At 43.1% G+C, this 72,089-nt stretch overlaps 1 protein-coding gene and 1 non-coding gene across 13 annotated transcripts; both read left to right on the forward strand.

Moving 5' to 3' along the window:
- Positions 1 to 8,112: 8,112 nt before the first annotated feature.
- On the forward strand, positions 8,113 to 53,012 carry LOC121286838 (death-associated protein kinase 3-like). 12 transcript variants are annotated; one of them, XM_041203919.1, is made up of 10 exons: positions 8,113 to 8,197; positions 14,351 to 14,531; positions 18,381 to 18,535; positions 27,947 to 28,307; positions 31,760 to 31,889; positions 37,652 to 37,700; positions 39,240 to 39,266; positions 43,025 to 43,177; positions 43,988 to 44,033; positions 48,558 to 53,012. In XM_041203919.1, exons 3-10 carry the CDS (start codon positions 18,450 to 18,452, stop codon positions 49,098 to 49,100), a joined length of 1,395 nt encoding a protein of 464 aa, XP_041059853.1. In that variant the 5' UTR covers positions 8,113 to 8,197; positions 14,351 to 14,531; positions 18,381 to 18,449; the 3' UTR covers positions 49,101 to 53,012. The 12 variants fall into 12 exon arrangements, with proteins under 12 accessions (XP_041059853.1, XP_041059861.1, XP_041059856.1 ...); XM_041203922.1 differs by having other exon boundaries at positions 8,128 to 8,169; XM_041203921.1 differs by having other exon boundaries at positions 8,180 to 8,271.
- Positions 53,013 to 60,492: 7,480 nt separating this feature from the next.
- Positions 60,493 to 60,564, forward strand: trnag-ucc. Its single transcript has one exon. It is a non-coding gene; the product is annotated as a tRNA-Gly (tRNA).
- Positions 60,565 to 72,089: the final 11,525 nt, after the last annotated feature.

The raw sequence follows: 72,089 nt of genomic DNA on the forward strand, positions 1-72,089 counted from the left end.
CAAGCACCCCAAATGTAGTATGAGGCAGGAACCTCATTACAGAGTACCCAAATGACCGATGAGCTTAGTGCGCCACTTGAGTTTTTACTTCTGTATCCCTTTTCCTCTCACTACTGTATTGGGAAACATTGAGCAACTCCGGTATATTGTAGGTTCTAGGCCTCTGCACCCTGAGGGGTTGGGCTTCATGCACTGGGGACCCAATGTCATATTAACTCCGTGAGGTTTAATGTTCCCATTAAGTTGCATTTGCAGTGAAGCTGCAGAAATGGATGGATCTTGGCATTTTGATTTTGGATTTATTCGCCAATGAGCTTTAAGAACAGACTTCATCAAACATGACAAACCTGCAAGTAAGAAATGAAAACAGAAGTAGAGCTGGGCTGCTTAGGCTTGTGTGGGTTAGATTCTCAGGGTTGATGCATCATATTTGGCCCATAGCCCATAATTCTACGGCTGCCACAACTGATTGTTCCCCTCCAAAACACTGGAGCGTATCATAGAGACCCTGCTGAGATCAGCTACTTTAATACAGGCCAGGACCCCAACTTGTGACCTTTCCTGCTCTACATGGCTCAGCTACACAGAGGTTAAAACATTCAAAATATCCTATGATAGTAAAGTAAGGCTAGATGCTGGAATAAGACAAGAACTGTTTTTGCCAACCGCACAAGGAACTTGCATTCCTATAGCACCTTTCATGACCCCAGGACCTATCAGTGTTCTGCAGCCAATTGAGTACTTTGAAGTGTAGTCAGGGGAGCAAAGCACTGCAATTTGCACACAGCAAGCTCCTACAAACAGCATACAATCTATTTTAGGTGTTTTTTGAGGGATAACTAGTGATCAGGACATGAGGAGAACTTGGGATGTTTCACATCAACATGGGAATGAAGGTGGGGCCTTGGTATAATGTCACCTGATAAATGGCAGTTCCAACAATGCAGCACTCCCTCAGTACAGCACTGGAGTGTCAGTGTAGATTATATACTCAAATCTTTTGAATGAAGCTGGAACTCACAGCCTTATAACCCACAGGGAAAATGAGCCAAAGCTTACAATAGTGAAGATAAATTAACAGCAAATGTAAAATCATGTTTGGCCTGCTCTTATTTAATCAGACTAGATATGAACTGTTACTTTTTTAAAAAATATATCACTATAGTTTACTGGCTGGCTCAGCAGACAGTATATTCACTATTGAGTGAGAAGGCTGTTCATCTGATATCCTGCCTGTTTGCTGTGGTGGATGACAAAATTTGCTTGGCAGTATTCGGAGAACAACGTAAGTTATCCTGATCTGTAAACATTCCCCAACCAACACCACCAACAACAGATAATCTGGTCATTCACTCTGTTGCTGTTTGTGGAACCTTACTGTGCAACAAACTGGCTACTGTGCTTGTCTGCATAGTAACAGTTCTTCATTGGTTTGTAATTTTAAAACATACTATGGATGACATTCCTTCACATTCTTGCCACCGGCAGGGACATTGTAGTGCTGCAGTTTTTCACAGGAACAACAAGTGCTTGCACTTATATAGCATCTCTAATACAGTAAAATGTCCCAAGGTGATTGGCATGAGCCTGCCCTGTAAATGTTCTTCACCCTGCATACACCAGGGATCTCAGGTTTCAGTATTTCATTAGGTTTAGGGAGGGAATTCCAGAGCCTAAGGCCTCAACAACTGAAGGCACGTCCACCAATGGCAGGGCCATTATCATCAGGATCGGGCAAGAGGCCGGAATTATTGGAGCACAAAGACCATGGAGGTTTGTAGGGCTGGAGGAGGTTACAGAAATAGAGCTAGGGTTTTCACTGCCAGAGGCTTAGAATACTGGACACCAGACCCAGCAGCGCTGCGACACTGGGTGAAAGACACCATCACGCACAGAACTGACATAATCACAGGCCTCTCATCCACAAGCCCACAACTAAAAATACACCAGAACTACCTGTGAGTATAATAGAGTAATTTCAAGTGAAAAACATTGATGAGAACAGCAAATTAAATGGCAATGTATTCCTGGCTAGTCACTCCTGCATTTTCGGAAATTACTTCAGATGCCTGCCCCTTTAAGTTATTCTTCTGTCCTAACCCTAGTATACTGGACATAAAGGTATCTTTTGTTTTAGTTGTTCACAGGATGTGGGTGCCGCTGGCTAGGCCAGCATTTATTACTCAACTCTAATTTCCCTTGAGAAGGTGGTGGTGAGCCACTTTCTTGAATTGCTGAAGTCCATGAGGTGTGGGTACACCCATAGTGTTGTTAAGGAGGGAGTTCCAGGATTTTGACCCAATCACATATAGTTCCAAGTCAGGATTCGTGTGACTTTGGGGGGGACTTGCAGGTGGTGGTGTTCCCAGGCATCTGCTGCCCTTGTCCTTCCAGGTGGTAGAGGTTGTAGGTTTGGAAGGTGCTGTTGAAGGAGCCATGGTGGGTTGCTGCAGTGGATCTTGCAGATGACACACTCTGCTGCTGTTGTCCATCGGTGGTGGAGTGAGTGAATGTTGAAGGTGGTGGATGTGGTGCCAAGCAACCTGGCTGCTTTGTCCTAGATGGTGTCGAGCTTTTTGAGTGCTTTTGGAGCTGCACTCATCCAGTCAAGTGGAGACCATTCCAACACACTCCTGGCTTGTGCCTTGTGGATGGTGGACAGGCTTTGAGGGGGTCAGGAGATGAGTTTCGTGGTGCAGAATTTCCAGTCTTTGACCTGCTCTTGTGGCCACAGTATTTCCATGGCTGGTCCCATTCAGTTTCCAGTCAATGGTAACGCCCAGGATGTTGATAGTGGGGGATTTAGTAATGCTAATGCCATTGTATGTCATGGGGAGATAGTTAGATTCTCTCTTGTTGGAGATGGTCACCTGGTACCAGACTATCCAGCATAAAACTGGACAAATGGCCACCCTAGTCGAGGCCATGGGGGGATTTGAAAATGAGGCTGAGAATTTTTAAATTGAGGCATTGCTTAACTGGGAGCCAATAGAGGTCAGTGAACACAATGCTGAAAGGTGAACAGGACTAGGTGCAAGTTGGGCAGCAACGTTTTGGATAGCGGGTAACGGAGAATCATATAGCACAGAGGGTCATTTGGCCTCCAGTTCTTTGAAAGAGCTGTTTTATTACTCCCAGTCCTTTGCTCTTTCCTCAAAGTCCTGCAATTTTTTTCCTTTTCAAGTAATCATCCAATTCACTTTTAGAAGTTACTACTGAATGTACTTCCATCTCTCTATCAGGTTGTACATCCCAGATCTTTTGCTAATTATCTTAAGTTATACTTTTTTCCTTCAGGAGTAATATCAGAATCATAGAATGGCCACAGCACAGAAGGAGGCCATTCATCCCATTAGGCCCATGTTAGCTCCCTGCAAGAGTATCTCAGCTGGTCCCACTGCCTTGCCTTTTCCCCACAACCCCTGTAAATCTTTTCTGTTCAGATAATTATACAATTCCCTTCTGAATATCGCACTGTCAGACAGTGCATCCCAAATCTTATTTACTAACTGAGTAAAAAGGATTTCCTTATGTCGCCTCTAGTTCTTTTGCCAGTTACCTGAAATTGGTGTGCTCTGGTTCTTGATCTTTCCACCATATTACATTATTGTGAATTATCCATTGCATATCTTTTACTCTGTACAATTATTAATCCTGTAAATAAATATTATCATCACTCAACTTAATAATACAGTTTAACAACATACTGTTTTCTACCTGTTAGAGATTATAGGTAGTCTGTGTAATTTCTGATACAAAATATGTTGATAAAAGAGAATTGATAATCAATGAACATTTTTAAGGAGAGCTGGAAAGAAGTCCAAATTATAAGTCACATATTAAGTTGTCACACTTCCAGTATCACTTCCAGTAGGACAAAACAATTGTCACTCTGTAACCCAATCCAGCCATACATTATCACAGTAATTACATTTCAAAAGTACTTCTTTGGCTGTAAAGCACTTTGGGGTGTCAGTTCATCAAAGGCAGCATATAAATGCAAATCTTTTTGCAATCCTCTCCTGAACTCTCTTTTCCTTTGGCTTGCCACTTGTGCATTTCCCCCCTTTGCTGCACATGCTCTACATTTCCTCCCTAAACCTTATCCCCATGTCTCTCCCTCTTAAGATCTTCCTTAGAACCCACCTTATTGACAATGCTTTTGGTCATCCCTTCTTCTTTGGCTCAGTGTTCATTTTCATTCTTTATTTACTTAAGACATAAGTATTTTATTATTTATTTATTCTTCGCCCTTCCTAAAACATTAATTTTTCTACAATTTGCACAATTATAAAAGTTATCTTTTGTTCTGCTTACTTACCTTGGAGTATCTGAGTGAGCTGTTTTCTATTTTTTTTCCTCTGTGAAGACCTTATAACTTTATTTCTACTTTAAGCTCTTGCCATATAATTTAAGCTAGTAAGTGAAAATTTTGTGCTAACTGCATTAGGAATTTTTTTTGTAATGGGCAGCCGGGTGAGGACACACATGTTTGGGTCAGGGCAAAGAGGTGTTTATCTTTTGCTTGGACATTGTAGTCAGTCAACCATGTGTTATGACTGAGCAGTTGGTAAAGCTGAGTTAATTAAAAATCCCAGAGAGAAACTTTAAACAACTGTCATAGCCTATAATTTTAAGTGTTATGTTTGAGATGTGACTCTAAATTCAGGAATCAGACCACCAGTTCTCAGGGTTTTACATTAAACTAACTGAAACTTTATTAATTTACACAGGTTAAAATATATGGGCAGAATTTTGCTGTTGGGGAGCAGGGGGTGGGGCCCGCTCACCGACACATAAAATGATGTGGGATGACATCAGGTGGAACCCCCGACGTTATCCTGGTCCATTTAAATTTTCAGGAAGGCGGGGGTGCAGCAAAATCAGCTGCGGGCCCTCCGACCTGTCAGTGGCCAATTGAGGCCATTGACAGGATCATTTAAACAATTAAAGGACCTGCCCGTCCAACATTAAGGTTGGCGGGCAGGCCAGGAGCCCTGGCGGCAAGTAGAGAAAACATGAAACCTCATCCACCGGGATGAGGTTTCATGCCGAGTTGTAAAAATTATAATAAAATTTTTCTGTAAGTTATGAACATGTCCCATCTCATGTGACATTGTCACATGAGGGGGACATGTTAGGGAATTTTTTTCTTTCTATTTGTAATATTTTTCAAAGCACTTATCCTCAGGGAGATGCGTGCTCTTTCGTGCGCATGCGTGAAAGAGTGCATTCTCGCTTATAGGGAGTTCCCCCACCCGCACAGGAAGCGCATAGCATTTCCCGTCAGATGTCATGCTGGGTGAGCCTTAATTGGCCCTCCCACGTAAAATGGCGGTGCTGCCTGGTTTGCTGGTGGGGATCGGCTCCCTGCCTGCTGGAGATTGGGTCGGGTCCGCCCTCCAGGCAGAAAATTTTGCCCTGTATAATCATATGGCTACAAATTACTACTATCATAACTTTTAACAAATTCTCAAACTAATCCCCCTTAAGGCAACAGCAACCCATAGACTTAACCAGACCCCAGGCAAAGCATTTTCATCTTACAAATTCAAAATGAGGTTCTTTTCACTTTGGTTCCTGTGGAGACAGTTGAAGGCTTACAGCTGCTGTTGATCTTGCATTGCCTCTGCTCTGCACACATTACACTGCTGAAGTTATACCTAGCACCACTCATTGAATGTAAATTCTCATTGTATCACCAGCCTCTTTGAACTCCACCTTTTAACAATAAAACCCCTTTCATAGTACCAATTTTATTAGTAATATAAACATATTGCTTGGTATCTGCTAGCTAGGTGTCAATTTGCACCCCTCTTCTTGAATGCTCTATTCAAAAAATGCAAGTACACTCTATCTCTCTTACATCTCAAAACTAGTACACATCAAAGCACCCAGACTAGCTGGCTTTAATCCAATTAAGACACACCCACAATCTAAACCTCTATTTTAAAAGAAAAATATTTTCCATTAATATTATATACATTAATAGCTTCATGACACATGACAACTCTATCCAAACCCTGAGCAAAAGAGCAGCATGGTGTTGGTCATTGGAGACTCAATGGTAGTAAAATGCTGAAATAAAAACAGAAAATGCTGGAAATACTCAGCAGGTTTGGCAGCATCTGTGGAGAGAAACAGAGTTAATGTCTCTGGTCAATGACTTTTCATCAGAAAAATACTCCCTAGGAACCTCCAAATTAGGTAAGCAGAATAAAAGATATATTTTATAATTCTGAAAAAAGTAGCGTGAGGAAAGAATAAAGTACTTATGTCTTAAGTAAATACTACAAATCCATTGTACCGGGTCAAGTTTTAGAATGTAAATAACTGAGCATATAAAGTTTTGGGGAGGAACAAATCAGTAGTTATGGGTATTGTGTACAAATGTTTTTTTAATTCATTCACAGGATACGAGCTTTGTTGGCTGGCCAACATTTATTGCCCATCCCTAAATGCCCTTGAGAAGATTGTGGTAAGCTACCTTCTTGAACAGCTGCAGTCCATGTGGTGTAGATACAGGCTCAGTGCTGTTAGAGATGGAGTGCCAGGATTTTGACCCAGTGACAGTGAAGGAACGGCGATATATTTCCAAGTCAGGATGGTGAGTGGCTTGGGGGGAACTTCCAGATGGTGGTGTTCCCATTTATCTGCTGCCCTTGTCCTTCTAGATGATAGTGGTCGTGGGTTTGGAAGGTGCTGTTGAAGGAGCTTTGGTGAATTCCTGCAGTGCATCTTATAGATAGTACACACTGCTGCTACTGTGTGTCAGTGGTGGAGGGAGTGAATGTTTGTGGATGTGGTGCCAATCAAGTGGGCTGCTTTGTCCTAGATGGTGTCAAGCTTCTTGAGTGTTGTGGGAGCTGCACTCAAACAGGCAAGTGGGGAATATTCCACCACACTCCTGGCTTGTGCCATATAGATGGAGGACAGGCTTTGGGGAGTCAGGAAGTGAGTTACTCATCGTAGGATTCCTAGCCTCTGACCTGCTGTTGTAGCTACAGTATTTATATGGCTCGTCAGTTCAGTTTCTGATCAATGGTAACCCCCAGGATGTTGATAATGGGGGATTCAGTGATGGTAATGCCATTGAACATCAAGGGGCGATGGTTAGATTCTTTCTTGTTGGAGATGGTCATTGCCTGGCACTTTGTGTGGTGCGAACAAGCACAATTCTGCTGCTGACGGCCCCCAGTGCCTCATGATGCTCAGTCTTGAGTCGCTAGATCTGTTCGAAATCTATCCCATTTGGCACGGTGGTGGTGCCACACAACATGATGGAGGATATCCTCAGTGTGAAGGCAGGACTTCATCTCCACAATTGTACTCAACCTCATGTCTCAGCATGTCCCCTACTCTACCATTACCATCAAGCCAGGGGATCAACACTGGTTCAATGAAGAGTGCAGGAGGGCATGATGTAATGTGACATAGACATAGACTGCGTGGCAGTCGCTCCTACCAATACTGTCATGGACAGAGGCCTCTGCAGCTGGCAGGCTGGTGAGGATGAGATCAAGTATGTTTTTCCCTCTTGTTGGTTCCCTCACCACCTGCCCCAGATCAGGTAAAGACAGCAGATTTCCAGATTTTTTTTTACGACAATCGACAATGATTTTATGGTTATCATTAGACTTTTATCCAGGTTTTTATTGAATTCAAATTCCACCATTCGTACACGGGTCCCCAGAGCATTACTTTGGCTCTCTGGATTACTAGTCCAGTGACAATACCGCCACCGCCTCCCCATCGTTGTTGTTATACCAACGGAGTCCCGATGGTTTATGCCCTTATTCACACTAACCAGATTCAGATCCTGTTTGGAAGCTGAAGGCGCTTTAATTGTGCCGTGCGGCCGCTGTGTGACATCATAACCGACCAATCACAGAACACTACTGTCCCCACTGGCGACCAATTAGAAGAGAGAGAAGGTCGGTCTCCTTTGACGCTATTGTAGTGCGCGCCGGGTAATTGACTTGGCATCTGTCCAATCAATAATGGGAGAGCAGGTAAGGTGGGACCTAGCTGCGTTACGTCACTCCGCCGGAAGGCCGATCGGGTGATTGACGTGCGGCGCAGCCAATCAGGCGGAGAGGAGGTGTGCGGTTGTGCCGTCACTTCCTTCCTGGTTGCTGGGGTGGTTTAGGGCTGGGGCTCCTGAGCATGGTGAGTGGGAGCTCGGTCTGAAACTGGGGTAAGGCCGTTTATCACTTGCCCTCGGTTTTGATACGCCCCCCACATGGGACAGGAACATGGAGCCGGGAAACTGTGAGTGACTCGGGTCGCTCCTGGGCCATTTATGGGCTCCGTCTTCCTTCAGCTGAACAATGAATGTGGAGCCAGAGAGGATGGGGCTGAGGAGGAGCCCAGGGACCCCAGCTCCTGAGTCAGTACCTGACTGTGTTTTGTCAGAAACTGGAGATGTATCAGAGCAAGTGTGGCAAATTTTTAAACTATAATTTCGTATTTAATTATTAATTTATATTGAATGATACCAGCTTCTGGACTATGTGCAGAATTGGAATGTGGAGAATTTTGGCTGGGCTTGGTTTACATGAAGGGAAAAGGGAGAGAAAGGGCTGTGCGTTTGGAAAGTACATTTTAAACAACCACAGGAATCTGTGGGTTTTGTGTGGGGATCTGAAATGCTTACAGAGCCTTTGATGTAATTGATGTACACATAGGCTATACATTATTCATGAAATATATGTATTCAAATTATGTATATTTCATCACCCTCAAATATCATTGTTATCACGTCTTAAATGCATCAAAGTAACCTAAGCTTTGCCCAGATTAATTTATTTTAAAACAAGAACAAAATGTAGCCATATTTATCAAATCAGAGTTTCTTTTGTTGTAACTGGTTAAGTTTTATTTAGAGATTTATTTTAAGTTCAGGATTTGTCAATCTTACATCTGGCTCTTGTTAATGGATATCAGGATGTTCTCCATGAACTGTGTGTGTGTTGTATTATACTGTGTAACACATTCTTGCAGCTATGGATATTATGTTTAATGATGCCAAAGTCAGTCGTTTAAAACATCAAAGCTCTTTTTGTGATGTTTGCTACTATTGGTCCACGTTGTCCCTAGAGCAGGGAGGGGAAAATCAGTCTGGATTTGTGCTGTCTAGTGACTCTTCCTGGGAAGAGCGCACAAGTGGACATTGTGCAAGGATAGAACAACTGTCATCATTGAATAGTGTTAACTCTTAGCTCACACCTGAAGACTGGCCATGGTATTGGAGAGTTGCTTACATCCCTGAAACTAGAACTGCACCATAGATTAGGGTTTACAGGAGCAGTTAGTTGATCTCATTTGGGAAAGCAGTGGAGAAATACTGTTGGCCTTATTGCATGTATGATGTGGGGAAAACAGTCAGGTATGTCAATCACAATAGTTACTGAGTGACCTGTGAAGTGGATATGGGTGGTAATTGGTTTGGACACAGCTGTGCTATCCTCATGGGCAAAATGCTCACATTCAGTGAAGATTGGATGAGGCACTAAGGTTTCGTACCACCTGCAGAACCATATAAAAACAACTTGTATTGATAGAAATTCCAAAGAATTTCTCAAGAATATTGCTGAAAAGAGAGACGGTTGCTGAAGCTTTAGCAACATGTCTCTTTTTTAGCAATACTCAAGTTCTGTACTACCAAGCGACCGATTTCACAGGAGCACTATCAAGCAAAATTTGACACCAAACCACTTAAGGTGATGTTAGGACAGGAGGTGTGGCAGGTGGTCAACTCTGTGTTAAGCATCGCCTAGTTCAGAAGCCCCACTCTGGAATGCCATTTTCTGCAGAGAAAGACAGTATGTTAAGAAGACTCTCTGGCCTATGTTTTCGCTGGGCCCTCTTCTCATCCAGCAAGGCTTTTTGTTTCTGCTTGCCTTTCGAACACCCTTCAAACCAGTCAGCCAAGACTTCTGGAGGCTATCAGCAGCTGTCTCCCAGTTGTCAGTGTCAATGTCCACCATCATCATATCATTCTTTAGAGGAGGTATGGACACCCAGGAGGTCATGATCCAGTGGTGAATTCACTGTCCGGAAGGTCTAGATATACTACCATCATCCATCCGATGAATGTGGCCGAGCCAGCGCAGACATTGTTGGCTTAGCAATGAGTGCATGCTGATTGAATAAGCACACTCCAGGACTTCTGAGTTGGTGACCTTGTCTTGCCAAGAAATTCAGAGGATACACCTGAGACAGTGAAGGTGCAAACTATTCAGCTTTTTCTTTTACCTAGCATATGTTGTCAAGGTCTCACCACTGTGGAGGTGTACGCTGAGGATGCAGGCTTGGTAGACTTGTGGTTTGGTGTTCTCAGGTTGCTGTTGTTTCTCACACTCTTACTCAGCTTGTCCATAACAGTTACAGCTTTTGCATGTGCGTGTTGATTTCAGCATCAAGTGACAGATCGCTGTTGATGGTTGAGCCCAGACATATGAACCTATCAACAACCTCCAGTGTCACATTGACAGTGCTGATAGATGGTGGTATGGCAACAACCTGGACCATGACATTTGTCTTCCTGATGCAGATGGTCAAATCAAACTCTTTACAGGCGTGAGAGAGTCTACTCATTTGTCAATGCAGGTGTTACTCGTTATGAAATGCTTGTGGATCATTGTCAGTGTAGAGCAATTCTCTGATGAGGACCTGACGCACCTTTGCCTTGGATGTCATACGAGCAAGGCTGAGCAGCTTTCCGTCAGTTCTGGTGTGTAAGTAGATACCCTTTAAAAATAACTTGAAGGCACATGACAACAGCAAAGAGAAGAATATGCCAAAGAGAGTTGATGCCAGAACAGAACCCTGTTTGACCCCACTGCAGATCTCAGGGTTCCAACGTTGCCCCGTCATAGTTGACATTACCCATCATGTTGTTATGGAAAGAGGTAGCTTTTTAAGGTTTGTCTTAAAGGAGGCGAGATAGATAGAAAGGTTTTGGGAAGGAATTCCAGAGTTTAGAACCCAGACAGCTAAAGACACAGTCACTAATGGTGAAGCGATGAAAACTGAGAATGCACCAGAAGTCAGTACTGAAGGAGTGCTGTGATCTCAGTTTGTTGACCTAGAGGAGGTTAGAGAGATATGGAAAAACAAGGCCATGGAGGAACTTGGAAAAAAAGGGATGAGAATTTTAAAATTGGAATGTTGCACAACTGGAAGCCAATGTGGATCATTGAGCATGGTGGCGAGGGGTGACTGGCACTTGATGTGAGTTAGGATACAGGCATCAGAGTTTTGGATGAGTTCCAGCTGATGGGAAGATGTGAGGCTGGCCAGGAGTGCACTGGAATAGAGGTAATAAAGGCATGGATGAGGGTTTCAATAACAGGTTAGCTGGTGCAGTGAGTTCCCCAGGTGGAAGTAGGCGGTCTTGGTGATGGAGTGGATGTGTATCTGGAATCTGATCTGAGTCACATAGGATGCTAAAGTTGCAAATCATCTGGTGCAGCCTCAGACAGCTCAGGAGGAATGGAGCCAATAGTCAAGGACCAACGATACAGTGGAATTGTCTTCTCAATATTTAGATAAGGTTTCTGCTCATCTAGTACTGGATGCCAGAGAATCAGCCTGACAATTCTGAGGCAGTGGAGAGGTTGAGCAAGGGCATGGTGATAGTGTGATAGTCCTCTGCTCAGCTCCATTTTTAGCAAAGGAGAACAAAATAAAATGTCTGTAACTCGGAGTTCAACGTGATAACAAGACACCAGTAAGTATAGTTACCATCCCTTCTAACACTAAGATAATGTTGAGCCATTAAGTAGATAATACTCTTAAACTTTTTTGAGAAATGATGCATTAAAAATGACAAGACAGTTTTATACAGCTTTGGCCTTGTTGTACTACTTTGTTACAAGCTGAATCTGTGCATGTTGAGGAAAAACTTAGACAAAAGAGTTATTTCATGAGCCAGAGGAAGTACTTCTAATCTTTAAACTGTTTGCTAACCAGACACTCTCCATGAGCTCATGAAACCATGGTTTGTTTTGCTTCAGGCCAATGTTAAGATCCCATGCCACAGGGGAGTTCTCCCTGTGTTCTGGTCAATATTTCTCCCTTAGTCATTTATCTCCTTGCTGTTGTGGGGCCTTGATACATGCAAAATGACTCTCGCATTTGCCCATGTAACAGCAGCTACTGCTTTTAAAAGACATGATGAGACAGCCTGTTCTTCCACAACTAAAACAGAAAATGTTGGAAATACTCAGCAGTTCAGGCAGAACATCTGGGGGAAATGGTTAATTTTTTGACCTGAAATGTTAACCTGTTTCTCTCCACATCTCTCTGACCTGCAGAGTGTTTCCAGGATTTTCTGTTTTTATTTTGGATTTCCAGCATCTCCAGTATTTTGCTTTTGCATTTTTTGTTGTTCCTTTTCTTCAACAGTTTTTTTTTGAAGGTGCCATAAAATTTTTTCATTGGCTGTTAGCATTCCATAGAATTGATGAAGCTAGATGCATAAGCACAGTGAGCCAGCACGAAGCTCCACCAAGTGAATGTGTGTGTCCATCTCAGGAACTCTACAGTATTTGTGAGTAAAATTCATCTACCACTGATGGACGATATTCTCCCTTCTCAAGCCTCATGTCTTCTTATTAGAAGAAATTTATTATGAGCCTTAGTTGAAGCTGTTGGATGATGAAAATTTGAGACCTTATTGAAGCTCCTGAGGTACTGAGTTAGCACTGGAGAAAAGTGAATATTTTGGGGTTTTTCTCTCTGGATAACTTTTCCACCTCCCCTAGCCCTCGGGGTGCAGCTCCTGCCAGTGCTGTTCTGGCTGAGATGAGCCAACCCGGCTAATATCAGCTGGCTATTGAGTAAACATCTGTGCTTTCTTGATTTGTGCGTACATATTGCAATTGCCATTCCCATCCCGGACCAGACTTGATGCTTCAAATTTTTAAAAAATTAAACAATGAAATATCTAGACTGTAAGCGAATATGCAGTAAAAACACGTGCAAAACCAGTGGCATTGCATGCTAATGAAACGCCCCATGGCACTTCACAAGAGTGTTATAGAGCAAACTTTTGATACCGAACCACAGATGGCAGATGACCAAAAGCTTGGTCAAAGAGGTAGATTTTAAAGAGCACCTTAAAAGGGGAAGGGGAGGTAGAGAGTTTTAAGATTGGCATTCCAGAGCTTGGGGCCTGGGCACCGGAAGGCATGACCACCAGTGATGGAGCAATTAAAATTGGGAATGCTCAAGGGGCCACAATTAAAGGAGCACTGATATCACAGAGGCTTGTAGGGCTGAATGAGATTACAGAGATGGAGAAGGGCAAGGCCATGGAGGGAACTGAAAATAAGAATGAGAATTTTAAAGCCAAGATATTGCTGGGAGCCAACGTAGATCAGTGAGCACAGGGATAATCGGCAAATGGGACTAGGTGAAGGTTGGAACACGGGCAGTAGAATTTTGGATGACCTCAAGTTTACAGAGGGTAGAATGTGAAAGGCTGGCCTAGGGAGTGTATTGGAGTAGCTTAATCTGGAGATCACAGAGGCATGGAAGAGGGTTTCAGCAGCGGATGAGGGTTTCAGCAGCAGATGAGCTGAGGCAGGGGAGGAGCTAGGTAATGTTATGGAGGTGGAATTAGGTTAGGTGACCTTAGTGATGGTCCAAATATGTGGTTGGAAGTTCATCTTGGGTTAAAAATGACACCAAGGTTGTTAGAGTTTTACTTAACATAGAAGTGATCTTCACGTTTTTGTGGCTGTCAGAACTTGAAGCTATCATGAAGTGCAGTTAATTAAGTAAATCTTTAGGTTGAAATGAAAAAGGATGATAGATTTTTATGGGTGCATTGTGTTCCTTAATGGTTTTGCCTTGTGACTGGGATGTGGTATTGTGTGATCGTGCTTTGGAATGTATGTTTACTTTGAACATTCTCTGCAAATGAGTTACCATAGGAAAAAATAATTCCAGCATTGACATTGGAATGTAATACCGTAATGTGGTGTCAGCATTGTGACGTATGGGAAAGTTTGTAATGAATATGTTTGGTGTACATGGCACAGATATATCTCCCATTGTTATTCAGTGCATGTTGCATTGAAGGTTAGGTTGCTGGTAAGCATAAATCCAGATTGATAGTCTGGATGAGAAACACCAAAACTTCATCCAAAATTGGAGGTAGGTAATAGCAGCAGGTGGCACTGTTAATATTATAAATCGCTTGGTGTGTTTGATGAAAACTTTAATTTAACTGAGTTCTTTCCATGCCTCTTGTGTGACGAGCACAGAGAGTTTAAACTCTGTTCCAAGACTGTGCTTAAAGGTTCAAGTAATTTAAACAACATATTGATTTTGCCATCAGAAACATCTCTGCCGTGTAGAGGAGGAACTAATGAAGCTTGTAATTGTCCCTACCTCTGTCTCTGAGTCTGGGGACGTTTGGTGCCAGTGAAATTGATCCAGGTGTCGAAGGGTCATGAGGACTCGAAACGTCAACTCTTTTCTTCTCCGCCGATGCTGCCAGACTTGCTGAGTTTTTCCAGGTAATTCTGTTTTTGTTTTGGATTTCCAGCATCCGCAGTTTTTTTGTTTTTATCTTAGTTTTGATCCAGGTAATGACTGAAATGTCTTGTTGTTCCAGTTTGAAGTAAACAGCAGCAGCTTCTTTTGACTTAAGAGCCATAGAGGAACATAATATGATTACTTTGCGTTGTGAGTTGCCCTGAGTACTGTAAACGGTGTGGACAGTCAGTGCCTGCACCATCCATTGTGTAACAGTGAGGTGCCAGATGTGTAGGTTTTGCTTTAGAAAATGAGAAAATAGCAGCTTGGCCTATAGAAGCTCCCTCCTCTATCAGCCACCTCCTCTCATAATAGCATCCTGTTGCAGTTGGAATAGCCCTAATGTTTTTCCTTTCATTGCACCACCTGGCAAGGTATCTCAAGCATTTATTACCCTTTGAGTAAAGACCTTCTTCCCACTCATTGCAGTTAGTGTCTCCAGTCCTGGTTTCCTGCATTGCTGTAATTGAATCCAGAAACTTTCTACAGTTTTAAATTGTTTTGGTCTCTATGCATTTAGGTTGTTGTTGCCTCCAAAACAGCACAAATGACTGTCTATTTATATCTGATAACTTGCTCTACTGAATTCCTGTCATAGTTCTACTCAGTACCAGATGTAATGCTACACAGATACAAACTATGGAGTTGTTCCCATTTGCAATTTTTATTTAGAAAACTATTAGAAAAAACATGTTCAGAATCTAAAACTAATTTTCAGACTCGAGGGACACCATCTCCAGAGGTTAAATTAGTAACTTATATTATTTATAAAATGTTTCTAAAGTTCGTCTAGGAGCCGAGGGATCTGGGACAAGTTGTTGAAGGTCACAGTGCAGGTTGAGAGAAAGGTTAATAAAGCATGTGTGACCCTGAGTTTTAATAATAGAGGCATAGAGTACAAAAACAAAGGTGTTATGGTGAACATTTAGAAAACACTGGTTAAACCTCAGCTGGAGTATTGTGTCCCAGTTCTGGGCACCGCACTTTAGGAACCTTGTGAAGTTATTGGAGAGGGTGCAGAAAAGTCTTAAGAGAATGGTTTGGGGCTGAGAGACTTCAATTGTGAGGATAGGTTGGTGGAGCTGGGGATGTTCTTCTTAGAAAAGGGGTATTTGAGAGGAGATTTGAATGAGTATTCAAAATCATGAGGGATCTAGACAGAGTAGATAGAGAAACTGTTCCCATGGGCAGAAGGATCGAGAGCCAGAGGATGCATGAAGAAAACCTTTGTTTATGCAGCGAGTTATGCCTGAGGGTTGCGGTGGAGGCAGAGTCAATCATGGCTTTCAGAGGAAATTGAATAAATACTTGGAGAGAAAATTTGCAGGGCTGTGGAGAAAAGACAGACAAGTGGGACTAGCTGAGTTCTTTGAGATATGGCATGCACCAGATGGGCCAGTGGCCTTTTTTCTGTGCTGTAACCATTCTATGGTTTTATTCTGGCACCTTGGTAAAGTGTATCAAGGCACCTCACAGAATAATTAGACAAAATTTGACATTGAACCATAACAGGCGATATTAGAAGAGCTGACCAAAAGCTTGTTGAAGATGTAGAGAGGGCTATGTTAAAGGAGAAGGGAGTCGGAGAGGTTCAGGGAGGAAAATCCAGATTTTAGGGCCTAAATGGCTTAAAGCATGACTACCAAAGGTGGGTCAAAGAAAATCGAGGCAGCACAAGAGGCCGGAATTGAAAGAACACAGGGCTGGAGGAGATTACAGTGATAGGAAGGGTTGAAGTCATTAAGTCGCTGAGCCAGGAGCCAGTGTAGGCCAGCGAGCACAGGAAACAGGCAGTTGCACTTGAAAGAGAGTAGTAAGACTGTTATGGGCCTGATGTTATTCACTGCACCGCACCTTAGTAAGGAACTAATGCCACACCTATATAAATCACTGTTTAGGAACCACATGGTGTACTCCCGCTCCTGGACTCTTTAGAAACATTTTATAATACAAGTTGTTCAGTCATTATTTTAACCTCTGGAGACAGTGTCTCTTGAGGCTGAAAATTAGTTTTAGATAAATTGCAAACGGGAACAACTCCTTAGTTTGTATCTATGCAGCATTACATCTGGTACTGAGTAGAACTATGACAGGAATCCAGTAGAGCAAGTTATGTGATATAAATAGACAGTCATTTGTGCTGTTTTGGAGGCAACAACAACCTAAATGCATAGAGACCAAAACAATTTAAAACTGTAGAAAGTTTCTGGATTCAGTTACAGCATTGCAGGAAACCAGGACTGGAGACACAAGCTGCAATGAGTGGGAAGAAGGTCTTTACTCAAAGGGTAATAAATGCTTGAGATACCTTGCCAGGTGGTGCAATGAAAGGAAAAACATTAGGGCTATTCCAAATGCAACAGGATGCTATTATGAGGGGAGGTGGCTGATAGAGGAGGGAGCTTCTATAGGCCAAGCTGCTATTTTCTCATTTTCTAAAGCAAAACCTACACATCTGGCATCTCATTGTTACACATTGGATGATGCAGGCACTGACTGCCCACACCGTTTACAGTACTCATGGCAACTCAACTCAAGGTAATCAGATATTATGTTCCTCTATGGCTCTTAAGTCAAAAGGAGCTGCTGCTGTTTACTTCAAACTGGAGCATAGAAACATTTCAGTCATTACCTGGATAATTTTCACTGGTGCCTATGCCCCAGACTCAGAGACAGAGGTAGGGACAATTACTTCTGGACACCACACTTTAGGAAGGTTATATTGAAAGGATTGATTTTTGTTGGTTAGGGTTAGTGAAGAATATGGAACCAAACCAGATAAATGACATTAAAATACAGATCAGCTAAGATATTAATTGAATGACAAAACAAGGCTCAAGGGGTTGAATGGCCTATTCCTCTTCCTATAATCCTGTTCTACAAGTCCCCCTATACTGCACTGTAGCTTTTTGACACACCACTTCCAGCAAAGACGTATGTGCATATATGTATGAGTAACAGTAAGTACATTGTACCCTTAAATTGGCGTCATGTTGTCCCTTTGTTGTGTTGTGCACTGGCTTGTGTTGCATATGTAACATGTTCATTGGCCTCACACCAAGCTTGAAGAATTGTGCTAGCTCATTTGACACAAATCAGAACTATATCCACAGTGCCTTGGTTTCAAAGGGGAACAAATAGCGGTGACTTTAATTCCAGGTGTAGGAATTGTGAGTACATTGTGTTTTTGTTGCATGCTTTCATGGTCAGCACACCCCTATACTGTGCAGCACCCTCTTTGGCGCTCTGTCAGTTCCTCTTAAAACCAGGTCATTTTCTAGCAAGAACGCAATAAAATTCAACTTCTACTTTCTTTGTTTGTTAAATGGTATAAATTGTTTTAAATACCGTGTAACATTTTGAAGAATACAGTACATTCATTTAATTCAGGAAGACTTTATTAAATTGAAAAGGTGTACAGAGGGTTCTTGAGATAAAGGCTGTGTGTGTTCACTTTAGATCATTGTGCGTTAAAGCTAAAGAAAGCATCCTGTTTAAGTGGAGCCACTCGCTCCTGACATGATCATATGGTGTAGAAGTGATTGGAAGACAAGTAGCAGTACATGGACTGTACATGTCCCAGTCACACACTGTTCAGGAGCACAAGCGGTGCTGTGAAAGGCTCCTGTTTCATGCCCTTCAAAGAAGTGCTTCAATCTGTTATTGAATCCTCGACCTCTTAAAAATGGTGAATCCTTAAAAGCTGGGTGCATTATTATAAATGTAATGCAATGTTTTTAATTCCCAGTAAATATCATTTGGGCTGTTATGAATGTGTCTTCCAGTTGTTCAACTTAAATGACCATGTGTTGTGTATGTTTGTGTTCCAGACCTGTTGTTGAAATAGGAGGAATTTTCCTGCGTTACAGCATCTCCAGTTGATACTTGAGAAGTGGATAATGACATTGGATCTGACCTGCTCAATGGCAATTTTCAAGCAAGATAATGTGGAGAAGTACTATGAGATGGGTGAAGAGCTGGGGAGGTGAGATAACGGCGCGCTAATTTGTGGTGACTTTGTTATTTTTACAGCCTTGACACTTGTGGCTATGATTTCCCCCTGAACTATTGTACCCTTTTTCACACTGAATTTTAGAAAAGCCAGGTGCTGCACAAAGTTGAGGGATATTGCTTAAATTGGAATCATCCATCTCTTCATCTCCCACCTGTCTGAGTGTAATGAATGTGGGTACATGATTGCAAACGTATTTCAGATGTATCAAGCTGAAGTTAAAAATAAAAGCATAGAAAGATTTCTGAGTTGGATATTTAAACAAGATAAGTAGAATATCAGTGGTAAGGTCATTGACCTGAGTTTGATTGTCTTTCTCCTCCTGGCTTTGATTGTTTTTAGGTTTCTTTTTGCACTTTAAATTAATCCCTTGAGTTAAATGTGTGATTGCAAATGTGTAGGACACTGTAGCTGAATTATAACTTGTCATTATTTACATGCTGATTCCTCGGTCTGCTAGGAGGTTTCAGCTGTAGCTCAGTGGTAGCATTCTTGCCTCAGTTGGAAGGTAGTAGGTTCAAGTCCCACTCCAGAGACTTGAACATGTGACCTAGGCTGGCAAACCAGTGTGGTACCGAGAGAGTGCTGTCTTAAATGAGATATTAAGCCTGTTAGGTGGAGACAGAAGATGCAATGAATACTATTTGAAGAACAGGGGAGTTCTCCCCAGTGTCCAGGTCAATATTTATCCCTCAACCAACGTCATTAGAACAGATTATTTGGTCATGCCATTGTGGAGTTGGAAACAACAATCCATGGAGAGTGAAGGAAAATCCGTGGTGCAATCCAGGCTCCTTCCTGTTAATTTTATAAAGCTTGATCAAGCCCAGTGTTGGTCGAGCAGATTTCCCAAAATGAAAGCAATGTAAGTAGCAGGCTTCAGTCACTGTGACAACCAAGTGGTAATCTTCATCATGTGAGACATGCTAGAGTGGATCAGCGGTTCTGCAGAGTTGCTGCAGCCGTCATTGCGTGCTTGTGTCTGCTTGGAGTTTTAAATGTTCCAGTGTGAGGATGGTCTGAAAATGTGATTACTCTGTCTTAATGTCTGAGTTAAATCCCACCCCAGAGTCCCGAGTACATAAGCTAGGCTGATGTACAACAACAGGGATCGGGAGCTTGTCTGATGGGAAGTATCTTGTCACTCCTTGGCACAGTGTGGATATGGAGCCCCTATTGGGAATAGATAACTGGATGTAGATAGCAATCAAATTTATATTCTAATAAATTTTTTGACTGCATGGAAGATTACAAAGGTTCAGAGCTCTTTAAGATGGCTGCTGCTTCAAGTTTATGCAGATTCTTTGAAGCTTTTTTGAAGCTATTGTTGTCATTCCATTTCTGGTATCGAGCCTTGAAGGACAGGCAGAGCCCAATCACAACATCTGGCTTACTCATCTTGTGCAAACCAACTGTGAGATAATTGACTCATTCTTAGGCAGTGAGTCATTGTTGTCCTGTAGACTGAAGGGCAGACCAAGTGCCTTTATAAGGATAAGTATTTCCTGGAGCACTATTTGTTATGATTAGTTCATCACTTTAGTATTTGAATTACAGACCAATATCTAGGAGCCTTTACATGAGATGGATGTTTTCTGGAAGACTGAAACATTTTCAAACCACAAACTAAAATGTCAGATCTTTTCTTCCATGCTTTCCTCTTCCTTTAATTGGAACTCGGCCATAAAATCTATGTGGAATGGCATATTAATATGCCAACATAAGGTGGCATTGCTGCACAGGAGTTGCTGTGTTCAAAACAACTTTTGTTTAGAAATTTGAGGAACAAAGTTAATGTTTTGGTATCCCTCTGATTTACTTTTTGTTTGCATAGTCTTGCTTTGTTTGATTTGTGTTTTGAAAGGTAACTGAGGAGTCTAAATGTTACACCGAATGTGATTTGCAGTTTTGATTTCTGCTTGACGTTTTTTTCATAAGTTCTTGGAACTCGCAGATTGCCATGCTCTCGTTAGTGAACTGCTGATGACTGGCTCATTAAATATTTTACTTTTTCTCCACTCCTCGTAATTCCTGAGCAGTGTGCTTGTTGTCAATCAGGAGGGTTGTATAGTGCATTGTGGCATCATCGGTCAGGAAACTTGGACAGTGCAGTACAGTGGAGAATGGAACTCAACACACTATCATTGAATTCTCCTTTTTGACAGTAACCTGAGACTCCATTTGCTATCTTTGCTGGTTCAGGTGATGACCATGTTGTTACCACCAAAAACATCAACTCATCACATTGCTGCTGAGTGCTGTGGAAAGGTGAAAGGTGCTTTGTTAATGTATTTTGAGTAATTGTATGAAGGGCAATGAGTTATTTCAAAGTGAAGTCCTTGAATAGGTATTTAGTAACAGTGTATATCAGGTTTTGTTCAACCTTTTTTTGTGGGGTGTCAAATTTCCATTTTTTTTCACTCCGTGGGCTGATGAGCTGATTTCAGAAAGATGCTTGACTTCCTTAAAAAAAAATGAAAAAATAAATAACTTGAGAAAAAAATAAAGCAGCGTTGGTGTAATAAATTTATGTTTTTTAAAAAAAGAATAATTAATAAAAATGACCATTAGACAGACTAAGAGGGTGAGAGTGTGTGTCTGGCTCACTCCAGTCTCAGAGTGTTTACTCACTCAGCCTTACCCATTCTGAAAGAAGGTGAGAGTATATGTTAATATGTGGGGTTTGGGGGGGGGGTGGCGGCGGCGGGGTAACGACGACAGAATCCTGAGATTGGGAGTGAGCCAGCCACCTTCTCACTCTCTCTCACCCATACTCTCTCTCACCCATACTCTCTCTCACCCAGACTCATTCTCACTTACTCTCTCTCTCACTCTCATTCTCTCTCACCCATACTCTCTCTCTCTCTCACTCATACTCTCTCTCTCACTCTCTCTCACACACCCATAATCACACATTCTCTCTCACACACACCCATACTCTTTCTTTCTCTCTCTCTCTCTCACTCACCCATATCATTCTCTCTCTCTCACACCCATACCCACTCTCTCACACACTCACCCATACTCATTCTCTCTCTCTCTCTCTCGCTCTCACCCGTACTCATTCTCTCGCTGTCACCCGTACTCATTCTCTCGCTCTCACCCGTACTCATTCTCTTGCTCTCACCCGTACTCATTCTCTTGCTCTCACCCGTACTCATTCTCTCGCTCTCACCCGTACTCATTCTCTCGCTCTCACCCGTACTCATTCTCTCGCTCTCACCCGTACTCATTCTCTCGCTCTCACCCGTACTCATTCTCTCGCTCTCACCCGTACTCATTCTCTCGCTCTCACCCGCACTCATTCTCTCGCTCTCACCCGTACTCATTCTCTCGCTCTCACCCGTACTCATTCTCTCGCTCTCACCCGTACTCATTCTCTCGCTCTCACCCGTACTCATTCTCTCGCTCTCACCCGTACTCATTCTCTCGCTCTCACCCGTACTCATTCTCTCGCTCTCACCCGTACTCATTCTCTCGCTCTCACCCGTACTCATTCTCTCGCTCTCACCCGTACTCATTCTCTCGCTCTCACCCGTACTCATTCTCTCGCTCTCACCCGTACTCATTCTCTCGCTCTCACCCGTACTCATTCTCTCGCTCTCACCCGTACTCATTCTCTCGCTCTCACCCGTACTCATTCTCTCGCTCTCACCCGTACTCATTCTCTCGCTCTCACCCGTACTCATTCTCTCGCTCTCACCCGTACTCATTCTCTCGCTCTCACCCGTACTCATTCTCTCGCTCTCACCCGTACTCATTCTCTCGCTCTCACCCGTACTCATTCTCTCGCTCTCACCCGTACTCATTCTCTCGCTCTCACCCGTACTCATTCTCTCGCTCTCACCCGTACTCATTCTCTCGCTCTCACCCGTACTCATTCTCTCGCTCTCACCCGTACTCATTCTCTCGCTCTCACCCGTACTCATTCTCTCGCTCTCACCCGTACTCATTCTCTCGCTCTCACCCGTACTCATTCTCTCGCTCTCACCCGTACTCATTCTCTCGCTCTCACCCGTACTCATTCTCTCGCTCTCACCCGTACTCATTCTCTCGCTCTCACCCGTACTCATTCTCTCGCTCTCACCCGTACTCATTCTCTCGCTCTCACCCGTACTCATTCTCTCGCTCTCACCCGTACTCATTCTCTCGCTCTCACCCGTACTCATTCTCTCGCTCTCACCCGTACTCATTCTCTCGCTCTCACCCGTACTCATTCTCTCGCTCTCACCCGTACTCATTCTCTCGCTCTCACCCGTACTCATTCTCTCGCTCTCACCCGTACTCATTCTCTCGCTCTCACCCGTACTCATTCTCTCGCTCTCACCCGTACTCATTCTCTCGCTCTCACCCGTACTCATTCTCTCGCTCTCACCCGTACTCATTCTCTCGCTCTCACCCGTACTCATTCTCTCGCTCTCACCCGTACTCATTCTCTCGCTCTCACCCGTACTCATTCTCTCGCTCTCACCCGTACTCATTCTCTCGCTCTCACCCGTACTCATTCTCTCGCTCTCACCCGTACTCATTCTCTCGCTCTCACCCGTACTCATTCTCTCGCTCTCACCCGTACTCATTCTCTCGCTCTCACCCGTACTCATTCTCTCGCTCTCACCCGTACTCATTCTCTCGCTCTCACCCGTACTCATTCTCTCGCTCTCACCCGTACTCATTCTCTCGCTCTCACCCGTACTCATTCTCTCGCTCTCACCCGTACTCATTCTCTCGCTCTCACCCGTACTCATTCTCTCGCTCTCACCCGTACTCATTCTCTCGCTCTCACCCGTACTCATTCTCTCGCTCTCACCCGTACTCATTCTCTCGCTCTCACCCGTACTCATTCTCTCGCTCTCACCCGTACTCATTCTCTCGCTCTCACCCGTACTCATTCTCTCGCTCTCACCCGTACTCATTCTCTCGCTCTCACCCGTACTCATTCTCTCGCTCTCACCCGTACTCATTCTCTCGCTCTCACCCGTACTCATTCTCTCGCTCTCACCCGTACTCATTCTCTCGCTCTCACCCGTACTCATTCTCTCGCTCTCACCCGTACTCATTCTCTCGCTCTCACCCGTACTCATTCTCTCGCTCTCACCCGTACTCATTCTCTCGCTCTCACCCGTACTCATTCTCTCGCTCTCACCCGTACTCATTCTCTCGCTCTCACCCGTACTCATTCTCTCGCTCTCACCCGTACTCATTCTCTCGCTCTCACCCGTACTCATTCTCTCGCTCTCACCCGTACTCATTCTCTCGCTCTCACCCGTACTCATTCTCTCGCTCTCACCCGTACTCATTCTCTCGCTCTCACCCGTACTCATTCTCTCGCTCTCACCCGTACTCATTCTCTCGCTCTCACCCGTACTCATTCTCTCGCTCTCACCCGTACTCATTCTCTCGCTCTCACCCGTACTCATTCTCTCGCTCTCACCCGTACTCATTCTCTCGCTCTCACCCGTACTCATTCTCTCGCTCTCACCCGTACTCATTCTCTCGCTCTCACCCGTACTCATTCTCTCGCTCTCACCCGTACTCATTCTCTCGCTCTCACCCGTACTCATTCTCTCGCTCTCACCCGTACTCATTCTCTCGCTCTCACCCGTACTCATTCTCTCGCTCTCACCCGTACTCATTCTCTCGCTCTCACCCGTACTCATTCTCTCGCTCTCACCCGTACTCATTCTCTCGCTCTCACCCGTACTCATTCTCTCGCTCTCACCCGTACTCATTCTCTCGCTCTCACCCGTACTCATTCTCTCGCTCTCACCCGTACTCATTCTCTCGCTCTCACCCGTACTCATTCTCTCGCTCTCACCCGTACTCATTCTCTCGCTCTCACCCGTACTCATTCTCTCGCTCTCACCCGTACTCATTCTCTCGCTCTCACCCGTACTCATTCTCTCGCTCTCACCCGTACTCATTCTCTCGCTCTCACCCGTACTCATTCTCTCGCTCTCACCCGTACTCATTCTCTCGCTCTCACCCGTACTCATTCTCTCGCTCTCACCCGTACTCATTCTCTCGCTCTCACCCGTACTCATTCTCTCGCTCTCACCCGTACTCATTCTCTCGCTCTCACCCGTACTCATTCTCCTCGCTCTCACCCGTACTCATTCTCTCGCTCTCACCCGTACTCATTCTCTCGCTCTCACCCGTACTCATTCTCTCGCTCTCACCCGTACTCATTCTCTCGCTCTCACCCGTACTCATTCTCTCGCTCTCACCCGTACTCATTCTCTCGCTCTCTCCGTACTCATTCTCTCGCTCTCACCCGTACTCATTCTCTCGCTCTCACCCGTACTCATTCTCTCGCTCTCACCCGTACTCATTCTCTCGCTCTCACCCGTACTCATTCTCTCGCTCTCACCCGTACTCATTCTCTCGCTCTCACCCGTACTCATTCTCTCGCTCTCTCACCCGTACTCATTCTCTCGCTCTCTCACCCGTACTCATTCTCTCTGTCTCTCTCTGTGTCTCTCTCTGTGTCTCTCTCTGTGTCTCTCTCTGTGTCTCTCTCTGTGTCTCTCTCTGTGTCTCTCTCTGTGTCTCTCTCTGTGTCTCTCTCTCTGTCACTCTCTGTGTCACTCTCTGTGTCACTCTCTGTGTCACTCTCTGTCACTCTCTGTCACTCTCTGTCACTCTCTCTGTCACTCTCTCTGTCACTCTCTGTGTCACTTTCTCTGTCACTCTCTGTGTCACTCTCTCTGTGTCACTCTCTGTGTCACTCTCTCTGTGTCACTCTCTCTGTGTCACTCTCTCTGTGTCACTCTCTCTGTGTCACTCTCTCTGTGTCACTCTCTCTGTGTCTCTCTCTGTGTCACTCTCTGTGTCACTCTCTCATGATCTCTCACACTCACCCGTACTCTCTCTCTGTCTCTCTCACCCGTACTCTCTCTCTGTCTCTCTCACCCGTACTCTCTCTCTGTCTCTCTCACCCGTACTCTCTCTCTCTCTGTCTCTCTCACCCGTACTCTCTCTCTGTCTCTCTCACCCGTACTCTCTCTCTGTCTCTCTCACCCGTACTCTCTCTCTGTCTCTCTCACCCGTACTCTCTCTCTGTCTCTCTCACCCGTACTCTCTCTCTGTCTCTCTCACCCGTACTCTCTCTCTGTCTCTCTCACCCGTACTCTCTCTCTGTCTCTCTCACCCGTACTCTCTCTCTGTCTCTCTCACCCGTACTCTCTCTCTGTCTCTCTCACCCGTACTCTCTCTCTGTCTCTCTCACCCGTACTCTCTCTCTGTCTCTCTCACCCGTACTCTCTCTCTGTCTCTCTCACCCGTACTCTCTCTCTGTCTCTCTCTCTGTCTCTCTCTCTGTCTCTCTCTCTGTCACTCTCTCTGTCACTCTCTCTGTCACTCTCTCTGTCACTCTCTCTGTCACTCTCTCTGTCACTCTCTCTGTCACTCTCTCTGTCACTCTCTCTGTCACTCTCTCTGTCACACTCACCCGTACTCATTCTCTCTCCCCCGCGCTGGCCCTCCCCACCCCTAGGGTAGGGCAGGGGAGAGTGTGTACCTTCACGCCCCGGCCCTGGCAGCCCTCAGGACACTCACCACTGCTTGTCTTCACTGCTCCTTCAATCAGAGACTGTGTCTCTCCCTCTTTGCTGCTGGAAAGGAACTGCCTGTGATTGGAGAAGCAGCCACTTGCAAAATCATGAATTTTACCAACCTTTCTTTCTGGCATTTTGTACATTGGCTCGGGGGCCCGCATAAGGGGGCTTTGTGGGCCACAGTTCAGTCCATGGGCCGCTAGTTTGACAAGCCAGGTGTAGACATAAGCATAGGATTACAAAAAAGGTAATACTAATAGATTGAGGGACTGGGGAAAACTTTGGCAAATGGATTTCAGCATAGGCAGGTGTAAGGTCATTCCTTTTGGATCTAAAAAGGATAGAACAGAGTACTCTCTAAATGGTGAAAGGCTAGAAACAGTAGAGGTCAGAAGAATCTTGCGGGCCCAGATACAAAAATCATTAAATTGTCATAGATATGTGCAATAAAATTATTGAAAAGACTAATGGAATCCTGGCCTATGTTTCTAGAGGATTAGAATACAAGTGGTTAGAAGTCTTGCTACAGCTATACAGAACTCTGCTTAAACCAGGCCTGGAGTACTGTGTTCAGTCTGGGCACCACACCTCAAGAAGAATGTACTTTCTTTGTGGGGCTGGGAGAGTGCAGTGTGGGTTTCCTAGAATGCTAACTAGACTCCAATTACTAGGAGATTATACAAACCAGATTTCTATTTCCTAGAGTTTAATTAGTGATTTGATTGGTTTTCAAGATACTAAGGGGAACAGATGGAGTAGATAGAGGGCAACTGTTTCTACCAACTGGGGAATCTAGGACATGGGACATAGCCTAGAACCAGGCCTGGCAGGAGTGAAGTTTGGAAACACTTCCAAGGGCAAAAGATGGTAAAAGATTGAACTCTTTTTCAGCAAGAGAGTTGATGCTGGGCCAGTTGTCAATTTTAAATCTCAGATTAATGCATTTCTTTAGATCATAATTAAGGAATGTGGGGCATAGGTGGGTGTATGGAGTTAGAGCCCTGAATGGTGGAACAGGCTTGAGTGCCTAAATGGCTGATTCCTGTTCTATGTTCTTAAACTGTACCCTGTCCACATGAGAAACAAGAGTTTCACAAAAATGTGCTCTGGTTGCTTATCCTATAGATAAATAGTATCTCTCAAGATTCTTTTAGCAGGTTTGTTAATGGTACCAAGCCATGATGTAGGTGACTAGGGAGATTGATAGTATTGAGAGATGTGGACAAATGAAGCGGATGGGCTAAAGATGAGTGGAGTTCAATGTGTAAATTAGAAGGTGACTCTCATTAGTATAGAAAATGTAAACCACGTCTATGATTTATATGTGTATGATTGAACTTGGGTGCTTGTATGTATTTTTCTCAGGGGGAGGTGCCTTTTAAGTTGAAAAGATAGGTTAATGTTTCAGGTTAGGGTCATGTGTCGGAGCATAGGAACAGGAGAATGCCATTCAGTCCCTTGAGCCTTTTCTGCCATGCAGTTAGATCACGAATGATCTGTATCTTAACTCTGTTTACCTGCCTTGGTTCCCATTCCCTTAATACACCTAACTAACAAAAGTCTATCAATCTCTGTTTTGAAAATTTCAACTGACCTAGCCCCAAGACCATTGTAGGGGAGAGAGTTCCAGATTTCCACCACCCTTTGCATGATGAAGTGTTTGCTGACACCAATCTGAAAAAATAAACCACTCTTTCTGTTATTCAATGCTGATGATTGGGCTGTGTGCTTCTAGTGTTTTCTGCTGATCCCTGGAATACCGATGGCGCTCTGAGTTGTTGCCTCTCTCTATCCATCTCAGTTAATCACTCTCCTCTGTTCATTCTCTCAGCGGCCAATTTGCTATTGTGAAGAAATGTCGTGAGAAAAGCACCAACATTGAGTACGCGGCAAAGTTCATCAAGAAGCGACGCCTGTCTTCTAGCCGCCGAGGGGTGAGCCTTGAGGAGATCGAACGAGAGGTGAACATTCTGAGGGAGATCCAGCATCCAAACATCATCACTTTGCATGATATCTTTGAGAACAAGACAGATGTTATTCTCATTCTCGAGCTGGTGTCGGGAGGGGAGCTCTTTGACTTTCTAGCTGAGAAAGAGTCGTTGACAGAGGAGGAGGCAACTGAATTTCTCAAACAGATTTTGGATGGCGTACACTACCTGCATTCGAAGAAGATTGCTCACTTTGACCTCAAGGTTTGGCTTGTGTGGCTCAGTGCTTTTAAAAGAAGGCATGAGGCGTACTATATAAATAATTTAACCATATAGTCAATAGGTTTTTAAAACCGGAGGTTGCTGTCACTATTCACTGCTTCTCAATTTATGATGTCTTTTCAGCTTCGGCTGTGTGATGCACTCTGACCTTGGTTGTTCATGTTGACATGTTAATTTTGTTTTTATTTATAGATATTTTGTTGTTTTGGACAGCTGCGTGCTAGGCCTTGGTTGAGGAATGTGTTGAGATATACAATATGTTGTTCACTCCCTGCAGCTTGTCAGCAGTTTCCTGTTACTATTCAACTTTCTGGACAGATTTATTTGATTTGGCCAAGCGCTGCTTTCTAATAATTATCCCAGTCATGTCATAATAAATCAAAAATGCATCGGCACCTTATAGCAAAATCAAAATACTATGGATGCTGGAAATCTGAAATAAGAGCAAAAAATATTGTAAGTACTCAGTGGTCTGGCAGCATGTGTAGAGGGAGAAGCAGAGTTAACATTTCAGGTTAGCAGACAGGCCAGTGACCTAAAATTTTAACACTCTTTCTCCCTCCGCAGATGCTGCCTGACCTGAGTATTTCCAACAATTTTTGTTTATTTCAAGTGCCTTAAAGAGACTGGCTCCTAGGCTCCATCTGGTACTTGCAACTATTGGCCTTCAAGCTGCATCATTAGAATTGGATGAAGCAAGTCTCTCATTCTCTGTCAGTCTTTGCTCCTCCACCTCCTTCCTGTTAGGCAGCAGTGATTTGTTTGCCTTTTCACCCTAAAGTGGACTAGGTAACTAAGCAACCAAAGGGATAATGCCAGTTGGGACAAGTTTTCATATTGCCATTATTACTTTTGAAACTACATAGGTACAGTAATAACGCTCACCTCTGAGTCAAAAGATTATGGGTTCAAGCTCCACTTCAGGATTTCAGCATGTAGATGAGGCTGGCATTCTATGCCGTACTGAGAGAGCTCTGCATTGTCGGAGGTACTGCTATTAGGGTGAGCCATTAACTGAGACCCTGCCTACTCAGGTAGGCGTAAAAGAGGAGCCTGGGAGTTCTCCCAGTGTCCTGCCAATATTTATCCCTCAATCAACACCAGAAAAAGCAGATTATTGTCTACATGGATCACTGTCACTAAAGTGGGAAAACTAGCTGATTTTCTCTATTGTAAGCAGGGTAGTTGAGCCCCTGCCCCTACCCTGGTTGAGGTCAGCTAACTCTGTCCGGTTCACTTTTGAATTGCAATGTTTATGGGCAGTAAGGCTAGGCTACTTGCTAGATAAACTCTGAGCCATGAGAGGAGCACGCTGTCAGATTTTCTTCACATAAAGAAGCAGATTCCTGTACAAAACCTGGAAGGCCAGCACTCCCATGTTGTAGTAGGTGGCTGTGCTGGCACACTGTGTCACAGGATATATGTGCCGTGTAAACTGGAGTATTGTGGAGGTTGGGCTTTGGTGCCAAGACTTGCACTTAAAGAATTAAATGTCACGCAAGTGGCTTTGCTATCTTAAGGAAGGATGGGTGTAGTGTTTTTGTTTTTTATGTTTTGCAGTCGTTCCCTTTGTGATTCAATTTTGAGCTATGAAGAGCGTCAGTGCCAGAGGCTTACAGTGAATATACTGAGGATCATGTCACTTAGGGTGGTTTCATTAACTGTCAATACAATATTAAGAATATTATTCTTTAAATGTTTACTTAGCCATTAAAAGATGCAGCACTGCTTGTCTCAACTACACTTTGTGGGAGAGCATTCCATACTGGAGCACCTCTTCCCACATACAGACATTTCTCTCACTTCCTCTCTTCATTCTTGACCATTATAAACCAATCCCTCATCACTGACTTCCTGACCAGAGGAAATAGTATCTCCCTATTCATTATCAAGATTTCATAATTAAAAAATTCTCTATTAAATCTTCGTTAGTCTTCTCTGCTCAGTATAAATAGTTGCAACCTCTCAATTCTCCTGCTAATTATAGTCCTTCACCTTTGGTATCATCGTAGTGAATCTATACTATACACTTTCTTGATCTTTAATGCCCTTTTTATAATGGGGTGCCTTAAAATGGGGAGCACAACCTAACTATTGCCTTGTGCAAGTTTATTATAACAGATTTGCTTTTGCATTTATCTTCAAGGAAAATAGGAGGAATAAGAAAAACAAAGGGTTAATAGTGATATCAGAGGAGGGCTTGCTTTCCCAAATGTTTGAGCTGTGCGGAGGCCTTGCTGCCTACTAGAGAAACTCACTAAGAGTTTTGAAGGTTTTCTGTACTCTGGTTAAAAATTAACCACCTCCTTCATCCAAGCCTCATATAGCTTTCTTCTGTAATAGAAGAATATGAATTTGTGTGGACATTGGCTATTTTGGGCTTACCCCATTATTTATTTGCATTAAGACTTTGAAAATAGAAGATATACATATTTTACAAAATGCCCTCCTTACGTTTTGATTTCATTCCAACCAATTACCATCTTCGTTTGACAAAATGGTTCATTGTGCCATTCACAATTACCCTACCAGAATTTCCTGTACTGCACTTTAATCAACCTAAAAACTGCTTTAGTGCATAAATCAATAAGACACACTGGCTCAGATCTGTGGAAGTCAATCCCACTGGTCATACGAACCAGCTCAACAAAACTTTTGTTCAAGTCCAAAGTGAAAAAGATTCTTGACTGATATTCTTAGTAATAATATACTGACAAATATCTGACCATTGGTCTGTTATACCATTCACATTATTTTTATGCTTAAGTTATATACTGCTCTCAATACTCATCCTTCTTGCTCTCCTTTTTGAATCAGCACTCTCCCATTGTAAATGTGTGAACTCTTGAATTGCAATTAACTGTAATTATCTCAGTGTATAACATGAAGATTCAGCTTTCTGGCTTTCATTCCTATCAATACATCGTGATTCTTGTATTTCTCTATTTCTTTCTTCTTTCTCTACTTCCTTTGGAGCTAACCTTCAAGCAATTGTACACGACCTACCCCCCCCCCATACAAAAATATATAATGACAATCGATATATGCTGATTTACTTGAGTCTCGAAATTGTTGTAAATGTTACAATCGTAATCATTTGGATTGTGTGCAAATTGTATGGAAATAAAGTTTTAAAAGTTTCATATCTTTTTAAAAAAGGTTTCATTACCCAGTGTGTGTCGTACCATATTACCTGACTAATGGTAATCGAGGCATGGAAGTGATCTAAAGAATTAGGATTTCCAAGAAAGGTTTCAGATGGATGAAGGAAAATAATGTCATTTGAATGACTTCATTATACCTGGTGTTACATAAAGATCAGCCTGAGTTGACAATTGTGTTAGTTTGCAGGAATCTGCTTTAAGGTTTTTACACACTGCATACACAGTAAATTTTCTCAATGCCTTGATCTTCCTTTTGTTTACCTTTCCTAGCCTGAAAATATTATGCTTCTGGATAAGAATGTACCCAATCCCCGCATCAAGCTGATCGATTTTGGTATTGCACACAAGATTGAGGATGGGAATGAGTTCAAAAATATCTTTGGAACTCCTGAGTTTGTTGGTCAGTATGTTACTTTGCATTGTGTGAGAGTTTTAGCCATTCAGCAGTCTGTCCTAATACAAAAGATATTCAAATATTTGTGTATTTTGGCAGCACTAGCTCTGAGGCGAGGAGTCAGTTGTCTAAGATACAGATCATCATAATAACATGAATGGGGGAAACAGGCTCAAGGGGCTGAATGGCCTACTCCTGTTCCTTTATTTCTATGTCTTCTGAGCAGCAATACATAACAGCAACATGCACTTATATAGTGTCTTTAACATATTAAAACCCGTTAAGATGCTTCACTGTGGTTTCAAACAAAATTCAACGCCAACCTATAAAAGGAGGTATTAGAGCAGATAATCAAAAACTTTTGCCTTAGAAGCGCCTTAGAGGAGGGAAGTGAGGCCAAGAGGTTTAAGGAAGGATCCCCAGAGCTTAGGACCTCAACAGCTAAACACGTAGCCACCAAGCACTTCAAACTGGAGATGTGCATGAGGTCAGAATTGGAGGTGCACAGATATCTCAAAGGGTTGTAGGGCTGGAGGAGTTTAGAGGTGGGGACATTCAAGGCCGTGGTGGGATTTGAAAATGAAGATTTTAAAATCAAGGCATTGCTTAACTGGGAGCCAATGTAAGTCAGCAAGCACAGGGGTGATGGTAAGCGGGACTTGATGCGAGTTAAAATATGTGCAGCAGAGTTTTGAATGACCTTTAATTTGAGGATGATAGCTGGGTTGCCAGCCTTCAGAGCGTGTGGAGATAACAATGGCATGGGTAGGGATTTCAACAGCAGATGAGCTGAGGCAGTAGGTGAGTCAGGTGATATTACAGTGTTGGGAATAGGCGGTCATCATAATGGCACAGATGAGTGCTGGAAGTTCATCTCAGGTGAATTATGACACCAAGGTTGTGAGCCATCTAGTTCAAATTAACAGTTGCCAAGGAGTAGGTGGTGAGGAAACAGAGTTTTTGGTGGGGACTGAAGGGAAAAGCAAAGCCATTGTCAGTTTTTAGTTGCAGGAAATTTTTGCTCGTCCAGTAGTGGATGTCAGACAAGCAGTTTGACAATTTAGAGACAGTGGAGGGCTTAGAGAGGTAGCGATGAGGTGAAGCTGGTGATGTCATTATACATAGAATCATAGAATAGTTATAGGAGAGGAGGAGGCCATTTGGCCCATTGTGTTTGTGCCTGCTCTCTGCAAGAGCAATTCACCAATGCACTCCCCTGTCCTTTTCTCCGTAGTTGTGCAAATTTTTCCTCTTTGGATAATGATACAATATGTCTTTGAAAACCACGATTAAATCTGATTCCACAAAACACAGTACATTCCAGATCGTAACGAATTGTTGCGTAAAAGAAGTTTTTCCTCACATCGCCATTGCTTCTTTTGAAAATCACTTAAATCAGCGTCCTCTGTTTCTCGATCCTTCCACTAGTGGGAACATTTTCTCCCTATCTACTGTATCTAGATTCAAGACCCTCATGATTTTGAACACTCCTATTAAATGTCCTCTCAACTTTCTCTTCTTCAAGGAAAACAGCACCAGCTTTTCCAATCTATGCTTGTAACTGAAGTTGCTCGTCTCTGGAACCATTCTTGTGAATCTTTTCTGTACCCTCTTTAATACCTTCACATCCTTCCTAAAGTGTGATGCCCAGAACTGAATGCAATACTGCAGTTTAGGCTGAACCAGTGTTTTATATAGGTTTATCATAACTTCATTGCTTTTGTATTCTTTACCCCTATTTATAAAACCTAGGATCACATATGCCTTATTAACCATGCTGTTAATCTGCCCTGCCACCTTCAATAATTTGTGCACATATAAATTCAGGTTCCCATATCCCTGCAGTCCCTTTAGAATTGTACTCTTTATTTTATATCGCCTCTCCATGTTCTTCCTACCAAAATTAATCACTTCCCTCAATTAAATTTCATCTGCCACTTGTCTGCCCATTTCATCGTTCTATGTCCTTTTGAAGTTTAACATTATCCTGCTCACAGTTCATAATACTTCCAAGTGTTGTGTCATCTGCAAACATATACACATATATACATACATATAGGGGCCCTGATCCCTGGGGAACCCCACTATAAACCTTCTTCCAGTTCAAAAAAGAACCGTTCACATTACTCCATGTTGCTGCTGTCCCTTTTATTCCATGAGTCTGTTGTGTGGCACTTTATCAAATACTTTTTGGAAGTCCATGTACACTATATCAACATTACTCATCTACCCTCTGTGTTACCTCATCAAAACTTTACCAAGTTAGTTAACCACGATTTGCCCTTAACAAGGCTTTTCTTAATTAATCCGCATTTGTGCAAGTGACTTGATTTTGTCCCAAATTATTGTTTCTAAAGTCTTCTGCACCACCAAAGTTAAACTGACTGTCTGTAGTTGTTGAGCTTATCCTTAAACCCTTGTTCATAAAAGGGTTGCACATTTGCAATCCTCCAGTCCTCTGGCACCACCCCTGTATGTGGAATTCTCTTTCCCAGAAAGCTGTGGAGGCTGGGTCATCGAGTGTATTCAAGGCTGAGTTAGATGGATTTTTGATAGATAAGGGAGAAAGTGTTGCGGGTGGCAGAGAGGAAAGTGGAGTCGTGACCACAACCAGATTAGCCACGATATCTTATCGAATGGTGGAGCATGCTCAAAGGCTGAATAGCACACTCCTGCCCCTGAGTCCTATGTATCAAAGGATAATTGGAAAATTATGGTCAGTGCATTCGCAATTTCCACCCTTGCTTCCCTTGGTATCCTTGGATGCATCTCATCCAGTCCTGGTGATTTATCAACTTCAAGTAAAACCAGCCTATTTAATACCTCTTTATCAATTTTTAACCTAATTATGTCTCAACTCCCTTCATTTTCTCTATGACTTGGGCAGCATCTTCTTCCTCGATAAAGACAGATGCAAAATACCCATTTAGTACTTTGGGAATGCCCCTGCCTCCATGTGTAAATCCTCTTTTAGGTCCCTAATCAGCTCCACTCCTCCTTTTACAAACCTTTTACTATTCATATTCCTGTTTACATATACCTGAAGCCTAACACTATTTTCGATTGTTGCCAATGGGCAGCATGTTCCATCTCAACTCAATATGCTGTCTCATCTGAGTTCACTGCCTTCCTAAATCCCTTAATCTCTCCCTTCATTTATATGCTCCTGGATCTGTATTCTCGGCCAACCCATTGATAAGAACATTACGCCCCTTTATTTTGACCAACTGCATCGGAAAAGGAACAATGTCCAGGGTAGCAGGGAGAAGGCTGGAGAATGTCACAAGGTGAATTGCTCATTTGGAGAGCTGGTGCAGAAACAACAGGCTGAATAGCCTTTTTCAATTCTGTGATCATACGAATTAGGAGCAGCAGTAGGCTGCTTAGCCGCTCAAGCCTGCTTTGGCATTAAATAAGATCATAGCTGATCTGAGTGTAACCTCAACTCTACATTCCCACCTAGCCCCAAGAACTTTTCACCCCCTTTCTTATCAAGAATCTGTCTAGCTCTGCCTTAAAAGCATTCAAAGAATCTGCTTCCACTGCCTTTTGAGGAAGAGGGTTCCAAAGACACTGAACCCTCAGAGAAAAAATTTCTCCTCCTCTCTATCTTAAATGGGTGACCCCTTATTTTTAAACAGTGACACCTAATTCTAGATTCTTCAAGAAAAAGAAACATCCTTTCCACATCCACCTTGTCAAGACCCCTCAGGCTCTTATATGTTTCAATCAAGCCACCTCCTACTCTTCTAAACTCCAGCAGATGCAAGCATCCTTCCTTAAATAAGGAGAACAATACTGTACACAGTATTCCAGATGTGGTCTCAGTAATGCCATGTGTAACTGAACTCTATTTTTGTATTCCGTTCCCCTCACAAACAATAACATTCTATTAGCTTTCCTAATTGCTTGCTGTACCTACATGCTAACCTTTTGTGATTCATGCACGAGGACACCCAGATCCCTCTGCACCCCAGCGCTCTGCAATCTCTCACCATTTAGATAATATGTTTCTTTTTCATTCTTCCTGCCAAAATGGACATTGTCACATTTCCCATATTATGCTCCATTTGCCAGATCTTTGCCCACTCATTTAACCTATCTATAATCCTTTGTAACCTCCTCATGTCCTCTTCACTTTCCTACATATCTTTGTATCATCAGCAAATTTAGCAACCACACCTTCAGTTCCTTCATCCAAGTCATTTACATAAATTGTAAAAGGTTGAGGCCCCAATCCTGATAACTGTGTTACACCTTGTCGGCCAGAAAATAATCCATTTATGCTTACTCTGTTTCCTGTTAGCTAGCCAATCTTCTATCCTTGCCAATATCACACCCCCATGCCATGAGCTTTTATTTTCAGCAATAAACCTTGATGTGGCACCTTATATGCATACCAGAAACCTAGGTACAGTATATGCGCCGGTTCCCCTTTATCCACAGCACATATTACTTCTCCAAAGAACTCCAATAAATTGGTTAAACATGATTTCCCTCTCACGTTGACTCTGCCTGATTACCTTGAATTTAACTAAGTGCCCTGCTATAACGTCTTTAATGATGGCTTCTAATATTTTCCCTCTGACAGATGTTAAGCTAACTGGCCTGTAGTTTCCTGCTTTCTGTCTCCCTTTTTGTATAAATCAGACCGTATAATGGACAGAGCATCTACTGGAAGCACCTGGCTCTGCACCTAAAGCGCTGTAAGCTGCAGGGCTATGGGCCGGATGCAGGAAAATGGGATTAGACAGGGCACCTGGGTGTCCTCGGGCTGGCATGGACCAGATGGGCTGTAACTTTTCTATGGTTCTAAGGTTTGAATTTATCTCTGAGCTTGTTGCACTTTGAGAGCACTTTGCTGTTTTGAAACTCGAAGTCCGATCACAATGGCCTCATAATTGCTTTCCTTCTCTCTTCTCTCCCTATCAATGTAGCCATCTTACCTTCATCTACAGGTCAGAGTTATGATTTTGTTGAAATTTTATAAAGCTCTGATTAGGCCTGAACTAGAGTATTGATCCCCCACAGTTTTGGAAGGATGTCAGGGTCTTGAGAGAGTGCAGAGTAGATTCACCAGAATGGTTCCAGTGCTGAGGAATTTTAATTACAAGGTTAGGTTTGACAAGCTGTTGTTGGAGCAAAGGAGATGTGATAGAAGTGTATGAAATTATGACAGGTTTAGATAAAGTAGACATAGCAAAACTGTTCCCATTAGCTCATGGTACAAGGACTAGAGGACACAAATTTAATGTCTTGGGGCAAGAGATGCAGGAGGAATATGAGGAAGAACTTCCTCATGCAGCGAGTGGTAATGACTTGGAATTCACAACCCACAAAGGGGATGGAGGCAGAAATGATCAATGATTTCAAAAGGAAATTAGATGGGCACTTGAAGGAAATAAACTTGCAGATCTACAGGGATCGAGCGGGGTCTGGGATTAACTGGATTGCTCTGCAGAGAGCCAGCATGACTTTGAGGGCCCTTGGGCATGGAAGATCCCATTAAACTGACTAAAATATCTGAGGAATTTCACAATTTCAGTGATTGAAATATTCTTGCTTGGTGCTTGTAGGGAGGGGTGAAAAATATAACAGCACTGCATTGATCTCAATTACTCTATTCATGTTATTGGTTTTAAGAAAAGAAACATTCATACTATATTTATCAACCATTATCATTTGTTCTTCCCTCTTTCTCCTGTCCATTCCCTTACAGCACTAGGAATGTAGCACATTGAACACTTTTTTTCTTTTTCTTCCATTAGCTCCTGAGATAGTAAATTATGAGCCTTTGGCTTTGGAAGCAGACATGTGGTAAGATCACCCTTATTCCCTTAATGAAATGTGCTATTGTTTTTTTTATAGTAGATATATTATTTTCATTTCCTTCCTCTGCCCTTGGCTTCAGCTTCCCTCCTCCTGAAGACCAACCTAGGCTGCAGTGCAGTTCATGTGTGCTGACTGCCTTTCTGTAGCTCTTGCAATTAACCATTGAACATATGTGCTGAGGCATAAAATCTCAGCAGGATATCCAACTGTGAGAGGTATAACAGCTGGTCATGTTCTTGACCTTGCAACGTGTTTGCAGATAGCATTGTTGGGAGATGACCAGAGCAACTCCTGAGTATATTTTGTATTGCATTGCAGTAATCTATTTTTTGATTTAAATGGGTGTAAGAATTTCAGAAATAGGTTCAACTGTACTGAGATCACATTTCTAATTTTAAGCCTTTCTATAATCTAGACATTGCTTCTCTTGGTTGCTGGAACCCAGTAAATTGATGTACCCAATGTTCTTGTTTTATGGCTCTCCTTAGAAAGAGTGTGCAGTCACTAAGTTATTTTGGTGCCATTTGTAGGAACTTGGCTTTTAAGTGAGTTCATTTTGTTATTGGTTTTGATCTTCACACAAGCCTAATGCTGACTATGCCAGTGTATTGAGAGTTATGGTTTACAAAGTGTCATAGAACTCAGCAATATGGTTAAGTGAATGGGCCAAAATTTGGCAGATGGAGTTTAACATGGATAAGTGTGAGGTTATCCATTTTGGTCAGAAGAATAAAAAGGCGACTTATTATTTAAATGGAGAGAAACTTCAGAATGCTTCAGTGCAGAGGGATCTGGGTGTCCTCATGCATGAATCGCTGAAAGCTAGTATGCAGGTAAAGCAGGTAATGAGGAAGGCAAATGGAATTTTGGCATTTATTGCTAAAGGAATAGAGTATAAAAATAAGCAAGTGTTGTTGCAACTGTACAAGGCATTGGTGAGACCGCACCTGGAGCACTGTGCAGTTTTGGTCCCCTTACTTGAGGAAGGATGTAGTTGCACTGGAGGCGGTTCAGAGGAAGTTCACTAAATTGATTCCAGAGATGCAGGGCTTGTCTTATGAGGAGAGATTGAGCAGTTTAGGTCTATACTCCCTAGAGTTTAGAAGGATGAGAGGTGATCTAATTGAGGTATATAAGACGCTAAAGGGTTTAGACAAAGTAGATGTGGAGTGCATGTTTTCTCTTGTGGGGCATTCTAGAATGAGAGGCCATAGTTTTAGGCTAAGGGGTGATAGATTTAAATCAGAGATGAGGAATTACTTTTCACAAAGGGTCGTGAATCTGTGGAATTCACTACCTCAGAGTGCAGTGGTTGCCGGGATGCTGAATAAATTTGGGGAGGAGATAGACAGATTTTTAATTAGTAATGGGTTGAAAGGTTATAGGGAGAGGGCGGGAAATTGAAGTTGAGGCCTAAATGAGATCAGCCATGATCGTATTAAATGGCGGGGCAGGCTCAAGGGGCTGAATTGCTTACTCCTGCTCCTAGTTCTTATGTTCTTATGTTCTTTCTTTGAATTGCAGGAGCATTGGTGTGATCACCTATATTCTGTAAGTATGTCAGTGATGCTGCTTCACGCCTGAATTCCTGAAGAGTATTGTATAATTCAGACTATAATTCCAGTTCATTGTAAATGATCTAGTAAGGTCTTGCCAAAGCACGTTCTTTGTAGGCAGTTGAAATAATTACATATTCACTTTTGATTATGAAGCATTTTTAGAGCTAAGTATTGTGACTGAGCATGTATCCTGCAATAAGGTAAAAGTCTTTTGATTTGGTGCTGATTTTTCTTCCTTCTCTGACATTCACTCCAGAGGCACCAGCAGCCCTCTTTACCCAAGTTGCCATTCTTATATTTAAAAAAAAAATGCTAGTTTGTTTTCTACTGCCTCTCAGCCTCCCTCCTCCCTTTCTGGCCAACCTTCCCCTGACCCCGTGCCTTCTCAGCTTCACCAACCCCCTACACCCACCTTGTACCTCACTTCCCAGCCAACTGTCTACATCCAAGCTCACAGAAAAATACTTTCCATCAGGAGGTCAGAGGCAGTGACCTGGTTAGTTTAATTTTTGCTTCCATTCCTGCCCAGGGCTGCTGAATTCAATTACAGTGACTAAATACTAGCCTTGTCTGAAATAAGCCAACACAAACATGACATCAAATCTGGAAGATTTTGGTCTCTGTATTAAGTGCTACCATGGGATGTCTTGGTACACTTGGCTACCAGGATATTAGAGTAATGGATTAGGTGTTGGGTCCAATTTAGCCTCTGTAAAGTGCCCCGCAATACCTATTCCTGGGATGCGGTGTAGCCCCGAATACTCTTGAAACACGTTTCCTCTGCATCCGTGAGCCTGGGTTGAAAGCAGCTCTTTCAAATAGGTAGGAACATTTAAATTAAATGCTGATGATGTAGTGGTAATGTCAAAACAATAATGTAAGTAGTTCCTTCTCAGGTATTGTCCTGCTTCCTCTCAAACAGCCATGCTTGCTCCTTCATCAAAGAAAACACCCTCACCCCCTCTGTCCTTTCAAACTGCTGCTCCATCTCCAATCACCTTCCCCCTCAAGTCCTAAAAGTATTGTCAGCCCCTTAAGTTTCTGCCCATTTTCCCAACAATTCCATGTTTGAACCTCTCCAATCAGGCTTCTGCCCTGCACTGTAATAACCCTAATCAAAGTCACATTTGACAAAGAGAAAGCTGGAAATATTCAGCAGGTCAGGCAGCATCTGGAGAGAGAAAGTGAGTGTGTGTTAAATTTTCAGATAAATGACCTTTCTTTTGTTCTGATTAAATGTAATTGACTTGTGTTTCACTTTCTACAGAAGCTGCCTGACCTGCTGAGCATTTGCAGCATTATTTGTTTTATTTCAGATTTCGAATATCCGCAGTATTTTGCTCACATGTGACACCCGCTGTGACCATGGTGCATTGACTTCCTCATAATTCTCCATCTCCCTGCAGTTTTTGACCATACCAGGTTACCTGATAACTTCTTAAAAATTCTTTCAAGGGATGTGGGCGTTGCTGGCTAGGCCAGCATTTTTTATTGCTCATATCTAATTGCCCTTGAGAAGGTGGTGGTGAGCTGCCTTCTTAAAATGCTGCAGTCCATGTGGTGTAGGTACACCTACTGTACTGTTAGGGATGGAGTTCCAGGATTTTGACCTAACGACAGTGAAGGAACGGCGAAATAGTTCCAAGTCATGATGGTTTGTGGTTTGATGGGGAACTTGCAGGTGATGGTGTTCCCATCCATCTGTTGCCCTTGTCCTAGGTGGTAGAGGTCGCAGGTTTGAAAGATGCTGTTGAAGGAGCCTTGGTGAGTTGCTACAGTTCATCTTATAGATTTTAACAGCAGCAAAATGGAGTAGGAATGCCATAGAATTAGTGTTATATGACCTTGATATTTGCAGGCTAGTTTGTGCTCGAACTGGAGTATAAAAGATATGCAGAGGAGAAACAAAAAACTTTGTATGTCTTTTCTTAACAGAAGTCCTTGTGCCAATCCCTTGATAATCAAAGTTAACAAGGAACATGTTAAGTGGTAAATCTGCTGTGATGCGGTTGTGTACTTTAAGGGGAACATAATCATTGATCAGTTAACCATAACGAGACCCTTTTCAGGGGAAGGTTGGTCAGACAAAAAATCTCTACTTGACTACTCTTAATAACATGCTTTGCTATCTAAGATCTTGGATTAAATCAAGCATCCAAGGTTATATAAAAACAGAAAATGCTGGAAATACTTAGCAGGTCACAGACCTGAAAAATTAACTCCGATTTTCTCCCCACAGATGCTGACTGACTTGAGTGTTTCCAAGATTTTTTGTTTTCATTTCCAATTTCCAGCATCCACAGAGTTTTGCTTTGTGTTCTCTAAAAATATATATTCTGTGTCTATGTTTTAACTTGAAAGCTAGCCTTGGTGAAGAGTGACCAATTTGTTAAGCTGCCTGAAATATAGCTTAATTCAGACAAGTGAAGGTACCTAAAGCTTTAGCTTTGACCTTCATGGAATCTTACAGAACAGGAGGAGGCTATTTGACCCTTCACACCTGTGTTGTCTCTTTGAAGAGCAATCCAATTAGTCCCACTTTGTTATTTTCTCCATAGCCTTCAAATTCTTCCTTTTCAAGAACATAATCTTTAAAATTTACTAATTTAATAAGTTTGAAAGTTACTATTGAAATGGCTTCCACTGTGCTTTCAGATCATGCATCCCAGGTCATCATAACTCTCTGGGTAAATGAGTTTATCCTCATCTTCCAATTACATTACATTACCCTCTTAAGGGCAATTAGGATGGGCAATAAAAGCTGGTTTAGGCAGCGATATCCACATCCCGTGAAAGAATAAAAAATAGACTCTGCTGGTTACTAACCCTCCTTCCAGTGAAAAAAGCTTCTCCCTGCCTGTATCAAAATTTTTCATAATTTGCCTCTATTAAATCCCCCTTAATCTTTCCTGCTATATGGAGAACAATCCAGCTTCTCTAGTGTCTATATACAGCTGAATCTTGAATAATTTCCACAATTTTCAGTATGCAATTATATTGAGACAAGTATGAAAAATTTGTAGATTGAAATTCAAGGTGTGTAACAGTATAATCCAAGAGTTAACTCAGTAATAAAATATCTGGAAATATTGAGATATACCTAAATAATGAAGCATGTGTCAGATAGATATTGGAGGGGAAAGAATATGTGCTGATATACAAGGAGGATTAAAGGTGACACATGTTAAAAGACTGGTGCTGGAAATCTGAAACAAAAATAGAAAATGCTGATAATACTCAGCATCTGTGAAGAGAAACAAAGCTATTTATGGGCTATAGCATGCTGAACATAGCTAAAGGTCTGATTTTGAACCTGAGCTAAGGTGAATGGTGTGAAAATGTTGAGTTATTATGCTGCATGTAATTAATTAGCAACTATATTATGCTTGCCTGCGTAGAATATAGTAGTTAGTGATGGGTCTCCTTTTCTTCTTCAGCCCTTGAAATCTGAGGTGAGCTAAATGTTAAATACTCGAACAATATTGTTTCCTGTATTCCAATTTTGCTGATTGAACTGTGGCTTCTGTATGATGATTCCATCCGTGCAAAATTTTGGACAGAAATCTATTTCTTGATTGCTATATTTGTAAGAAAATGTTTAATATGTAAAAATCTCCCTTCTTTCAGATTAGTTGAATTAATTATGATCCAAAGTTGCACGTCCACTTTGGACTGAAGAACCAGCCAGTTGAATGTTGTATGTTGCTGGTGAATACTTAGTGACAGAAATGTCTTTTTTCCCATCACCAGTTTGAGCGGTGCTTCTCCATTTCTTGGTGAAACCAAACAAGAAACCTTAACAAACATTTCTGCTGTGAACTATGACTTTGATGAAGAATATTTCAGCAACACCAGTGAGTTAGCGAAGGACTTCATCCGTAGGCTTCTGGTAAAAGACCCAAAGTAAGAATTACTTTTGTCAAATTCATGGTAGTAGTGAGCATCAAATGCACCTTTACTGAGTTAGAAGGAACAGTTGTTTAACATAAAGATTTTACTCTAAGGTTTATGGATTTACTTCTTTAAAAATAATTTTATTCAAAATTGCTATTTCCTACCTCTAGTATAATCACCTTCCCACACCCCAAACTTGCCTCCTTACAACTCAAAACAGACCAGATATTCATGCAGTTGAACATTTGGATTAAAAACAAAAAATGCTGGAAAAACGCAGCATATCTGGCAGCGTCTGTGGAGTGAGAAACAGAGTTAACGTAACGTTGAAGAAGAGTCATGTGGACTTGAATTATTAATTCTGTTTCTTCCTCCACAGATGCTGCCAGACATGCTGCATTTTTCCAGCATTTTTTGTTTTTATTTCAGATTTCCAGCATCCATAGTATTTTGCTTTCATCATTGAACACTTGGCTTAGTTCGAATCCAGAGATGCTGGTTGCTTAAATTCATCTCCATTACATGACTTTTATTAGTTGTCAGCTGTACCAATAGTTAGAATTCAGGCAAAACTTGACAGCCCTCTCACCTGGACTGAATCAAGCTTTGTGTCAACTAGTAAAGGTGGGGATTGACATTGCTGGTACAAATGAAAACACTGGTAGTACAACCTGACCCCCTGCACTTGACTGGCAGAGGAACCTTGATTGGGAAACAAGCTGTGAGTGAAGGAAAATGGGGGAGGAAAAAATTAAATGTGGAGACTTGACCGTTCAGCAATGGGCCTTTTGTAATTTCATACCATTTGCGTCCTTTTAGGAAAAGAATGACCATTGGTGACAGTCTAGAACATCCATGGATTAAGGTAACCTTATTTTATGCTGCCATTCTCCGTTCATCCAATAATTTCTTTTTAACGTTGCTGTGCCAACATTGGCTGTAGGGTGGTAGTCTGCTTCCCACATTGTGTTGTTTGTAACCAGCCACCATTAGGTGCTTATCATAGAAGCATGGAATCATTGATGTTTACAGAAGGATGCCATTTGGCCTGTTGTGTCCATGTTGGCTCTCTACAAGAGCAACTCCTAGTTCTCCGCACCCCCCTTACCCACAGCCCTGCAGATTTTTTTCTCTTCTGATAATTGTTGAATTCCCTTTAAGGCTTTGATTGACTCTGCCTCCACCACACTCTCAGGCAGTGCATTCCAGACCCCAGCCACAGTGTTTCTAAAAAAAAAAAGTTTTTCCTCATGTCGCCATTGCTTCTTTTGCCAATCATCTTAAATCACTGTCCTCTGATTCTTGATCCTTCAAGCACGGGGAACAGTTTCCCCTTATTTACTCTGTCCAGATCCCTCATGATTTTGAACATTTCTATCAAATCTCCTCTTAATCTTCTCCAAGGAGAACAGCACTAGCTTCTCCAATCTATCCATGTAACTGAAGTTCGTCACCCCAGAACCATTCTTGTGAATCTTTTCTGTACCTCCTCTAATACCTTCATATCCTTCCTAAAGTGTGGTGTCCAGAATTGGGACACAATATTCCAGTTGAGGCCGAAACAATATTCCATACAGGTTCCCTGCTTTTGTACTTTATATCTAAGTATACAAAGTCCAGGATCGTGTATGCTTTATTAACAACTTTATCAACCTGCCCTGTTACCTTAAATGATTTATGCACATATATCCCCAGATCCCTCTGTTCCTGCATCACTTTTAAAATTTTACCTTTATATTGCCTGTCCTCCTCCTTCCTAACAAAATGAATCATTTCACACTTCTCTGCATTAAATTGCAGCTGCCATTTGTCCACCCATTCCACCAGCCTGTCCATGTCCTCTTTAAGTCTATCACCATCCTCCTCACAGTTCACACTACTTTTTGTGTCACCTGAAATTGTGCCCTGACCACCTAAGTCTAGTCATTAATATATATCAAGAATAACAGGAGTTCTAACACTACTCCTGGGGAACTCCACTATATGCCTTCCTCCAGTCCAAAACCAACTGTTCACTATTAATCTGATTCCTGTCACTTAGCCAATTTTGTATCCACGTTGCTACTGTCCCTAATATTCCATGAGTTCTCACTTTTCTGACAAGCCTGTTACAGGCACTTCATTTAAATGCCTTTTGAAAGTCCATGTACACTACATCAATTGCATTACCCTCATCTACCCTCTCACCTACCTACCAATAAACTCAATTAAGTTAGTTAAGCAGAATTTGCCCTTAACAAATCCATGCTGATTTTCCTTAATTGATCCACATTTGTCCAAGTGACCTGTTAATTTTGTCTTTAATTATTGTTTTCTAAAGTATTTCCCACCACAGAGGTCAAACTGACTGGCTTGTAGTTGCTGGGCTTATCCTTGCACCTTTTCTTTTGAACATGGGTGTCACATTTGCAATTCTCAAGTCCTCTGATACTAACCCTGTATCTAAGGAGGAGTTGAAAGATTATGGCCAGTGCCTTTGCAATTTCTACCCTTGCTCCCCTGAGTATCCTTGGATGCATCCCATCCAGTCTGGTGACTTACAAACTTTATGTACAGTCAGCCCTTTTCTAATACCAGCTCTTTATCAATTTTTAGCCAACAAGAGTCTTAACGATCTCCTCTTTCACCATGTCTTGGGCGGCAGCATCTTCCTTAATAAAGACAGATGCAAAGTACTCAATTAGCACCCCAATCATGCCACCTGCCTCCTTGCATAAATGTCTCTTTCAATCCTTAATCGGCTTCAATCCTTTTACTGTCCTTCTACTATTTACATGCCTAAAGAAGACTTTTGGGTTCCCTTTGATCTTAGCTGCCAGCCTCTTCTAATACTCTTTCTTTGCTTTTTTTTTCACTTCTTTGCACCTCCGAGCGTTCTATAATCAGCTTGGTTCTCAATTGTATTATTTACCTGACATCTGTCATATGCATCTGTTTTCTGTTTTATCTTACTCACGTCACTTTTGTCATACAAGGACCGCTGGATTTGTTTGTCATACCTTTTTCCCTTGTGGCAATCTACCTTGACTGCACCACAACTATCTTCTCTGGTAGCCCATTGTAGCATTACAATTTTGTCTTCCAATCTTTGATTCCAATTTTCCTAGGCCTGATCTGTTCTTACCCTTGTGAAGTTGGCCCTTTCTTAATTAATTATTTTACTTTTGGTTGTTCCTTGTCCTTTTCCATTCCTGACCTAAACCTTATGCTTCTTTGGTCACTGTCCCCTAAATGTTCCCCTGCGAGCATTTGATCCACTTGACCCACCTCATTCCCCAGAACCAGATCTAGCAGCACCTCCTTCCTCGTTAAGCCAGAAACTTTGGGACCATCGAATTCAGCCATTTTAATTTAGTTTCCGACCTCCACCTCCACAGAGATATATTTGAAATACAGCAACAGCAAGAGAGCAGACTTAGTATTGACGCTGACAGAGAGGGATATGTGTGTGCCTGTGCAATATGCTGATTTGTGGCCTTATCGAACGTGGTGTCAGAGAGTGAGCTGTTGGGTGAGGAGGGAGGGATTGAACACGCCATGTAGACATTGCATCACAGGGATAGTTCTGAGATTGCCTGTGGTTTGGAGTGCAAGGCAGCTGGGTGGGTGGGACATCCCTGAGTTAGGCAGCACACAGCACAGTTTGCAAGCTCTCTGAAGAGGTACAACAGTGCAACTTTATTTCGTCTTTTCCTCCTGCTGTTGGAGGTCAAATTAGAACTGATTTACAAGTCACTTGGAAGACAAAATACTCGTTCATGTCTGAAAATTGAACAGTTTTCATCATGGTTGGTTGATTTGCAGCATGAGTTTCATGTTCACACCACAAGTTGAAAATCTACCCGAATGTATCATAATTTATATCAGTTATAAGAACTTACTTTTCCAGTTTCTGAAAAACTAATATGCTCCTGAAACTTTGTTTGTCATTAAAACCTTCATTTCAGTTTAGATACAGTTCACCTATCTAACTACAATTTGTGATTATATGAAAAATGTACTGCAACAACCTACATTTATATAGTGACTTTAATGTAATGAAACATCCCAAGGCACTTCACAGGAGCATTATAAAACAAAGTCACATGAGGTATTAGATCAGATGGCTTAAAGCTTGGTCAGAGAGGCTGGTTTTAAGAAGTGCCTTAAAGAAGGTAGGCGAGGTAGAGATATAGAGATGTAAGAACAGAATTCTAGAGCTTGGGGTTGAGACAACTGAAGGCATGGCCACCACTGGTGGAGCAATTATAATTGTGAACACACATGGTGTTAGAATTTGAGGAGTGCAGATCTTGGAGAGTTGTAAAGTTGGAGGAGGAGGAGATTAGAAGTAGGGAGGGGCGAGGCATGGAGGGATTTGAAAATAAGATGAAAATTTTAAAGTGGAGGCATTGCTTAACCAGGAGCCAGTATAGTTCAATGAGCACAGGGGTGATGGGTGAGCAAGACTTGGTGATTAAGGATATGGGCAATAGGGCTTTGAATGAACTCAAGTTTACAGAGGATAGAATGTGGGAGGCCAGCCAGGTGTATGTTAAAATAGTCAAATCCAGAGGTAATAAAGGCATGGATTAGGGTTTTGCAGCTGAAGAGCTGAGGTAAAGATGAGGATGGGCAATGTTACAGAGATAGAAGTAAACGATCTTACTCATTATGCAGATATGTAGTTGGGAGCTCATCTTGGCTGGCTTCAAATCAGAAAAGCCTGGTTCAGCCACCAAGAGGGATGAAATTGGTGGCTAGGGAATGGAGTTTATCACTGGGACAGAATTGGTTCACAGTCTTGATGGTAATAGAAGGTAAACAAAGAGAAAACTAATGTTTCTGCCCACTTGAAGTCTAATAATTCCACCCATTTAAAATGGCTTAGAAGCTTTTGCATTCAATGTACATCATAAAAAGTGCTATAATTACATGATTTCTTGTCAGAAAAAAAATTCACACCTTTTTTCTGGGACCATTTTAACCCTGGGCTAATGTCTCCCCGCCGGCCCCCTGTGTGAACCGCTCCATCTTTGCTCAAGTAATGTGATTCATCCTGTAGCACCATATTGTGCAGGTGTGATGAACATAAAGCTTTAAGGCTCGTAGGGTAGTAGGAGGTTACAGAGTAAGGGAGGGAACCATGTTGGACTTGAGCATGGGGTGATGACTGAATAGGATTTGGTATGAATTAAAATACTGGCATCTTAAGTTTATATAGAGTGCTAGGTTGGAGGCCAGCCAGGAGAGCACTGGAGTAGTCAACACTTGAGGTATATATGTATGTATGCAGAGTATGCCAGGTTGGTTCAGTGCTGTTGAATATATTACCTGCTGTAGCGTAGGTCTTGTTTAACTCAAAAATGAGCAGAATTAATCTTATTCCTTTTATCTCCACCCTCTAAAGGTGATCAAGAGGAGAAACGTAAGACGTGAAGATAACGGCAAGAAGCCAGAGCGTCGTAGACTGAAGACAACACGCCTCAAGGAGTACACAATCAAGTCACATTCGAGCATGCCTCCAAACAATACCTATGTCAACTTTGAGAGATTCTCAAAAGTCCTGGAAGAAATCAATGCAGTGGATGAAAGCATTCAAGAGCTGGTGAGAAATAAGAAGTCCTTCAAGGAGGACATTGATGCACTCGTTTCCATTTATGATGAGAAGGAATCCTGGTACAAGGAAGAAAATGATAGCATCAGCCAGGATCTTGGGCACATTAAGAATGAAATGCGAAAAACAGAAACCATGAGAAAACAGGCGCAAGATGAAGTCAAATCAACAATGCTGTCCACCAACATCCTGAAACGGAAGTACACAAAGCTTGAAAACCGTTACGATGCACTGGCTGCAGAACTGAAATGGGTTGAGGAGCTCTTGAAGTCCGTAGAGCAGGAGAGAATGCAAGGAGGCGTTGACGATTGTAGCCGACTTGGAGGGATGCGCTAGGTACCATTTTGTTAAAGAATTTTAAGAAACCATGTTAATCAGTTGATTAATTTGAAGCCAGCCAAATTGGGCAAGATGGCTTCCCGGTTTCTTCAGCCATTGTCCATACAGCTCAATTTTCAAAACCAACTCCATTTTATTTCAGTTATGTATCTAGGTTTAGGTTTATTGCCAAATATGAATGACATTCCAGTTTGAAAACACCATGAAAGGATGGTAACCTCCCAGTGGATTATCCGTTCCACAAGCTGCATGCTGCTGTTGGCATTGTCTCTGCTGCTGTTGTTTCTCTGGCGAATGTTGCTTATTTCCAATCACCAGAGGCTGTTGTGATTCCAGGGGGCATTGCCATGCTTAATTTGGGGACCTCAGTATGTGGACATAGGTGGGGGTTCAGTTGCTATGCAGGACATTCTTCCCTTTGCTATGGACAACTTCTACATCATCACCGCCACTCCCCCTGTCCTCCCATCCTCTCAACTTATCATTTACCTTTTGGGATTACTGCTGACTTGTGGGAGACCCTGTCTTGTGACAACCAAAATGGAGCAGGTTCATTTGGGAAGGCAGCGTACAGACCGAGAGACTTCATCGGAAACATGCTGAGGTGCAGTTGAAGCATTAGGGAGAGCACATAAACCTCCAACTACCCATCTACTCATCCCTTCATGCACCAACTTTCCAGCATGTGGCAGGGTGTGCAGAGCGCACATTGGATTATCAGCCATCTCAGTACCCATTGCACTGGAGTGAAAACGAGTCATCCTTGATCCTGAGGGACTACCTAAGACGAAGATTGGGATTAGATTGTAGACTAACACATTCCTGTCACTTAAAGGAAAATGTTATTCTGTTTTCAGCACTGCGAGTATTTGGTTCTTTTGATGTAGGGAACACAGGTGTGTATCTATCTGATCTAAATGGGTAACTGGGTTTTCCCATTGGGTCTGAGGCTTGTCAAATTTAGCCATTTCCCAGTAATCGGAGAGTAATCCACTTAATTTGAAATATTTGATTATAAAAACAGATATGAGAATATTCTATATTTAATGAGTTCTGAAATTTCATCAATTGTTTTAAAATAACTCCTACCATATCTGCAATTACAGCTGTAAAAGCAGTGTAGTTAATAGAACTGAAATATGATCAAATGTGCTGTCCTTTAACCCAGCTTGCTGAAGGAGAATTTCCTTATCTAATAATGTCAGTCTGCTCAGTTGCCCTTGTCTTACACATGGTTAAATAGATCACTATTCCAGTTCAGAGAGTAAAACTTTAGAAATTGTCATTTAACTCATTGTTATCTCCATGATTGCAGCTTGGTGTCACGGATGTAGGAGGAGAAAGCACAAATGTACGAATTGCACTTCAGATCACCAGATTAGTTTGTTTTTGAAGATTGGGGTCCGGGGGGGGTTGCGCGCGGTGGTAAATCTCAAATGTTTCCCCTGTATTTAAATTGTAAATTCAGCTCCGGCCCTCCGTGAAGGGTCCTAACACAAATCTAGCAGGCAGCTTTTCTCCATTTCTTTTAAAATTGAGAAATGACACCATAATATGAGCTCAGGATTTGGGTTTATATAGACGTTATGGCCCATTTGTAACCTACAGGAAGTTCTACTGAATCTCTGATTTGATTTAGATGCTGTAATGAGGGTATGCAGTTGAAGTTCAGGAAGAATGAGATTGAATCTAGCTGTGAAATGCTTCTGTTTGTTTTAAAGGCTGCACATTGGCATCATGGAATCATTTATGTTAGATATTCGCATACTTATGAATACTCTTCTTGTATTTTAGGTAGAAAGAGATATAAATATAATTGCCTTTATACTAGTAGAAGTTGTGTATGACAGAATTAACACTATTGTGATGCCTTGCTCGCTGAAACTGGGCCTTAATACCTCAAACTGAGTCTTTGAACGGACATCTGAGCAAAGTGAATATCTGATTTCAGGCTGAAACAATCATCTCATTTGTCCTGTTAATGAACATTCTATAGATTACTGAACCAGACTCAATATCTCCTACAAAATGACTATTAAGGACCCTAAATTACTTCTGTAATTCCTTTTTACTTTTAAGCCTAGTAGCAAAAAGTTTAACTTAGCAAAATCAGTCATCCATCACCTATCGACAGATCTATTCAGTAAACTGAAACCTTGTTGGGATTGCAGCTCCTGGCATTCTCCAGGACCTGACTGACACCTTGGGTTCAACTGTGGCTGCTCCTGTTCCCTGAAATCCTGCCAACACCCCCGGGCCCCAGCAAAGGTAGTTAGGGATATGTAAAATGACCACTGGCTCTTCAGGAAGTAACTATAATGTCCCCTGTATAATGGGCATGGGCTTTAATTAGAGGATTTTCTTGCACTAGTTGAAGATGTATATTGGAAGTTCATGGATGCAGTTTTCCTCTTTACGAGATGAGTGTTCAGTTTGTGACAGGTTTCCATATCAATAACTTGGCTAAAGTTTTCTGATAAGGACCTGAGTTAGAATTACCTCACTGTAAATAGAACCTGAGGTTTATTATGACAAGCTGTCACACACCAGCAGGTCCAATGCAAGCAGAAAAAGCTACTGCATAAATTTCTCTAACTATCAAGGGTAACATGGCTTGCTCCTGCCTCTTTGTCCTCTCCTTCCACCCCCCACCCCCCTCACCCCCTGTACAATTATAACTATGGAACCTCAGCGGACATTCACATCTTTATTTTCATACAACAATCATAGACTTAATATTTGAATTTTATTAACTGCTGAAATAGCACAAACTGATTTTGGCTCATTTTTGTTTTGTTTGAACTTATTTGCTGTTTGTTCATACAAGTTTATTAATAATGGTAACAAGGGTTTATTTCATTCAATACATATTGTATTTATCAACATAGAAACAAGCTGTTTGACCCTGCAGGTCCCTGCTGGTGTTTATACTACACACAAACCTTCTTCCAACTTCATGTAATCCTATCAACATATCCTGTATTCCTTTTCCCCCCTCATGCACTTATCTAGCTTTCCTTTAATGCTTTTTTGCCTCAACCACTCCACATGGTAGTGAATTCCACTTGCTAAACATAGAAACTGAGCTTCTAACCAAAAGAAATATAAGTCTTGTTGGGTTGTATTTCTATTTGTAAAAACAGCAGGTGAGGGAAAAATTGAAAGATAATATATGCAGGTGCTGCAGTAAGGCCAGGTTATAACTTGGGTCTGCTCTTCCTATTTTAATTCCAGAATTGAAAACACTACAAATGGGTGTGTGGTCCCCACTATTGGAGGAGAAGCAATCACCTGCATCGGGATCAAGCACCAACGGTGTTTGGCTGCTTGTTGCAGGCTGGGTTCCCTCTGTGTTATTGCCTCCTGTACATTGGGATGGTGCAACTAAACTCACCAACATATTATTTAAAGGAGCACTGAAATTCTATAAGAGAAATCATTTTGAATTACATTAAAACTGTACTTAAGCTATAAACACGTCCAGCACTCACTTAACACAAAGTTAGAAATATTGAGATGAATAATGAATGAAATGCACCAATTATATGTTTTGTTGTGTGCTTGAGGTGGGGAGTAGATGATTCGGGTCTGGCTTGTATTTATCAAGTATTTAGGTTTGAACTAAACATCACTGTGGTTCAGCTCTGGTTTGCTCGTGCTTTTAGTGAATGTTTTCTGTGCTACCACACCTTTATATGTAAGGTGTACATATTAAAAACATTTTCCCAAGGTACATTTTTCTTTTTTGCAAACTTCATAGCGTGGTATTTAACTGTCTTCATACACTAATGTAATATGGTATTATGAGAGAAAAGTATTGACATTTTATAACCATGATGTTTAAAGTGATCAATAAGGTCTGTGTGATACTTTAACACTGAACATTTATAATAAACTTCTCAAATGAAAGAAAATGGTATTTTTATCTATGATGGATCTGTATGGGTGTCTGCGTACCAATGCTTTAAATGTCATTGGTCTACAGTAGGTATTCTTGATTTCAGCATTAATGGTCCCTCCTGTAAGTTGACTGTGCATCCCCTACAGTCTGCCTAATGTCTGGTTGTAAAGACTAACCTGGATCTTATAGCACTAAATCCCTCTTGCATTCACTGGACCATGATCTTGCATTTGTTCCCCTGGCTTTCTGGAAGGTGTACTGATGAACATTCTAGCGAGAAGAAGACAACCGTGGATCAACAAACTGATGTATTTTGCATGAAACAAGAATGAACAGAATATAGATTTTGACAGAGATAAACCTATCATAAATGCGGTAACTATAGAGGAATCTCCCTGCTGTCAGCCACAGGGAAGATCATCACAAGAATCCTCCTCAATTGCCCCAAAGTTCAAGAGTCGGGGGGCAGAGGTGAGTATGGTGGCTATTACTAAGGAGAAGGTGCTAGGAAAACTGAAAGGTCTGAAGGTGGATAAATCACCTGGACTAGATGGATTACGCCCCAGAGTTCTGAAGGAGATAGCTGAAGAGATAGTGGAGGTGTTAGTGGTGATCTTTCAGGAATCACTGCAGTCAGGAAGGGTCCCAGAGGACTGGAAAATCGCTAATGTAACCCCCCTGTTTAAGAAGGGAGTGAGGCAAAAGACGGGAAATTACAGGCCGATTAGCCTGATGTCGGTTGTTGGTAAGATTTTAGAGTCCATTATTAAGGATGAGATTTCAGAATACTTGGAAGTGCATGGTAAAATTGGGCAAAGTCAGCATGGTTTCATCAAGGGGAGGTCATGCCTGACAAATCTGTTAGAATTCTTTGAGGAGGTAACGAGTAGGTTAGACAAAGGAGAGCCAATGGATGTTATCTACTTGGACTTCCAGAAGGCCTTTGACAAGGTGCCGCACAGGAGGCTGCTCAGTAAGATAAGAGCCCATGGTGTTAGAGGCAAGGTACTAGCATGGATAGAAGATTGGCTGTCTGGCAGGAGGCATAGAGTGGGGATAAGGAGGTCCTTCTCAGGGTGACGGCTGGTGACTAGTGGAGTTCCGCAGGGGTCAGTGTTGGGACCACAACTTTTCACTTTATACATTAATGATCTAGATGGAGGAACTGAGGGCAATCTGGCTAAGTTTGCAGATGATACAAAGATAGGTGGAGGGACAGGTAGTATTGTGGAGGCTGCCGAAGGATTTGGACAGGTTAGGAGAATGGGCAAAGAAGTGGCAGATGGAATACAATGTGGGGAAGTGTGAGGTCATGCACTTTGGTAGGAAGAATAGAGGCATAGACTATTTTCTAAATGGGCAGAGAATTCAGATATCTGGAGTGCAAAGGGACTTGGGAGTCCTAGTCCAGGATTCTGTTAAGGTTAACTTGCAGGTTGAGTCGGTAGGAAGGCAAATGCAGTGTTGGCATTTATTTCGAGAGGACTAGAATATAAAAGCAGGGATGTGCTGCTGAGGCTTTATAAGGCTCTGGTCAGACCACATTTAGAGTATTGTGAGCAATTTTGGGCCCCGTACCTCAGGAAGGATGTGCTGGCCCTGGAGAGGGTCCAGCGGAGGTTCATGAGAACGATCCCAGGAATGAAAGGCTTAACATATGAGGAAAGTTTGAGGACTCTGGGTCTATACTCGATGGAGTTTAGAAGGATAAGGGGGGATCTGATTGAAACTTACAGAATACTGAAAGGCCTGGATAGAATGGATGTGGGGAAGATGTTTCCATTAGTAGGAGAGACTAGGACCCAAGGGCACAGCCTCAGTAAAGGGAAGACCTCTTAGAACAGAGATGAGGAGAAACTTCTTTAGCTAGAGAGTGGTGAATCTATGGAATTCATTGCCACAGAAGGCTGTCGAGGCCAGGTCATTGAGTGTATTTAAGACCAAGATAGGTTCTTGATTGGTAAGGGGATCAAAGGTTACGGGGAGAAGGCGGAAGAATGGGGTTGAGAAACTTATCAGCCATGATTGAATGATCGATGGGCCGAATGGCCTAATTTCTGCTCCTAGGTCTTATGCCTTCTCCCTGTGGCTGCAGAGCTCCTCCCAGAGTTGCAAAGCAGATTCTGCCCACTAAGGGACACAATAGACATGATCTTTACAGTATAGCAACTGTAAGAGAAATGCAGGGAACAGCACCAACCCTTATACATGGCCTTCCTTGGCATCACAAAAGCCTTCAACACTGTCAATCACAAAGGATTATGGAGTACCCTCCGTTTCGGCTGACCCCAAAAGTTTGTCACCATCCTCTGCTTGCTGCATGGTGATATGCTGGCCGTGATCCTGACCAATGGATCCATCACAGACCCAATCCATGTTCGGGCAGGTGACGAGCAACGCTGTCTCATCGCACCGATACTCTTAATTTTCCTTGCTGCAATGCTCCATCTCACCCTCAGCAAGCTGCCTGCTGGGGTGGAGCTGAACCATAGAACAAACATGAAACTGTTCAACCAGTTATCAAAATCCATAACGAGACCTTGGAAGCCTGTTGTCAACAAGAGCAGACATCAACGACAAGGTTCAACACCACCTTCAGTGTGCTAGCACAGCCTTTGGCCACCTGAGGAAGAGAGTGTTTGAAGACCAGGACATCAAACCTGGCACCCGGCTTATGGTCTACAGAGCAGTAGTGATACCCGCCCTCCTAAAGACTCAGAGACGTGGACTACGTACAGCAGGCACCTCAAAGCTCTGGAGAAGTACCACCAGTGCTGCCTCCGCAAGATCCTGCAAATCCATTGGCAGGATAGGCGCACCAACCTCGGTGTTCTTGTTCAGGCCAACATCCCCAGCATCGCAGCATTGACCACTCTCGAACAGCCCCGCCGCATCGTCTGCATGCCTGGCACAAGACTCCCAAAACAAGTGCTCTACTCAGAGCTTTGATAGGGCAAGTGAGCCCCAGGAGGGCAGAGGAAATGCTCAAAGTTCACTCTCAAAGCCTCCTTAAAAAAATGAAACGTCCCCACCGACATCAGGTGGTCTTGGTTCAGGGATTCCTAGAAGTGGAGGGAAAGCATCCGGGAAGGAGCTGAACACCTACACTTTCATCACCAAGGGCTCGCTTAAACCAAACATCAACACGAAAGGAGTGTGTGGCAACTTGGCCACCCCATCTGCCCGTTCCCCTTACCACTGTCTGCCCCACCTGCAGCAGAGATTGTGGGTTGCACATTAGACTCTTCAGTCACCTGAGCTCATTTTTAGTGTGGAAGCAAGTCATCTTATACCGAGAGACAGCCCAAGAAGAAGAGAAGATCATGGTGTAAAAGTCAACTCGATGCCAAAATGCATGTTTAGGCTTATACTCAGCATATAAATGTACCCCACTCAGCTCCTCCCATTTTTCAGCTAATAAATGCATGTCTAGGGCTGTACTCACATTAGGAGTTGGCATCAATTTTTCAGCTCAGATACATTTTTAGGGCTATACTTGCCATATAGGTTGGCGCATGGGATCAAGCGGGCAGTAAGGACTGTGCTGAAAGGATGATGCACTGGAGCTTAAGACATGCCCACACAGTGCATGGTGACCAGTGGACAGAGACACCACCACCTTTTCAAAGGCAATTAGGGATGGGTAAGAATTTTTAAAAAGCCTGTTTGATGACATCCCATCCAGCACCTTAAACAAACTCCCTCTGTCACCAGGCAGCACTGTGTACCATGTACAAAATACACTGCAGCATTCCAGCAAGACACCTTCAGCAGCACCTTCCAAACCCATGACCTTTATTATAAATAATAATATATTATACTATTTCACTACAAGAATTAGGAATCAAATACATGGGAACACCACCCCTTGCAAGTTCCTCTCCAAATCTCACACGGTCCTTACTTGGACTTAAATCGCTGTTCCCTCGCTGTCTATGGACCAAAATCTTGGAATTTCCAAACAACACTGTGGATGTACCTACATCACATGGAGTACAGCAATTCAAGAAGGTGGATCACCACCACCTCGTGCAATTATGAATAGACAAATGCTGGCCTTGTTGGAAATGCTCACATCCCAAGAATGAATTTTACAAATTGAGCACAAAAGTCACATAGATATTTGAAAATATTGTCTTTTTATCTCACTTTGTTTTAGCAATGGTTGTAAAAATATTGGAAATGGTTTTAAAAAGTTGTTGGATTGGGAAGAGTGGTACAGGAGTGGGGAGAAGGTGAGCTGAGGAGGCTGAAGTAAGGTAGCAGAGGGTTAGGTGTAAAATTATTTATGGAGAGATGGAATGAGAGAGTGAGTGTGGGAGGGAGATGGGGGAGATGGAATACGAAAGAGAGATGGCAGAAGAGCAGGAGCGATCTTGGTGAGCGGGCTGCATTGACGGCGATTAGAGGTATTTCACATTTTGGAGCTGCTTGTCTGTGATTTTCTATTTCCAACCTTTACATAATGGAAATAATCAGAATGAAATGCTGTAGTGGTTCAGTGGTAGAATGCTCGCCTGCCACGCGGGAGGCCTGGGTTTGACTCTCAGCCAAAGCAAGGCAACACCTCCCAAGGCATTTTATGAATATATTAAGGGCAAGAGGATAACCAGGGAAAGAGTAGGGCCCATTAGGGACCAAGGTAGCAATCTGTGCGTGGAGCCGGAGGACGTAGGTGAGGTTTTGAATGATTACTTTCCATCTATGTTCACTATGGAGAAGGACAATGTCGGTGTAGAAATCAGGGAGGGTGACCATGATGTACTTGAACAAATTAGCATTGAAAGGGAGCAGGTATTAGCAGTTGTAGTGAGCTTAAAAGTGGATAAATCCCCAGGCCCAGATGAGATGTATTCCAGGCTGCTATGTGAGGCAAAGGAGGAGATAGCAGGGGCTCTGACATTAATTTTCAAATCCTCTCTGTCCACAGGAGAAGTGCCAGAGGACTGGAGGACAGCAAATTATTCAAGAAGGGTAGTAGGGATAAACCAGGCCAGTGTTCTAACGTCAGTGGTAGGGAAACTATTGGAAAACATTCTGAGGGATGGGATTAATCTCCACTTGGAGGAGCAGGGATTAATCAGGGATAGCATAGCTTTGTCAGGGGGAGATCATGTCTAATAAATTTGAATTTTTTGAGGAGATGACTAGTTATGTAGATGAGGGTAGTGCAGTTGATGTAGTCTTCATGGGCTTCAGTAAGACAAGGTCCCACATGGGAGAATGGTCAAGAAGATAAGAGCCCATGGTATCCAGGGCAACTTGGCAAATTGGATCCAAAATTAGCAGGAGGCAGAGAGTGATAGTCAAAGGTTGTTTTTGCGTTTGGAAGCCTGTGAAGGGTGGTGTACCGCAGGGATTGGTGCTGGGACCCTTGCTGTTTGTAGTGTACATTGATTTAGAAGTGAATATAGGCGGTATGATCAGTAAGTTTGCAGATGACATGAAAATTGGTAGTGTCGTAAATAGTGAGGAGGAAAGCCTTAGATTACAGGATGATATCGATGAGCTGGTAAGATGGGCAGAGAAGTGGCAAATGGAATTTAGTCCTGAGGAGTGTGAGGTGATGCATTCTGGGAGGACTAATGCAGCAAGGGAATGCACAATGAATGGTAGGACCCTAGGAAGTACAGAGGGTCAGAGAGACCTTGGTGCACATGTCCATAGATCCCTGAAGGTAGCAGCACAAGTAGATGAGGTGGTTAAGAAGACATATGGGATACTTGCCTTTATTAGCCGAGGCATAGAATATAAGAGCAGGGAGGTTAAGTTGGAAACAAAAACAGAATTACCTGGAAAAACTGAGCAGGTCTGGCAGCATTGGCGGAGAAGAAAAGAGTTGACATTTCAAGTCCCCATGACCCTTCAACAGAACTGAGTGAATATTAGGAGAGGGGTGAAATATAAGCTGGTTTAAGGTGGGGGGGAGGGAAAGAAGTGGGGGGTGGGTGTGTGGTTGTAGGGACAAGCAAGCAGTGATAGGAACAGATAATCAAAAGATGTCACAGACAAAAGAACAAAGAGGTGTTGGAGGTGGTGATATTATCTAAGCGAATGTGCTAATTAAGAATGGATGGCAGGGCACTCAAGGTACAGCTCTAGTGGGCGTGGGGTGGAAAGGCTAATAGGGCATAAAAGATACAGATTTAAAGATAATGGAAATAGGTGGGAAAAGAAAAATCTATATAAATTATTGGAAAAATCAAAAGTAAGGGGGAAGAAACAGAAAGGGGGTGGGGATGGAGGAGGGAGTTCAAGATCTAAAGTTGTTGAATTCAGTATTCAGTCCGGAAGGCCGTAAAGTGCCTAGTCGGAAGATGAGGTGCTGTTCCTCCAGTTTGCGCCCACCTTAAACCAGCTTATATTTCACCCCTCTCCTAATATTCACTCAATTCTGTTGAAGGGTCATGAGGACTCGAATTGTCAACTATTTTCTTCTCCGCCGATGCTGCCGGACCTGCTGAGTTTTTCAGTTAATTCTGTTTTTGTTTTGGATTTCCAGCATCCGCAGTTTTTTGTTTTTATCTCTGAGGTTAAGTTGGAGCTGTATAAAATGATAGTTAGGCCACAGCTGTAGTACTGTGTGAGGGTCTGGTCGCCACATTATAGGAAGGCTGTGATTGCACTGGAGAGGGTGCAGAGGAGATTCACCAGTATGTTGGAGCATTTCAGCTATGAAGAGAGACTGGATAGGCTTGGGTTACCATAAGAGGTAGGAACAGAAGTAGGCTATTTGCCCCATTGAGTCTGGTCCGCCATTCAATGAGATCATGGCTGATAATCTTCCGTTGTTTTCCTTAGAGCAGAGAAGGCTGAGGGGGGACCTGATAGAGGTGTACAAAATTATGAGGGGCATAGATATGGTAGATAGGAAGAAACTTTTCCCCTTAGCAGAGGAGTCAATAACCAGGGAGCATAGATTTAAGGAAAGGGGCAGGAGGTTTAGAGGGGATTTGAGGAAATATTTTTTCACCCGGAGGGTGGTTGAAATCTGGAACACACTGACTGAAGGGGTAAAAACAAAAAAACTGTGGATGCTGGAAATCCAAAACAAAAACAGAATTACCTGGAAAAACTCAGCAGGTCTGGTAGCAACGGCGGAGAAGAAAAGAGTTGATGTTTCGAGTCTTCATGACTCTTCAATTCTATTGAAGGGTCATGAGGACTCGAAATGTCAACTCTTTTCTTCTCCGCTGATGCTGCCAGACCTGCTGAGTTTTTCCAGGTAATTCTGACTGAAGGGGTGGTAGTTTCAGGAATCCTCACAACATTTAAGAAATATTTAGGTGAGCACTTGAAACGCCATAGCATTCAGGGGTATGGGCCAAGTGTTGGAAAATGGGATTAGAATAGATAGGTGCTTGATGGCTGACACAGACATGATGGGCTGAAGGGCCTATTTCTGTGTTGTATAATTGTGACTATATACAACTTCTGAGCCCTAACATTGTTCACATGAAGACTGTACTTAACATTTCATACATCTTTGCGATGGTGGTATAGTGGTGAGCATAGCTGCCTTCCAAGCAGTTGACCCGGGTTCGATTCCCGGCCATCGCAAGTATCTTTTATCAAAAACTATGAAGGCAGAATCTGCGTATTTTTTAGGTGCTGGACTCAGTGTCTAAACTCGGCAGCTGATGTTTCAATTAAACTGTTAACAATGTTACAGGCTCGGACATTGCGACAGTCTATGGGATCTATTGCCACCCGATGGCCATCGTCAGTATCGCACCATTCACTGCCGGTTCTTGGCCTCCTCCGTGAAGCAGGAATGCTGAAATCACAGACTCCGGGTTTGCAACCTCTCGCAAAATCAAGAACCTGCCACCAAATTGTATTAATTTTTCCTTCCTTCACTCCCGATTTGGTTTGTGTTCACACTGTTCCAACGTGTTTTCATCTGTGAGCTTGTACAACACGTGGAGCTATTTGACTATGGTGGGCATCATAGATGGGATCGACATTAATTACCCAATATCCCAGTTAGGAGGGTGGAGAAGGTATGCTCAATTACTAACATCTATTACTTATTGTGGCTTATTAGTTCCAGTTTTGTGAAAATGGGACAAATGGGATTGTATAGTGGCAGCTGAGGACTATTTCCCTACAATTTGAGTAGGGAACTAGGCTAAGAAGCATAAACTTCAGAAAGGGAGCAGCTCTTTATTTTGCACTCAATAAGCCAATATTTATTGCCCATCAATGGTTAGCCTGAAAAGGTTGTGGTTTGCTGCCTTCTGGAAGCAATATGGATTTGGCTGATTGACCTGCTGGGCCACTCTGAGGGAAGTTAAGAATGAATCGCATCGGTGTGTGACTAGAGTCACATGCAGACATTACCCTGTAAGGATGACAGGTTTCTTTCTTTAAAGAACATCAATTGGATTTTTGCAACTCCTGATAGCCCCATGGTGAGTTTTTACTGATCGCACAAGAAACTGCGCTCTGCTGTTAAACTGGAAACTAATGGAGGTGCTTAAAAAGTGGGCTGATTGTTAACAATGGCATGAAACATTTTTTTTGCAAAAATATACTTTATTCATAAAATACCTGAAAGAACATTACAAAACATTTCAAAATGGCCATCACAAAAAGTGCCATAATATTCAAGTTTTCCACATGGATCATGTTGCACCCTAAGGTGCTTCAATACAATCAAAGGAACATTACAGACATTTCAAAATGGTCATGACAAACAGTCAGACTGTGCAATGATATTTAAGTTGTCTACATAGATCACGTTGCACTCTGAGGTGCTTCAACACAATTGTGACACATGTAATATTCACTATATTCATTCAATGTGAGTCATACAGCCCAAGGGGGTCTATACAATTCCCAGCCCCTCGGTGCACTATGGCTTGAGAGAAACATGTTGATACTAAGGCTCCCTTTGATGTTGAAGTGCCTCATGTCCTGCCTTGGGGGCGGGGGGGGGGGGGGGGGAAGGGGGCTGAAGACATCTGCTGTCCTACATTACAATGAGGACAACACTTCAAAAATTCATTGGTTTGTGATATTCTAAGGTTTTGAAAGGTGCTACATAAATGCAAGTCTTTTTTTCTTATTTCATGTGATTTTTAAGCAATGACTGACATTTGAAGCCAATACTATGTAGCTTGGGGCGACTGAGAAGAAATTTCGGTTTTCTCTCAGGCAGGGCTAAGGATTACATCGGGCTGGTCAAAACCACTGCAGACCTACTGAAGATGCTTTTGACCGTGTGATCTAGCTGTCCTCATCTTCAAAAATCCCAGATCAAGCCTTAGTTATTTATTGTTGTGGGATTGGTGGGTGGTGGTGCAGACAGTCAGTCGCAGCACTGTTAAATACCCGGCAGAAAAGTACCCAAGCTTTGGGACCAATACTAAGCATCATTAGCATGAAATATCCCAGCCTATCTGTGCTTGGAATTGTCCTATAAGCAACTTCAGTACCAACCAGGCTCTCTCGGGTACCTGACCCAATTCTCATCTTCCATTTGTGTTCCTTGCAGGTTTTCTGTATCATAATTGTCAGCAAGTACTCGACTCAGTAATTTATTGGTTGTAAAGTGCTTTGGGACATCCCAATATGAAAGATATTATATAAATGGCGATTCGTCCCTGCTTTAGCTGCTTAAAGCAGAGGCCATTAAAACAAGCAGCATTTTTTCTCTTGGAACAAATTGATATTAATGCTCTGAAGAAGAGTCATAAGGACTTGAAACCTTAACTCTTTTTTTTTCTCCACAGATGCTGTTAGACCTGCTGAATTTTTCCAGCATTTTCTGTTTCTGTTTCAGATTTCCAGAATTCGCAGTATTTTGCTTTTATCTTTGATATTAATGCTAATGGACCACTATATTCTCTCCATGTGGCACATAGTTCTAACTGTATAATTAATTCTATGCATCCCCTTCCTTTACAATAGTAGGGCCTCCAAAATAGGTGATAATCCTTGACAACAGCACTACATCAGTTGACAATCTAAATATAGCTACAGGAAACAAAAGCAACCAAAAGTAGCAGCAGAAAGTGAAAACACACTTCCCACCCCCATTCCTGCCCTTACCTTGTACATGTTGGTAAAATGGGTTCATTACTGCTGACCTGAATGAATCTGCCTGTTTGTTCATGATCTGTGTTTGTGCATGTGTGCATGAGCATGTGTGTGTATTCACGTGCGTGCTTGTGTGCATGAGCACGTGTATCTGTGTGTGTCTGTGTGACCTGTATGTCTGTGTGCGTGCATCTGAATGTAGTGTGTGCTTATATACATGTGAGCATGAGCATGTGTGTAAGTGTTTTGTGTGCATTAGCATGTGTGTGTCTGTGTGACCTGTATGGCTATGTGCATGTATCTGTATGTAGCATGTGCTTATGTGCATATGAACATGTGTGTGTCTGTGTGTGTGTATGTTATGTGTGCATGTGAGCATGGGCATGTATGTGCACACATATGTGTGCCATTTCGTGCTCCTCCCATTCAGTTTTCAAGGTTGCAGTTCTCTCAAGTGCCAATAGATGTCCCTGTATCTTTGCACACTGCCAAATGGTGCCTTCCCTCTCTATGTTGTGCAGACTCACACATCTTCCAACCACCTCTTGTCTCCTTCTCACCTTTGAATTGATTTAGACTGGAGGCAGGACTTAAAACACATGGAAAAGTCGGAGATGAAACAAGAAGCCAGGCTGATGAGCCGTTGTGCGATGACATTCTGCTGCACTCCCAGGATGCACCCTGGAGATACACCATGGAACTTCTGCCCAGAATTGCTGGAAATTTCCTCCCTCTCTGCTGCTGTAACCTTGCCAGAAGTGTGATGGAAACTCTGTCTACGTGAGCAAATGGGAGCTTCCTGCCTCACATTTTGGTGATGATGTGTTGGCGGAGTGGAAGCTGCTCCAACGAAATCCTATTGTAATACTACCTGTGAGAGCTTAGGAGCTGCAAGAGGCCATTCAGCCCCTGGAGCCTAGCCTGTTCCAGTATTCAACTTGCCACTTGTCAGCCCAAGCCTGGATTTTGTCCGGGTCTTGCTGCATGGACATGGATTGCTTCATTATCTGTGGAGTCTCAAATGATGCTGAATATTGTACAATCATCAGCGAACATCCCCACTCCTGACTTTATGATGGAAGGAAGGTCATTGATGAAGCAGCTGAAGATGGTTGAGCTGAGGACATTACCCAGAGGAACTCCTGCAGTGATGTCCTGGAACTGAGATGACTGATCTCCAATAACCACTACCATCTTCCTTTGTGCTAGGTATGACTCCAACCAGCAGAGAGTTTTCCCCTGATTCCCATTGATTTCAGTTTTGTTAGGGCTCCTTGATGCCACACTCGGTCAAATGCTGCCTTGATGTCAAGGGCAGTCACTCTCACCTCACCTTGGGAGTTCAGCTCTTTTGTCCATGCTTGAACCAAGATATACATAGTCACAGGTTGATGGCGTGTGTACATTGGAGGAGAACTTGGAGGTGGTGGCGCTCCCATGCACTTACTGCCCTTGTCTTTCTTAGTGGTAGCAGTCATGAGTTTGGAAGGTGCTGCTGAGCGTCTATAGATGGTACACACTGCTCCCTCTGTGCGTCCAGCACTGAGCACTTTAAAAACTGTACGGTGCTTGTTATGAGGAAATGTAAATATGAAGGAGGATTTGAATTGCTTTTCAAAATTGTTTAAAATTATAAAATTATGAATAGACACAGATCATTTCCTTTAGCTGAGGGGTCTAGAATGAGGAGCAATAGAAACAAACAATTCATAGCTTTCATAGAAGATAGGAGTAGGAGGAGGCCATTCAGCCTTTCAAGCCTGCTCCATCATTCAATATGATCATGGCTGATCTTCTATCTCAACACTACTCCCCATTTCCCTTGATGCCTTTAGAGTCTAGAAATCTATCTATTTCCTTCTTAAATATATTCAGTGACTTCCTCCACAGCCTCTGTGGTAGAGAATTCCACAGGCTCACCACCCTCTGAGTGAAGAGGTTTCTCCTCATCTCGGTCCTAAACGGCCTACCCTGTATCCTGAGACTGTGACCCCTTGTTTTAGAATCCCCCCTCCAGCCAGAGGGAACATCATCGCTGCATCCAGTCTATCCATCCCTGTCAGAATTTTATACGTTTCGAGGAGGTCCCCCCTCATTCTTCACATCTCCAGTTAATATAGGAGCCTAGTCGGCTCAATCTCTCATGATGCGACAATCCTGCCAACGCCAGGAATCAGCCTGGTGAACTTGCGCTGCGCTCCCTCTATGGCAAAGTGTATTCTTTCTTTGCTAAGATGATATTGGTGACAACAGTTTATCCTCTTTAAAGACAGGTTGAAGGGGATGAGCACTGGTGTGAAAAAGGCAGCAGCAGGAGCGCAGACTGGCTGAGCTGGCCCAATGCATTTTGTTGCACTGATGTGGCATCACTGCAAGTTGTCATGGCATCACTGCAAGTTGTCATGGCATTGGAAAGAAAGAACTTGCATTTCTATGGCGCCTTTTCCCCACCTCAGGGTCCCAAAATGCTTCACAGCCATTGGAGTGCTTTTCTGGGTCAACTCACTGTTGTCACGTAAGAAGCACTCTGTTCCAATTGCACACAGCAAGGCCTCATGAGCAGCACTGATATAAATGACCAGGCAAATCCGTTCGCTTCAGAGGGCTATGTGAAACAAAAACAAAAACAGCTGGAAAACTCAGCAGGTCTGACAGCGTCTACAGAGAAGTTAATGTTTCGAGTCCATATGATTCTTCATCACTCCAGGGTTATACTGGCCTTGGAGTGAGTGCAGTAGATCCACCACAATGATACCAGGGTGAAAAGGGTTAAATGACAAGGACAGGCCACACATACCAAGATTGTATTCCTTTGAATGTAGAAGATTAAGGAGCGATCTAACGGAGGCGTTTAAGATGATTGAAAGATTTGATAGGGTTGATAGAGAGAAACTATTTCCTCTGGTTGTGGGGGAGCCCAGAACAAAAGGGGCATAACATTAAAATTATCCCCTCCATTCAGGGCGGATATCAGGAAGCACTTTTTCACCCAAAGGTGAATGGAAATCTGGAACTCTTCCCCCACCCCCTGCCACGCAAAAAATGCTGTTGAGGTTGGGAGATTGGGGTGGGGGTAGTGTTGAGAAACCAACTGAAAATGTGATACTGAGATTGAGTGTATTAACGATTTCAGAACCAAGGCGGGTTGAGATACAGGTCAGTCATGATCTAATTGAATAGTAGCACAGGCTTGAGGGGCTGAATGGCCCCCCCGCTATATTTCGACCTCAAAGTCGTTCTGCCATTATTAATTGCCCACAATGTAATGGGAGCAGTGAAAGAAACAGTGCTGAGGCAAGCCTGAGCTGATGTATGGCTTAGCAGGCTCAAGCATTCGTTTACTCTGGACTTGGTATACAGTTAACAGAGAGAGAGAGAGAGGCAGCACATTCACTGTGGGGGCACGCCACACACTCACGTAGTGGAGTTCTTTCGATCCAGCGACTCACATCTTCTAATGATACATTTTTGATCAGCCTTTCTTCTCAATGAAGTGCATTGTCCTGTTTAGTGAGGGGGACGCATTTTGATATTTTAGCTCATGAGGAGCTCAATATAAAAACAACTAGATGGAACTTACAAAGGGTTTCAGTAGGATAAATCAGGAAAACATTTCCCACTGGTTGGTAACTAGAGGGCATCAATTTAAGGTCATCACTGAAGGATGAAAGGAGACTTCAGGTTTTTTTTTTTAAAAAAAGTATTGTTGGAACACAGAATTTCCAATTAGAAAAACGGGGGGGAGGCAGCAAAAATCCAGAAAAACTTTTTCAGAACAGATATAAATATATGAAGAAAGATTTTTTTTGCCTCAAAAGTATTTGTGGGAGGGGGGGCGGGCGCAGGGGATGGGATAAGGAAATGATTTGACAGCTCTTTTAAAAGAGCAGCCACAGGTTTGATGGGCTGAGTGACTTCCTTCTGTATTAACAGTTCAACCCCACTCCAAGGCCTGAGCTTAAAATTCAAGGCTGACACTACAGTGCAGTGCAGAGGGAGTGCTGCACTGTAATGAGACATTAAGCTGGAGGCCCCATCTGCCCTGTCAAAAGGGGCATAAAAGATCCCACGGCATTATTTCAAAAAACAGCGCTGGACTTCTCCCTGTTTTCCCAGCCAATATTTATCCCTCAACCAATGTCACAGAAACAGGTTATCTGGTCATTATCATACTGCAGCTTGTGCGAGCTTGCTGTGCGCAAATTGGCTGCCGTGTTTCCTGCATTACAACACCGATATGGAGCAGCTGGGCTGAGTGGCCCATTTCTGTGCTGTAGGTTTGATGTAAGGTTACACCTAGAAGCAGTTCATTGGCACTTTGAGGCGTCCGGCGGCTGTGAAAAAAGCTTTACAAATGCAAGTCTTTCTTTCTAACCGTTCCAGATGAACTGGTGAGCGGAGTGAAGCTCACGCCACACGGGAGCAGATATCCTGTGCAACCATGACGCTTATGTGATCGTGACGGTATCTACTGCTCGGTGAAAATAAAAGCAGAGAGAAAAGAACAGGAGCTAGGTTCCCCTTTTCCCAGGCCGGTCATCACCCTAGCCAGTGACACCCATATCCCACGAATGAACATAAAAAAACACACACACAGGACATACAGTACAGAAACTGACCGTTTTCCCCAATAGGTCCATGCTGGTATTTACCCTCCACATGAGCCTCCTCCCACCTTCCTTTAACTCACCCTATTGACACGTCATGTTACGCCGCAGAATCACTGACCTTACGCAACAAGCACATTTGCTCCCTCTAACATCTTGCACAAGCATAGAGCCAGGCTATTTCCACCCCACCCCCCACCCTGCCAAGTGCAACCACATGAGAAAGCAGTTCTCACCTGGTGCACGTGGTCTGAGGTTAAGAGTTTTGACCTTTTCATTCTGGAGTGGGCGGCCCAGTTTCTACACCAGTTCAGGTCAATGACAAGGGAACGAGATTTCCCGCTAGATCACAAACTGATTCAGCATCACGAGCAGCAGCAAAACGTGGTTCTGTGCCTGCTCGAATGATGCTCGCCCACTCCAGTGTGCCGCCCTTCCCACTGCTGCCCTCCTTGGCCGATGCTTGTAGGCACTTTCAGCCAACTGGTCACCTGTGGAGCCTTGGCGATTATGGAGCCTGCACATTTTCTCACTGGCTGGTTTGCCCGTCTGGATTTTCACATCAACAGCCACTCAGCCAATCTCAATACTGGGGAAAGGGCAAGGCTCGCCTGATCACAGGAACATCATCACCTCCAAATCACTCGCCATCTCATACCAGAGGTGCTGGGATGAGATGTTAAACCCTCCCCAAGGGGCATAAAAGATCCCAGGATTTCTCCCTGCTCCATATTTATTACTTCAATTGCCATCACTAAAAGACAGATGATCTGGTCATTTTCACCATTGCTGCTTGTGGGAATTTGCTGCATGCAAAATTGGTTGCTATGCTTCCTATGTTACAATAGTTACTGTTCGCCAAGGGAAATCCTTCAGTGCCTATAAAGGGCCCAAGGCCACGAAAAGCGCTATAAAAATGCAAACCTTTTGGTTTGGCTGTTCAATGGGTTTGTCTGAAAGCATCTGGGTCCTGCCTGTTAGCATTGAGAACTAGGTACCAGAGGCAGAGGGGGAAGTGAGGGTGGGGGTAAGTGGGGGAGGGAGGGATTGACCCCACTATGTGCCGCTCCAAGAGGCTAGTGCCCACCCCCCAGCTGCCAGGGGTAATCACAGTGACCCCGTCAGCTGAGCTTTGCAACTGGGGCGTCCGCTGACTTTGTAGAAGGTTTTTTATTGCAGTGTGCCCTTCACCCATTGCACGCCAGCTACATGCCTGTAAGCAGCACTGGGCTGGCTTTACCCAGATGCCCACCCATCCTAATTAAGCACAAAAACCTGGGCCCAAGTCATTCATGAAACAAACCGCGCACATGCATCGGGCGCACGATACTGAGCTTGTACAGCGAAGCCTGCAGGAATTCCGCTACACTCAAGCACCTTACAGAGAGGTTTCAAGGAACTTCACTTCCAGCTTTTAAGCACAGTCCTGCAGGGATATGCCCCACAGAGACTCCCCTGCACTCTCTGGACACACCCTAGCACAAGCTCTGCTGACATGATCGCTAACTCCGCCTGTGTCCATCAATCTCTCACACACACGCTCACCGTCCCCCCTCACCATCACTCCCAGCATTTACATACAGAAAGGATGCCAATGTTTGCTGCTGGGAATTGGAGGGAGGAAGCAAGAGGAGTCAAGTGCTTCCAGTCACTGTGCAGTAAACCCTGACCCTTTGTCTAATTTTAAGATGGAGATTCCACATAGGGCTTTAACCATTTAAGACAACCAGGGAGATGGCAGCTTTGTTGTGTGTTTAGCACCAAGTTAGGGTGCAGGGGAGGGAGAGGGGATGGAAACCAACCCAGGGTTCCCTCTACATCACCACCACCACTAGAAGCCTGCACAATTGTGGAAAGGTCTGACTAGCCACGGCTGTGATACCGCTCCTCTGTACCAGCCCCAGGGTGAACAGCTCACGGACAAGGTTTCACCCATTGACGATCGCTTGCACCTGGCACTGGAAGACACTAGGGAAATACAGCAAGAGAAACATAAAGAAGGGGTTGTCAACTGATGTAAAAGTAAAGGCAGTTCCTTTCCAAGGAGCTTTTCCCAAGGCTGGCTCCACAATCACCTCACCACCACCACCAGCCCCATCACCTCCCACCAAACCTGTGGAACCCTTTCACACTCCCACCAAAGGCATGTCTGCCACCCACTCTGTGCCAAGTCATCCCACACCCCCCACCCTTCCACAACGCCACCTCGTCCAGGCCCGAAGGCCACAAACTGGAAATGGCTCACACTTAATATTACTATACAAGTGGAATAGTGAGGATGTGGAGTGGGTGGGGGGCTCTATAACTTAATCAGTGTTTACAGACAGGCTCCAAACACCCAAATGCTCTGCCACAGTGTCAGGGGCAACATAAAAGCGGAGCAAACCGTGCTGGCAAAGGTTCAACCTAAACTCTTCACCCCTGTAAAAAGCGATGTTCTCTACCCAAAATACCCAGGCAGCCAATGCCAGAAAAAGATCCAAACAACACATGGGGTGGCAAAGCCGCACAGAAGTTTTAACCAGCTAATCCTCAACAGCAAGGTCAACATGCCTGGGACTCATAATGGAACATAATGACCTCATGATCACAAGGCTGGGAGAGTACACAAAGTCCTGGTACCTTGGGAAAGTACAGCTCTCAGGCACTGTTAAAACCACTTCACAGGTCCCGTGCCAGCCTTGTGGGGGGCACCCATTTCCGCAGACATGCACTTCTCCCACTGAGCACGCCTCCTTCACAACCTTCTTCCCCCAACTCCCCACCTACCACAATCCCAGGAAGGAACACATAATGGCAGCACTGTCCTCGCTTGGCGAGGGTGGGGTTGGGGGGGGTGGGGGGGCGGTGGTGGGAACTGCTATGACCTGGTGAACTGTCTCCCCTCTATTCATCCTCCTTGGTTGGTTACAACTAAGGTTTAAGTTTCTTTTTCATGAGGATATGTCCTTTTGCCAATCAGAATGTATTAACTATTCAAGCTTTGAGGAATAAGGAGCCAATCAAACAAGGTTTTCTTGCGTCAAAGAAAGAGCAAATTTATGAACCACTAGAGAAAAATAATAAAAACGTAACGTCAAGCATTTGGCCCTCATACAATCAGTGGACACACGGACATACAGGTATCAGAAATAAGGGGAATCAAGAGTCTAATTTAAAAGAAGGCAAAAGAATTACATGCTTATGTGTCCTTTGATTGTCCTTAAGGTGTAAATTTTAAGCGCTGCAGCCAATTGGGTTAACTAGTCTCTTGGACGTGGTCAGGTGTAAGAGATGTTGCACTTATTACAAGATCTCGGTTCGCTGGTAGATTTATGGTAGAGTTGGCTTCTCGGACCAGGCGGCAAACTTATTCCAAAAGAGAGAGGGAGAGAGAGCAGCCTTCAGCCTGTTACCTTTGATGAAGACTTTTGTGACACCACCTGCATCACTTGCAATCTCTCTCTAGTGGCCGGGCAGCCTTATCTTGAAATACTTCACCCACTGTGTATTTCCAACAGGTTTTGGGTATGTCTATCTGTGGCAGCCATTGTTTCAATACCCAGTACTCTACATTTTTACTATCTCTTCCTTACAGTTGAGTTTCAACAGGTGTCTGGATTATAGGAAATTTCTCTCTCTTCACAATCCCCCGAGGATGATTTGTTTATTTTTCACCTTCACCTTGGAATGTGGCCTTGCGTTTTTAAGCAGTTTGCTCTGTCTCAGTTCAACGTTGAAAAATCACCTTTTCAAAAATAAAGGGGCACACATCATGACAGGAACTACAGTGACCAGGGTCCCAACTCAAACTGAGACTCATCGTACTGCTTATCACTTGGTTGTGGGATTAACGTGCTAAATGGGGGACTCAGGAGAAACAGCTTTGCCCCGGGAGTTCTGAGAATGTGGAATTCGCTACCACCAGGGAGTGGTTGAGGAAACTAAGATAGAAACATTTCAGGCAAAACTAGATAAGTTAAATGTAAGAAACTTAAAATAGGGGGTGAAGGACCAGCATCTTTAGCCAGAGAGTTGTGAGGCTGTGGAATTCACTTTCAGGGTTTGTGGGCGAGTCAATATTCAAGAAAGGTTGGATAAATGGATCAAGGAGGTGTAATGGGATATGAGAAGGAGGTGGGTAAATGCGATTCACTTCCTTTATTCACATGAAGGGTAAACTTCAAAATGAACTGATTGGATGAAATGCTCGAACTTGTATTGTAATGTTTATATATTTCTATGGATTGACTAATCAATCAAAGTTGGCTCTCAGCTCTTCACTTGTTTTAACATACTTCCCCACTCGGAAGGTCAGCATAAAGTTTACAATAAAAAACAAAATGGAAGTAGCCCAGAAAAAGAGCTTGATTTCAAGCAGAGTCACTTCACACAGAGTTCGAGCTCCAGAACAGATCTACAGGAAACACAGCAACAACTAAAAGGGAGGTGGAA

The sequence above is a fragment of the Carcharodon carcharias genome, chromosome 14 (assembly GCF_017639515.1).
Source record: "Carcharodon carcharias isolate sCarCar2 chromosome 14, sCarCar2.pri, whole genome shotgun sequence".
Classification (NCBI taxonomy): domain Eukaryota; kingdom Metazoa; phylum Chordata; class Chondrichthyes; order Lamniformes; family Lamnidae; genus Carcharodon; species Carcharodon carcharias.

Bases quoted from the DNA above. Each gene is read 5' to 3' on its own strand.
- LOC121286838 (XM_041203919.1), top strand. From the start codon at position 18,450: ATGACATTGGATCTGACCTGCTCAATGGCAATTTTCAAGCAAGATAAT. The intron at 28,308-31,759 runs GTTTGGCTTGTG...TACCTTTCCTAG, and splicing joins TTGCTCACTTTGACCTCAAG to CCTGAAAATATTATGCTTCT. The intron at 44,034-48,557 runs GTAACCTTATTT...CACCCTCTAAAG, and splicing joins TAGAACATCCATGGATTAAG to GTGATCAAGAGGAGAAACGT.